The sequence below is a fragment of the Mauremys reevesii genome, linkage group 22 (assembly GCF_016161935.1).
Source record: "Mauremys reevesii isolate NIE-2019 linkage group 22, ASM1616193v1, whole genome shotgun sequence".
NCBI lineage: Eukaryota > Metazoa > Chordata > Testudines > Geoemydidae > Mauremys > Mauremys reevesii.
In genome coordinates, this window is record NC_052644.1 from 6,117,350 (window position 1) to 6,185,416 (window position 68,067).

Sequence of the window (68,067 nt, forward strand, 5' to 3'; positions counted from 1 at the left end):
TTCCTCCTCAGTGGTTGGGCTCCCAAACAGCATCAGCACAATAGTTTATTGACCAATTGCCTGGCCTCACCCCGTCACTCTGGCAGGCGCTTATAGAGAGCAGCAGGTGCCAGTGCCCAGAGCTCACTCTGCTCCCGGCTCTGCAGGAATCCAGGTGGGCACATGCCAGCCCCACTCTGCACGCCACGGGGCACCGGTCTCCATGGACCAGCTCTGCCCCCAGCACGGCTCTTCTCTCTGCAGCCCCAGCTGGGCAGGTGTTGTTAGTACAGCTGGGGCCGGCGCCGAGCCTGCTGCTCAAGGGGCTGCCATGGGGACCCAGGGAGCTCATGGGGGAGGGGGGTCTGGGCAGGGCTGGGACGCTTCCCCCAGATGACAGTCCAGGGTTGGAGCCCAGGGCAGCCTGAGCACAGGGGGATCTGCTACCCAGAGGCTCTGGGGGTGTTTGGCTCCGGCCCAGCAGCGCCCCCTCCTGGGGGTGGCAGTCGGCTATGACGGGCGCGTGTCCCCACAGGGCCGAGCGAGAGGAAGATGCTGCTGCTGATGCGGGTCGTGTTGCTCTCAGCGCTCTGCGCTGCGGCGCTTGGTGAGTTCGGCTCCCCCCGGGCCGGGGGTGGGGGGCAGGGCTGGAATCCCTGATGCAGCTGAGAACCCAGGGGGCAGAAACGTAAGAGTGGGAAATTACTGATGGAGGCGCCCAACTAACCCGCCCCCTGGCCTGGTGCCCGGGGCTGGACCTGCCCCTGCAGAGCTGGAGACTCCCCTCGGCTCCTGTCCAGCCCATCCCTCCATGAGGCAGGGCTGGGTCATCCCCTGCCCTTTCCTCAGAGCCCGAGTGTTCATCACCCAAGGGATGAGGCCCCTGGCCCTGCCCGTGGTGAGCTGATCCCAGAGTGTCTGAGACCTCCCACCCAGGCCGTGCCCCCTGCCAGCCCAGCTCCATCCGAACTGCCCTGGGGCAACCAAGAGCCAGAAAGTGCCAGCTCCCAGCATGCAGAGGGGCAGCGAGCTGAGGCTGTGTGGAGAGGGCAGGGGAAAGGGGGCTGGGAAGGGGGAGAGCAGGGGCAGAGGGGGGGTGAGGGGATCAGTGACAACACTAGCTGATCTCCAGCTCCCACCAAGGCCCCGTTAGCAGGGTTCGTGCTGGGAATGTCCCTGAAGCCTAGAAACCGCCCCCTGGATCAGAGCAGGGCCCATCTACCCCGGTGTCCCGGCTCCGGCAGTCGCCAGTGCCAGATGCTCCAGAGGGAGCTGCCAGGCACCCCCTAGTGGCCCATGGTGGAATAACCCAGCCACAGGGGAATTTCCTTTCTGTTCCCATCAGTTACTGGCCCCAAGCTCTGGGGCCGGAGCCCGTCCAGTCCCACCCACTTTGACCCTGGCTGTTCTCATTCGCCATAGAAACCTCTGCTCCATTGCTAGATCCTGCTCATGGCCCAGTGGCAGCCAGCGGCAGCCAGGGCCGGCTCTAGGCACCAGCGCTCCAAGCATGTGCTTGGGGCGGCACTTTCCAAGGGGCGGCGCTCCCGCCCCCTCCCCACTTTTTATTTTTTGGCTTGGGGCGCAAAAAGCCGGGAGCCGGCCCTGAACCAGGATGTTCCCTGTCCGCGGAGGCTTTCAGGCAGACCTGGAACTGACGCTGCAGTTCTGGCTTCAGTGGCTAGATGGGGGTCATGGCAGCCTGAGTCGCCTGGGCTGGACTGCAGGTCAGGCAGCCCCGAGCATCATCCCCCAGAGCTGAGCCCGGGCTGCGGCGGCGAGAGGGGCTCAGATCCGGGGCATGATGCTCTGACTCCCCAGCCTGGGTGTGAGGAGCCCAGCCTGGGTGTGAGGAGCTGGGGAGGGAGAGGTCCTGCTGCCGCTCCGAGTCGCCCCAGGGCCCCCGGGTGGGCTGTGCAGGGCGCCGCCGGGCTGGGCAGGGGGCGCGGATCCCGGCTCGCGCGCTGACAGGGCGAGTGGCTGGGTAGCCCGAGCTGCCAGGGAGCTGCCGCCTCCTGGCCCCAGACTCAGCCCGCCGCGCACCTCTCCCGCCTCAGGCCCGCCCTGCCTGCCCTGGGTGGGGAGAGGCAGAGCCCGGCTCCGAGCGGGGCAGCGGGGGATACTGCCCCGCCGGGGGAACCCCCCGTGGCTCGGGCACCTGGGGGGTCAGTATCTGTCCTCTTGGCTCTGCCTGCACGGGGCTGGGAAAGCAGGTGTCAGCACCTGCCCCTCTCAGCCCTGGCACCCCCCTTCCTGCTCGCAGCCCCTCCACTTGTACCTCTCCCCATCGCTTCTTCGCCGCACCCCTTCCCCTTGTACTCTCCCTTCACCCGCACCTCTCCCCTTGTGCCCTCCCCCAGCCCTGACCTCCCGCACCTCCTCCTTCCCCTGCACCTCTTCTCCCACAACCCTCCTGATACCCCCTTTCCTCCTCCATCGTCCTCCGCGAGTACATCACACCCCGCTTCTCTGCCAGGGTAGAGCCCCCAAGCACCCCCACACCCGCTCCGCTGCCTGAACCCTCTTTACTAGATCCCCAGCCCTTTCTGGGTACAAGGTTTGAGGGTTAGTCCCTATGCCTTCCATGTGCATTTGGAGCACTAAAGATGGGGTTGCAGGAGACAGGGGTGTGTGTGAGATTTATACTAAAGTGAAATAAAAATAGGAGAAACGGTTTGATCCCCACTGCAAGTGTAAACGAGGATTGCTGTGGTAAACGAGGAGGTCACGTTTGCGGGGGGAGCCCAGGGCTGGGGTGGCAGGGGGTGCGGGTGGGGGTGGGGGAAGAGAAAGCCCAGAGCTGGGGTGGGGGAAGTGAGGGGTAGCCAAAAATTTTTTTGCTTGGGGCGGCAAAAAACCTAGAGCCGGCCCTGGTGGCAGTGAGTTCCACAGGCTGATTTTGCCCATTGAGCCTTTTCTCAGGGTCAGATGTTCTGACCTTCCAGTTTCTGGGGCACTGGACTCCATGCTGGTCACCCCGACTGTGAAGGGACCTGGCAGAGGGGCAGTGGGTTCAGCAGTGGGAGACCAGAAAGATCAGGGGCCTCCCGGATGGAGAGAGAGTGGAAAGGCTGCAGGGCAGAGGAGACAGGCAGTGGGGATGCAAATGAGAGCCGCATACCCTGGGCGGGAGCTTCCCCAGCCCGGGCTGAGTTCAGAGCACCAGCCTCACCCGCCATCTCCAGCCCAGCCCTTGCTTGGCCTCCCTCCAGCCTGGCCTGGCTTCCCCTCGCCCCTTTGCTGCCTCGGTGAGCAGGCTCCCGGCCAGGCCTCTCTCCAGCCCCGTCAAATTTAACACAGGGGCTGCACGTCCCCCCTGCACCGTGCACGGCCTTTGCTGGCCCCCACCCCCACCCCATTGCCGCAGCCCCAACCCACTCAGCGCACCAGCCCTGGGCCCGATCCTGCAGCGTGGGCTGGGGCAGGTGAGGGGCACCCACATTAACCCAGCCCTTTCTCCCCTCCCCCGCATGGCACAGGCTGTCCCACCATTATCACCCGCTCCCAGTGGGGGGCCCGGCCCCCAAGAAGCAGGGTCCCGCTGAAGACCCCGGTGCCCTACGTCATCATCCACCACACGGTAGGGAACCGCTGCTTCAACCTGGCCTCCTGCAGCCGGGAGGTCAAGGGCATCCAGAACTACCACATGGACTCAAACCGCTGGCCCGACATCGGCTACAAGTGAGTGCAGCAGTGTGGGGTGGGGGCCTCCCCGGAGCTGAGGGGCAGATTTGGGGCCACTGCCCCCAGGAAGCCACAGGGGGAAGGAGAAGTGAAATGGGGGTGGGGTGAAGGCGTCAGCAGGATGATGGGGAGCCAGGGTTGGCGCTGAGACTTGGTAGTGTGGGAACCAGATCTAGGCCGGGAAGGACCAACCCAGTAGTTCCTGATCCTCTTTCTCAGGCAGTTCCCCGGCAGCTGGCACCCCGTGTGCCCCCCCCAACGCCCTGCCCATCCCCCACCCACCCCAGTAGCTGGCACCCCGTGTGCCCCCCCTCACGCCCTGCCCAAGGGCTGGTGCCTGTCCCATCCCCCACCCACCCCAGCAGCTGCCGCACGTGCTCCTGCCCCTCCCCCAGGCCGGGACCCGGGGGGGCTGGAACACGGGACCAGGCTGGGCTGTGGCTCCAGACCCTCCCCCACGTCCTGCTCTCACCCCCATGAGACACTGGGGGCAGGTGGAAAACACGGTGGGTGCAGAGATGTTTGCACCCCCAGCCCTACCGTCCCTGGAGGGGGATGGGGGGCACAGAGCGCATGGCAGGGGGAGATGCGGGGGCTGAGGGAGTCCCTGACAAGTGGGGAATGGAAAGGGGGCAGTCATGGAGCTGGTGGGGGGATGGAGGGCCACAGGGAGCCCCTGGATTGTGCCATGAGCTGCATGGCCAACAGATGCTGCATGGCCTGCGCCCTGCTCGTCTGTGACACGGCCCCACACCGACACCTTTCCCTGGGGCCGGCCTGACGCCCCGGAATGAAAACCTGGGTGGGGATTTGTCTCCGTGAAATGTTTTGGGATTGTGACGTCGGGGGATGGAAACCCAGCTGGGAATTTCCCGCGGGGCAGCGGGTCCCTGCGCTGTTCTCCTGCCCCACATCTGGGCCGGCTACAGCCCTCGCTCGCCCCCCAGCTGTGGGCAGGTTCCATAAGGGGTGTTACACACAGCGCCACCTAACGGCCAAACAGTGCAATACAGGTTAGCCCCACCATTCCAGTCCCTTTCCTCAGTGGGTCTTCAGCTGCATGGCAGAGGACTGAGTTTCTAGCTCCAAAGGTCCCAGGTTCAAACCCGGGCAGGGCCAGCGACAACCCTGGAGGAGCTGCCGGAAGCGATGGGGAGGGGAGAGTGCGGCCGACGTGCCTGTGCGGGTCTCACATTGTGCTCTGCCTGCAGCTTCCTGATCGGCGAGGACGGCAGAGTCTACGAGGGCAGAGGCTGGAGCACCGTGGGGGCCCATGCCAAGAACTGGAACCATAAGTCACTGGGATTCAGTTTCCTGGGCAACTTCTCCAGTATGTGGGTCTTGTCTGTATGGATTTCCCTGCTAGGGTTGCCAGGTGCCCGGTCGAAAAGGGGCTCTGGTCAGCACTGCTGACTGGGCCCATAACAGTCCAGTTGGTGTGGGGCTGGCAAGCTCCCTACCCGGCTCTGTGCGGCTCCCAGGAACCAGCCGGCATGTCCTTCCAGCTCGGGGGCAGCCACAGGGCTCCGCACGCTGCACCCACTCCAAGCTCTGGCTCCACAGCTCCCATTGGCTGCGGTTCCTGGCCAATGACAGCTGCGGAGCTGGTGCTTGGGGTGGAGACATGTGGAGCCCCCGTGGCTGCCTCCAAGCCGGCGGGACATGTCGCCACATACTGGGATCTGCCTGAAGTCAGCACTGCCTGGAGTCTGCACCCTGAATCCCTTCCCACACCCCTGCCCCAGCTTAGAACCCTCTTCTGCACCCTAACTCGCTCCCAGAGCCTGCGCCTCACACCCCCTCCCGCACCTCAACCCCCTGCCCCAGTCCTGAGTCTCCTCCCACACTCCAAACCCCTCAGCCCCAGTCTAGAGCCTCCTCCTGCACCCCAAACCCCCATCCCTGGCTCCACCCCAGAGCCTGAGCCCTAAGCCCAAGTGCTCACGCTCCCCGCCCCCCAGCCCCAGCCCAGTGAAAATGAGTGAGTGAGCAAGGGTGAGGGAGAGAGCGCAAAAGAGGTGGGGGGGGTGGAGTGAGTGGGGGAGGGACCTCAGAGAAGGGGCGGGGCAGGGGCGGAGCCTCAGGGCAAGGGCGTTTGGTTTTCTGCAGTTAGAAAGTTGGCAACCCTATTAGGCCCTGCCGGGAGCTGGGAATCCCTCCTGCAGGGCTCCCGCCCACACCTGCTCTGCCCTGCTGCCCCGACACCTGGGACAGGGGGTTCTGCTGCAGGGACCATCTTGGGTGATGTAGGAATTGGTAACTAATGACAATGGGTCACTGCTGCAGAGCGACCTGGCTGGCTGCAGGCAAACAATGTGGGGTTTCAATCCAGCCAAGCACAAGGCAGGGATCGGGGCCCAAGGAACACAGGTCAGAGCTACGGCCTGGAGTCTGGAAAGCAGCAACCCAGACAGGATCTAGGGCAGGGAAAGCAGCTGAGCAGGACCCTGGAGACGTAGTGACCTTTGGCTGTATAGGAAGGGGAGAGCGAGTAGGAGCCGGGGGAGGGAGGGAGTCACCTGTATACGCCATCACTGGATCCATCACTGGATCCCCTGGCTGGCTCTGGTGGCCCAGGGGAGTTTGCTCCACTGGCTAATCACCCTCCCTGTTCGAAATTTGGGCCTTATGTCTCAGGGGAACGTGTGTGGCTTCAGCTCCCAGCCCCTGGCTCCTCTTCTGCCTTTCTCCATGCAGCTAACGCGCCCGGCAGGTCCTGTATTTCCTCCCCGGGTGATCAGCTGGATGGACTGAACTCTGCCCATCCCACCCTGGCGGCCATTTCTCCAGCCCATCCATTGTGTTTGTGGCTCTTTTTCCACATCCCTTTTAACACGCGGGCCCCAGAGCCCGGTGCAGGATCCAGCATCCCTGGACACAGGGGGAAAATCTCTTCCCTGGCCCCCACTCCCGCTTGTCCCGCCCAGGATCCCATGAGCCCTGCATGTCCTCGCATTGCCTTGGGAGCTCAGGTGCGGCTTGTAACCCCTAGATCCTCCCCGGAGCCCGGCTCTGCAGGGTGCAGCCTGGAAGTGGGGCCTGCGGCCCTGGCCTCACCCGGCAGAGAGCGCCTGAGCTGGGCACTCACAGGGTGGCTGTAGATGGGGGCACTGGGCACCCTGTGGCCCTGTGACAGGTTCCCTCCGGGGTGCCACTCGGAACTGCGGTACCACTGAGCCCACCTGAACCACCAGCCTGGCTTCCCTTTACACTGTGCTGCTGTGACAATCTCTCAAGCCCAGTCCAGCACACCCGCAGGTAGGGACACACCCAGCTGCAGAAACACACACATGCTGAGATCAGCTCTGTACGGGAAAACTCAGCTAAGGGATTGCTCAGCACTCAAGTGCACACCCGCCTCTAGAGGAGAAACCCACATCTCGAATACTGTGTACAGATGTGGTCTCCTCACCTCAAAAAAGATATTCTAGCACTAGAAAAGGTTCAGAAAAGGGCAACTAAAATGATTAGGGGTTTGGAGAGGGTCCCATACGAGGAAAGATTAAAGAGGCTAGGACTCTTCAGCTTGGAAAAGAGGAGACTAAGGGGGGATATGATAGAGGTTTATAAAATCACAAGTGATGTGGAGAAAGTGGATAAGGAAAAGTTATTTACTTATTCCCAGAATACAAGAACTAGGGGTCACCAAATGAGATTAATAGGCAGCAGGTTTAAAACAAATAAAAGGAAGTTCTTCACACAGCGCACAGTCAACCTGTGGAACTCCTTACCTGAGGCGGTTGTGAAGGCTGGACTGTAACAGGGTTTAAAAGATAACTGGATAAATTCATGGAGGTTAAGTCCATAAACGGCTATTAGCCAGGCTGGGTAGGGAATTGTGTCCCTAGCCTCTGTTTCTCAGAGGGTGGAGATGAACGGCAGGAGAGAGATCACTTGATCATTTCCTGTTAGGTTCACTCCCTCTGGGGCACCTGGCATTGGCCACTGTTGGTGGACAGATACTGGGCTAGATGGACCTTTGGTCTGAGCCGGTACGGCCGTTCTTATGTTCTAAACACGCAAGATAAGCTTAAGATACTAAAGAAACTGGCTACAAGCAGTAATTTCTCACCCTAAATGTTTTAGGCAGATTGCAGATTCTTGTAGGCCAGCAGCACTGGCCTGCAGCGTAAAGCTTCAGATATTTCATTCACAGGCTAGATACCCTTCTGGCCTGGGCTCAGCACTTCTCCCGCCCCCCAGCCCCCGCCTTTGTTTCTTAGGTGCTTCCAGCAGTCACCCTGGGCAGGGATTCAGTGAAGAACGAGCGTTGATTATGTCACTCCCCTGCCTTAAATAGCTTTACATATGGCAGGAATCCTCTGGGCACTCGCAGGGCAGCTGCAGCTGGGGGCTCTGGGCACCTGGTGCCCCCTCCCAGCTGAGAGCTTGGGGGCGGGGGTTGGTATTTAGCAAGAGATCTGCCCCTGGGCTAACCCAGCTGGCTTCAGCGCCATCCCGCTGGGCTCTGCCACGGTCGAGCTCCCTGTGTGAGGGGCACCAGGCTGGGTCACAGGGCCAGGAAATGCAGCAGGCGGGAGGCTGCATTACCCAACGCAATGGGGCGAGGGGGGAGTAACATTGACGTGGCCAATCGAGAGCGTGGGCAGAGGGGGGTTATTTATTCTGGCCACAGTCACATCCCCTGAGCAGCAGACAGGGGCCAGGATGAGATTAACAGGGGGCTGCTCTGTCTTGCAGACAGACCCCCCAATGCTGCCGCCCTGAATGCCGCCCAGAGCCTGATCCAATGCGCCGTCAAGAGGGGCTTCCTGAGACGCAGCTACACCCTGAAGGGGCATCGCAACGTGAACCCGACCAGCTGCCCCGGGAACGCCCTCTACGGGGTCATCAGCCGGTGGCCCAGGTTCAAAGCCTGAGTCCCTCCAGCCTCGGGGAGCCCCTCCGCCCATCGCTGACCCCACACGCGGCTTCTGCCTGCCTGAGCAGCACCTCCGCCCCCCAGCAGGGGGCAGCCTTGCACTTCTCGCCCACCTGCTGCCTCCTGGGGCCCAGAGAGCAGGGATCTGAGAGTTGGGGTTACGCTCCCGTCTCCCCCTGGGCTCGGCTGCCCTCCCGCCCGGGGGGCTCAGATTTTTAATGGCGCCTGGGAGCCACCTGCCGCCCCCCAGGCTGCTTCCTTCGGCAGACGCCAGGCCTAGCCCCTCGCTCCCGCCCGGCACTGGCACGTCGGCTCAGCCCGGTTCCACACACAGCCAGGCCCAGGGTCTTACAGCATCCGGGGGGTGGGGCCAATCCTCAGCCGAGCTCCGCAGCGACAGCCCTGCCAAGCCCTGGGCAGCTCAGGGAATGTCGCCTCCCTTCCCGTGTTAAACCTCTGAGCAATTCTCAGTTCCAGAGTCAAATCCTCCTCTGCCCCCAGCCCCACTGAAATCTGCAGCGAAACTTCCATCTGGAATCCCCCAGAAATTGGTCGCTATTTACCCACCCCCACAAAGGGAACCCAAGTGTCCCCGAGCCCTGACCCTCAGCGCTGCCTGGCCCCGCAGGGTCTGGCTCTCAAAGCTTTCAGCCCTAGCACCTTTTGCCCCGACAATCCGCTCCTGCCAGCCTCTCATACCGAGGTGGGGGAGGGGGGCGAAGTGTTTGGATCTTCACATGGCGGGTGCCTGGGAAGGGCCCATTGGGTGGTTCGCAGAGTCCCACAAAGGGGTTTTTAATTCAAGTGCAATTTGCCTCTAACCCAGCGCCCCTGCGGCTTAGCGCTTGCTTTGCTTGGGGGGCTACTGAGCAGTGAGAATAAACCAGCTTCTAGCACATGAAAAGGTGAAGCGCCGTGAATCATTTCATCTCCTGTTAAACCATAACCACCCCCCGCCGCTGGGCTGGGCTGGGCGAGCTCAGAGGACGAGATTATGGTCTGTCAGATTAGCACTAAGACACCCCTTTGTGCTAGGTACTTTACACACAGAACATAAGACAGACAGTCCCTGCCCTAAAGAGCTCACAGTCTAACTAGACACAGGGTGGGAGGGGAAACGGAGGCACTGGGAGGGGAAAGGGTTTTACGCAGACTCACAGGGCTAGTCAGTGGCAGAGCGTGGAACAGATCCAAAGGCAGAAGTCAAGTGCTCTGCCCACTAGGCTGTGCTGCCTCTCAGTCCAGAGGGAGGAGATGGACGGAAACGAAGGGGGTGCTGGTTCTTCACGGGTTCCACAGACAGGCCCGGCAACCCTGAGCTGAAGGAAGGAGAGGGGAGCTGCTGTTTGCTGCTGGTGATGGGAGGGGGCCGGAGCAGAGGGAACAGCCATGCCAGCAGCAGCGTCCCAGCCCCACAGTGCCCAGGGCTGCCCAGCGCGAGGGGGCGCTATGGGGAGGGGGCAGCAGCCCTGGACGGGGCAGCTCTTTGTTACGAGAGTCGCTGTGGAGCAGCCCCCGCGCGAGGCTGGGAGCCCGGCGCCCCCAGAGCTGAACGGGCCCCGGAAACAGGAGCAAACCCTGGTGGGCCAGAAGCTGGAGGCCCCCGGTGTCCTGCCCCCAGCACAGTCCGGGTTCACCCCCATTATTCCTGCTTCTGAGCCGCGGGCCCAACCTCAAGGGGCTCAAGCAAGAGGTTTCACTCCTGGGCCAGCCGCAGCCCCCAGCACAATCTCCCTTCCCGTCCTCTCTGCGACACCAGCATCGTAACAGCTCCCCCGGCCCCTGCGGGGCTGTAACAGCCTGGGCCCCCCAAGCCGTCTTGCCTGGTCCCTGGGGTGTTTTGGCCTCTGGCCCCGATGGAGCTCGGCCCAGGAGGGGCGAAGGACCCTGCCCAAGGAGAGGTTGGTCCCCTCGCCAGGGGAGGCTCTGGGCATTCACAGCCACAAGTACTCAGCCAGGAAGGCAGCCAGGATCTTGCAGAGGTTCTCCACGGTCGGGGGGTGCAGGTTCTGCTCCGTGTCCTCCATCGTATGCCAGACCCACGGGAAGGGGGTGGCGATGAGGTGCAGCACCGGCACTCCTGCGGCCAGACAGATACACGGACGGTCAGTGGGGATCCAAGCCGGGACCTGCAGCGCTGCAAGCACCGGCCTCTACTGCTGGAGCTACCGGAGTAATTCCACTAGTGTTAGCAGTAGTAGCCTATTATCCCCATGTGGCCCAGCCACTAGAGGGCAACGTGTGACACAGTCTAAATCCACACACTGCCTCAGTAGATGGAGCCAGGCCCTCAGGCATGACCTGACCTTACATCTAGGAGCCCTGTGCTTCCTGACTTAGCAACAAGCAGCTGGCCAGGTGCATTATGGGAACCAGGTTGGCCAGAGACATCAAACAGGTCAGGGCCAAGTGGCGAGACAGCAATGATGTGTTTATAAAGTCTTCCACCCCCAAGGATCCCAGAGCCTACATTCAAAATGCAGCCACCTCTGGGGTGAAGCTTGCCAGGCAGACAAACAACATCTATAAAGCATTTTACCCCCGTCAATAACAACACTTAGCTCTTGCGTAGCCCTTGTCCTCAAGGGATCCCAAAGCACTTTACAAAGAGGGTCAAAATGATTCCCCCCACTTAAACGGGGAAAACTGAGGAAGACAGCAGCAAAGTCACCCAGCAGGGCAGGGGCGAAGCCAGGACCTGAACCCAGGTCTCAGTCCCTTGCTCCACTCACGAGGCCAGGCTTGTGGGGGAGCCTGGGGGAGTCTCACCACGTTTTGTCTGCACACATTCTGCCCTGGCTCCTCCAGGGAGGCCCCCCCGGCTGTCCATCCCACACTATTCTGCGCCTGGACGCCCGGTAGCCAGGGGCAGGGCAGGTACCTTTGCGGAGGAAGGGGACGTGGTCGTCTTCAACAAGCCCATACGCAGGCTCGCGCTGGAAGTACGTCTGCGCCCGGGGGTGGGATTGCAGCAGGCCCAGCTGGTGCAGACGCTTCTCTGGGCGACACAGAGCAGAGGGTGAGGAACGGGCTGGTTCCTGGGACCTGTGAGGCTGGGGGCGTGGCAGAACGAGCCCCACAGGGGGCCCCGCCTGGCCACTCGCACCAAAGCTCCCGGAGGACATGAGTACACTGCTGTCTCCGGGAGCAGGCAGGGGAAAACGCCGGAGAGGGAGGGGGAATTTCAAACCTGACATGTCGTGTTTCAGGGAAATAAAGTGTTGGTGAAAGATGCCAGGTCAACAGCCGCGGGGACTGAATCCCCAACTCCCAGCTCTTTCCCACAACTGGGGCTAGAACCCAGGAGTCCTGGCTCCCAGCTCCCCCTGCTCTAACCACTAGACATCACTCCCCCAGAGCTGGGCTAGAACCCAGGAGTCCTGGTTCCCAGCCCCCTGCTCTAACCACTAGACCCCACTCTCCTGCCACAGTCGGGGATAGAACCCAGGAGTCCTGGCTCCCAGCCCCCCTACTCTAACCACTAGCCCCCACTCCCCTGCCACAGCTGGGCATAGAACCCAGGAGTCCTGGCTCCTAGCCCCCCTTCTCTAACCACTAGACATCACTCCCCCAGAGCTGGGCTAGAACCCAGGAGTCCAGGCTCCCAGCCCCCTGCTCTAACCACTAGACCCCACTCCCCTGCCATAGCTGGGGATAGAACCCAGGAGTCCAGGCTCCCAGCCCCCTGCTCTAACCACCAGACCCCACTCCCCTCCCAGAGTTGGGGCTAGAACCCAGGCACCTTAATTCATTGTCAGACAGATGCAGGCCCATCAGGACTGGGGGGGTGGGGGGTATCTGGCCTGCTAGGGGTGCCTGGGGCGGCAAGCCCCCTCCCACCCTTGGAAGGAAGGAAGGTTCGGTACCGATGCCGACGAGCCGGTCGAACCAGGAGGCGGTGAGGGGGAAGTGGTTCTGGATGGTCGGGTTTCGGGCCCCCAGCAGGTCCAGCAGGACAAACAGGCTCTGCAAGGAGGCAAGGAGGGATTAAATCTGCAGGGGCCCAGCCACCCCAGGAGGATCTGAGGTAGGGACTGGTCCAAGATCCAGTGCACAGAGTGAGCCCCCCCAGACAGGCACCCCCCCAGCCCCCTCCAGCCTGAAATCTCCCCTGTGCAGAGCTCCCCACAGGGGCAGGCGGGCAGCTCTCACCATAGCCTGGAGCTGGCTGGTGTCCGGCCGGTGCTGAGCCTTGGCCATGTGCTCAGCCAGGTGGCGTGCCCCGTACAGGGAATCGCTCTCGCTCCACTCCCCGAAGGCCTCCTCGCCGTCCAGAAACAGCAGCTGCAGCGTCACCTCGGAGCCCTGGGGAGAGACACGGGGCTCGCTCAACCCTGGCACTGCCAGACAGGTGAGGGGACTGCACCAGGACAGCAGCAGAACTGGGGATAGAACCCAGTAGTCCTGGCTCCCAGCTCCGCTGCTCCAACCATTAGACCCCACTCGCCTCCCAGGGCCAGAGATAGAACCCAGGCGTCCTGGCTCCCAGCCCCGCTGCTCTAACCACTAGACCCCACTCCCCTCCCAGGGCCAGAGATAGAACCCAGGCGTCCTGGCTCCCAGCCCCGCTGCTCCAACCATTAGACCCCACCCCCTCCCAGAGCCAGAGATAGAACCCAGGAGTCCTGGCTCCCAGCCCCCCACCTCTAACCACTAGACCCCACTCCCCTCCAGGCCCAGAGATAGAACCCAGGCGTCCTGGCTCCCAGCCCCGCTGCTCTAACCACTAGACCCCACTCGCCTCCCAGGGCCAGAGATAGAACCCAGGCGTCCTGGCTCCCAGCCCCGCTGCTCTAACCACTAGACCCCACTCGCCTCCCAGGGCCAGAGATAGAACCCAGGCGTCCTGGCTCCCAGCCCCGCTGCTCTAACCACTAGACCCCACTCCCCTCCCAGGGCCAGAGATAGAACCCAGGCGTCCTGGCTCCCAGCCCCGCTGCTCCAACCATTAGACCCCACCCCCTCCCAGGGCCAGAGATAGAACCCAGAAGTCCTGGCTCCCAGCCGCCGCTGGTTTTACCCACTAGACTCCATTCCTTTCCCCCAGCCAAGAGTAGAACCCCCAGCCTGGGAAGCGCTCACCTGCTGCTTGGCCTTCAGCAGCTCGGCGTCCAAGGCCGTGGCCAGTTCCAGCAGGATGGCGCAGGGCACGGCCGAGTCGGTGGCCCCCAGGAAGGTGCGGCCCTGCCGGTCGCGGGGGAAGTACTTGGAGTCATAGTGGCAGGCCAGGACCAAGCGCCGCCCGGCAGCGGGGTCCAGCGTGGCCACTACGTTGGCAAAGCTCACGACACCCCGTGGGGTCCGGTCCTCGAAGGCATCCAGCTCGACCCGCCAGCCCGCAGCCAGCGTGGCCAGGCTATCCACGATGAACTGGGACAAGACGGAGAAGCCGTCAGGGGGGAGCATCAGAGGGCAGCTGTTTTGGGGATATCAGCAGGGAGGCCCGTGGGGGGACAGGGGGAACAGTCTCACCCTTCTAAGGCAAGGGGCAGGGGCGGAGAGATGCTCACCATCTCCAAAGGGATCTGCCCAATGCAATGGGGCTAGGATGCTCCGAGACGGACCCCACGTGCTGCCTGACAGGGTCAGAGCGACGGCCCACCTAGCCTGGCATCCCGCCTCTGACTGCGCCCAGCACCAGCTGCTTCAACGGAAGGCGACAGAACCCTGCAGTAGCAGCCGTGGGATGATCTGCCTCCCACGTCTGGGCTCATCCTGAGTTAGAGACTGGCTCGAGCCCTGGCGTGGGTTCACTCTCTCTACCAGATTGTTGGTACTGACCACCCACCGCTCTGCGTATCTTTGTTCTCCATACAAATGTCCCGTTCCTTTGTGAATCTTACTAAGTTCTGAGCCCCAGTGAATTCCTGTGGCAGTGAGTTCCACTGGCTAATCACACATCACAGGAAGCAGGTTTTCCTTTGACCAGATTTGACTCCCCGACCTTTTAATTCCCTGGAACATCCCCTTCCAGGCGCAGGAGAGAAGCATCCTACCTCCCCTATCAAGTAACAGCTGGTCTGGAAAGATTGCTGCCATGATCCCTCTCGCTCATCCCATTCCAGAGTAACGATCCCGATCGGTCCCAGCTACACCCAAGAGGTTTTCCAGGCTCTGTTCAGTCTTGTTCCCCGTCTCTAGACCCCCTTTGTTCAGTGCTATCCCATGTGAGATGGGGGCCATTCCTGAGCGTATCCAGCTGGGTTAGCACCCGGGAAGAGTCGGAGGCGTTTACATTCAGCGTGCGTTACGCTGCCCGTCGACAGTGACTTCCATCGGCATCGCGTCACTCCCCCCCCAGGCTGGCTCAGGTCTCTCTGAAATTCCTCACGGCCCTCTCTGCTCCTGGCTACCCTCAATAATTTTGCTACTACCCCAACTTCCAGATCATTAACAAAGATATTAAACAACACAGGACCTTTAGCCAGGACTGAAACTGACCACGTGAGGTACGGCTTGTGGCCTACAGGTATTTGCTAGGTACGGCGCAGGTATAAAGCAATGAGCATACAAGCCTCTGGCCTGAGAGACACGAGCGCAGCCAAACCAGGCACGCGGGCCAAGAAGCTAGACAGGAGTAACCCCAGGCCAAGATCTCACAGGACAAACCGCTACACTGTGACCCAGGCCAGCTGACACCGGGTCATGGGGCTCGGGCTGCAAGGCTAAAAGTCGCCATGTAGATGTTCGCTCTCGGGCTGGAGTCTGGGCTCTGAGACCGTCCCTCCTCATGGGGTCTCGGAGCCGGAACATCTGCACAGCAATTTTATAAACCCACAGCCCAGCCCGCGTCAGCTGAGCCAGGCCCTGGGTCTTTCATTGCAGCGTAGACATCCCCTGAATCGACTCTTTGCTTCCTGTCTCCTGGCCAGTTTTGGATCCAAGACAATCGTTTGTCTCTCACGCCTCGGCGACTTTGCTTCTTTAGTCCAAAGTGGCGCCTAGACGTTGAAATAATCTTCTCCATCAAGCAACGAGACTCTGAAGTCCCCTCTGCTTGCCTGGAACCAGTAGCCTCTCCAAGAAAGCTGGTACTGAGGCCTCGACCCCAGCCTCCTTCCTGTTTTCCACACCATTGGTGCCAACGTGCACCATGAGCTCCGCCCCAGAAACCCATCTAGGTATCTTGTGACCTTTGTACCTAGCTGGTTCCACGTTCACCAGCTCTCCACTGTCTACATTCCCGATGGCCCACTACCCCACAGCCCGTCTTCTCTCTGCTGCAATTCCACCTCCTGGAGCCATCTGCACTGGGCAGGAGAACTGCCAGGCTTCACTAATTGGGGGGGCTTGGGGGGTCCCCCACATCCTGCCTCAGGGTCTGTCCATCAGGTGACTGGATGGTGGGGGAAACCAGCCCAATCCCCAGTATCCTCCCCCTTCTTCCCCCCCAACCAGTTGGGACATTTCTGACCAATCGTTTTTCCGTCAAAAAACACCAATTCATCCAAATTTTGCGAAACAGGGTCAGGCTCGACGACGCTCCCGCCTCGAAAAAACGTTTCACCTGTCCACATACAACGTTGCGAGCGCTTCAAACAGTCCCATTTTCTGGGTCAAAACAACAATGATTTGTTCTGAAATTTCAGCTAATCAGACTGAAAAAAGGTGAAAACTGAAATTAAACATGGCAAACTGATCAAAACAAACCGTTTCCATTGACCCGAACTGGCAAAGGAAAGGTCTTAGGGGTTGCAAATGGAGATTTTTGTCCTGATTGGAGACAGGAAAATATTTGGAACTTTCAAAAATATTTGCAGAACGGGAAAACCAGTTCTCAACGGCTTGAACCCCCGCATGCTGGGTCTGCAATGGACATGTCATTCGCACAGACGCTTCCAAAATGCACTGAGCTTTCGGCACCCACTTCAAACCGGGTGTAGCTTCCCCAAGAGGTCCTGCAGACCCAACCCCAAAGATCTTCTGCATCTCTAGTTCAGGCCAGGGCTACTCCACAAACCCAGCAGAGCTTTGTTGTCTGGGGTGTGGAAAGAAAAGAAAAGCAGCCCCTAGCTGCCAAACCCCCCGGTGTAGACGCAACTGTCCATGGAAGAGAACTTCTGCTGGCACAGCATCGTTCAGGGAAATTGTTCCTACATGGGCAAAACTCTTCTGTCAGCCTCCACTGTGTCTACACTAGGGGGTGCTGCCAGGACAGCTATACCGGTACAGGGGTATGTATAGAGCTTGTGCAGTGTAGACAAGGCCGCAGACTAACCCCCTGCCCCCATTGCAGCCAGGGCCCTGTCGCTCCTTGGGGCTGGATTCTCCCTCGTGCAATTACAAAGATACTGAGTTAGCTGGTCTCTCACACCCACTTTGCACCAATGGCAGTGACTGCCCAGGGTCCCAGGTGCAGGGAGGGAAAGCTGCTGTTTGCACCGGAGCCTGAAACACACAGAGCTGCCCCAGAGCAATTCCTGGCCTCGAGCCACCGGCTGCAGCGGGGCAAACCCCTGGAGCGTGCAGGGCCTGGGCTTACTCTGGAGTCTGACATTCCGGGGTGACCTCTGAGCCCGGGATGCGCCCCCATCTCCAGCACGGCACAAGACCGCACGTCCCCAAGGCTTCGCCGGGCCACCGCCCACACTCACCTGCCGCACCTTCCTGTTCCCCGGGCTGCCCGGGTACCGCTCGATCAGCATGGGCTTCAGGAAGGAGCCCCAGAGGCGCTGGAGGTCCACCAAGGCGGCCAGACGCTTCACCTGGCTGCTGGAGAGGCTCCGGGGCTTGTGGCCGAGCTGCGGGAAGGAACAGCGCTGGAATCCAAGGGACCGTTCAAAACACCCCCCGCACCAGGAACGGACCCAGACCATCCAGGCGACAGCAGAGGGGTCCCGCGGTCTGAGTCTCGTGTTCGTACAGTGCCCAGCACAACGTGACTAGGGCTGCCCAGGCATCCTGTCCCCAATACAGGCAGTGGCTGCGAACAGGGGGTGCCCTCCCGCTGCATCCCCCTGCGCTGCACGACCCCGCGAGGGTGACGGAGAACAGAGCACAAGAGCCAGTGAGAGTTAAAGGGCCTCTCCCTGCCCCCACCAGAGTCAGTGGAGGGCGGGAGGGGAGATGCCAGCGCTGGTGGTGCTACTGCCTCTCCGAGGGCTCTGGGCACCCGCAAGTCACACCCAGGGCCTCCCCCCAGCCTGCCAGCCCCTGGACTCAAATCGCTCAGCCCCCCCTGCACCTTCCATGCCTCACTGCAACACCCCCCACCATCACTGGGCACCCTGACCCCACACCCCCTCCCTCCCAGGCACCCTGACCCCACACCCCCTCCCTCCCAGGCACCCTATCCCATCCATGCCTCACTGCAACACCACCCTCCCCATACCGGGCACCCTGACCCCACACCCTCTCTCTCCCAGGCACCCTGACCCCCCCCCATTCTTCCCAGGCACCCTATCCCATCCATGCCTCACTGCAACACCCCCCTCCCCATACCGGGCACCCTGACCCCACACCCTCTCTCTCCCAGGCACCCTGACCCCCCCCCCATTCTTCCCAGGCACCCTATCCCATCCATGCCTCACTGCAACACCCCATCAGTGGGCACCCTGCCCCACACCCTCCGCGTCAGTAACCCTGCCCCTACGCCCATCATACTCCTTCCCACACCCCATGTTCCTGACCCCAACTTTCCTGCCCTCCCTGGGCACCCTGCCCCCATGTTCCCTACTCCCGCCCCCACGTCCCCAGACACCCTGCCCCCACCCGCACCCCCTGCCCCTCACCTGAGCGCCGGGCGGGCCCCGCGGCTGCCCCCCACCGGCCCCGGATCCCCATCCCAGGTACAGGCCGGCGCCGGCCGCCAGCAGCAGCAGCAGGAACAGGAGGCGGAGGCGCGGGGGGGCGCGGCGCGGGGGGGCGCTGGGCTCCGAGCCGCCCCCTCCCCGGCCGCGCCGGGCCCCCGCACCCGGCCCTTTCCGCATGGCGCCGCGGACAGACAGCGAGCCACGCCCCCGGGGCGGGGCACATCCAGGCCCCGCCCACGGGGAGGAGCCCGAGAAGAGCCCACGGCCAGAGGGGCGGGGCACACTCAAGCCACGCCCCCGTGCGGCGGATCCCATATAAAGCCCCAGCCGCGTGTGAGCGGGGCGATCCGCAAGATCCACCCACAGGAGGAGGAGGAGCCACGGCGTGTTACGCCCTGCTGGGGCGGGGACACGCCCTTGGGGGAGGAGCTACGTCAGGAGGGGCGGGGCCAGGTAAGGACAACTCATCACATCACAAAATAGCATATTGAAAAGTGTAACCTCTCCTCCACCCATGCACCCCTGGGTCCAACCCCCCCCCAACACAGCCCAGGGTCCGACCCCCCCCCTGCACCCCTGGGTCCAACCCCAACACAGCCCAGGGTCCGACCCCCAACACAGCCCAGGGTCCGATCCCCTGCACCCCTGGGTCCAACCTCCAACACAGCCCAGGGTCTGACCCACCATATCCTTAGGTCTGACCCCCATTCCTCTAACACTCTCTGCCACCATACCCTTGGGTCTGACCCCATTCCCCTAACACTCTCCTGGGTCCTACTCCCCCCCTGCCCCCCTGCCCTGGCTCTGACCTCCCCTTCCCATAAACCACCTCTGGGTCTGACACCTCCCCAACACACCTATGGGTCTGACCCCCCTTCCCCTAACAAACCCTTGGGCACAACCCCCCCCCCCACACCCTTGGGTACAATCCCCCCACTGCACCCCTGAGTCTGAACCCCCCCCTTCCCCATCACACCCATAGAGCTGACCCCTCCCAATACACTCATGGGTCTGACCCCCCTCTTCCATATACCCCAGGGTCTGACTCCCCACCCCAGCTCACCCATGGATCTGAATCTCCCCTCTCCGGTGCACCCAAAGGTCCCACTCCTCCCCGCAATGGGTCCCGATGACATGGGGATGGATGCACATGGATGGCAGGTCCATATGGAGAGAGCAAGCACACGGAAGGACAGACTGACTAATGCGGCTGGGCCTGGAAAGCTGGGGGCAGGGGAGCGTATGGGGATTGATGGGTGACTAGATAGAGGGTGCCCCTGCCCCCTGAGCCCCTCAATATACCAGCAAGGAAAACAGTGCTTAGAACCCAGCTGGCAGCAGCTGGATTGACCCCTTCCCCTTGCTGCTGGCACACGGCCCATCTGCAGCACTAATGTCGCTGGGTCGGTAGCGCTCACGTTCTAACCTCATGGGTCCCAGTCCCACTGAGGGTGGTCCCTGCGTTTTGACCTTCCTCCTGGGCTGTATAACAGGGTTTTCACAGGATTTGTCCCTCATTTACATGGCCAAGAGCACAGTGTGCGAGTTTCATCACAGTTCCCCTGGCATTTGGTGTGTCTCTTAAAGCACCAGCTCCCAGAGTCATGGGATGGAGTGAGCTACCATTTTTTTTTAAGCTAATGATTTTTAAGCCCGTGGCATAATTTTGGGGACCACCCCACTCCTGCTGTTTGAACGCTTGGGACTGGCGATGCCGTGTTCTGACAACTCCCTGACACAGCGAAATGTCCCAGGCAGAGTGGCTTGTGGATCCAAAAGTGTCAGAGAACGAGGGGAGGGGACAAGTGGAAAGGAAGGCTGGATATCCTGGAGCTCTCCAGGCCCAGGGGCAGGCAGTCCTGGCTAAGGCCTTAGTACCACACAGCTTGGTTCTGAAGCGGAAGAGTGCATCCCTTGGATAACCAGACGTGGTGCGGTTCGGTTTACACTGCAGACCGGAACCGCGCCGCGGCCGACCCAAGTGCAACCAGCTGCCTCCTTGAAATCATTATTTATTATAGAGATAATTGTAATGCCTTAGAGTGCCAGTGCCAGGCCGTGACCCTTTGCGCTAGGTGCTGTACAGACACAGAGCAGTCCCTGCCCCAAAGAGCTGACGATCTCCGGATAAGACACGAGCTGACGGGTGGATTCAGACCAACCAGGGAGTCCTTGCTGGGCAGCACGACCGTCTGTGGGCTTGGAGCCTTTCTGGCTACAGAGGCGTCTCCCAAAGGGAGCCCTAGTGCTGCTGGGGGATTTAAACCCAGACTGGATGCTGGGAGAACGGATTCCTTCCCCCCCCCCCCCCCAGACACTGGATCTCCCAACTCGGCCCCACGGCAGCGTTACCCATCAGCTGGCAGCGAGCAGGGTTCCCTCAGCTTCGTGCATGCTAGGGGCAGCTCCCCCGAGGTGCTCAGGGACGGACTCCCACTTTGGGCCTACACACTGTGCCGTCCAGGGCCACGGGGTGGGGAAATTAGCAGCTGCCGCATCCTCCTGTCCACAGCAGCAGCAGCTCCCCCGCCCCACACACACACACACACACACAGTGGGAGGAAAGCAAGCAGGGATGCCAGGATGGGGCAGAGGGGGAATAATGGAGTGGGGAGAGGCTGGAGCTGGGGGAAAACAGGGGTGCATGGGTGAGACCCAACGAACTCATCCCACCCAATGTCTAGCTTCTGGCCCCTTGGGCTGGGATCAAAGCAGAAGAGAGGCAAGGCCTCCTGGCCTCTTACCCTGCAGGATCCATCACGCCCTTTGGAGGCCTTGGCTCTGGCTTGGTGCCATCTGTCACGGAGCCCCAGGATCGGGGCTACGCCCCTGTTTGGAACAGCCCCTCGGAGGAATCCATCAGTGGGCCAGGTCCCTCAGGGGGATCACTCGTCCTCCAGGGCCAGCCCTGTGGCCTCCCCACCTCCGAGACTGAACCTCTGGGCTCCAGCCCTCCTGCTGCACCCTGCGAGCTCTGCCAGCGGCCAGCCAGGCTCCTGGGAGAGCCTTGTCCCCCCCTGCAGGGACTGACACCCCAGCAGCTCTTGCAGGGACGCTCGGCAGCATTGGCAGGCCGGTCGGGTTTACAGGTCCCTGGAGCCCAGCACGGGATGGCCCCAGATTAGCGCCGAGACACGGAGGTTAAAGTATCGTCCAGCCTCGTCAGCCGAGCTGGAGTGACTCCCACAGCCAGGCTCTGTGTCTCTCCCCATCTGACCTCCTTGGTCAGTTCCCAGGTGTCCCTTAGCCTGCCCTGAGGCAAACAATCCCTTTCCCTTCCACTAGGTAACCGTGAACATGCTAGGGGAAACTGAGGCACGCATCGGCATCATTCCAATATTACAGGAAATCCCCGTTTTGTCACACCATCGCTGCCCTCCATGCCCGGACGTTGGGAGAATGAGCCCCCCGCCCCCTGCTGCCAGTTTTGTATTCCTGCTGCCACCTCTCTCTACTTACATGGCTGGGGTTTAAACGCCCCTAAGCCACACTGGCTCTGGAGAGGATAGCAGCTTCCAGCAAATGCTCTGGCTTCCCCGGACTCATCCCGCGTAAGGATCATGAGTCTCAGGGAGATTTGGCCATGCACAGCCATGCCTCCGAGTCCCGTGTCATTGCATTCTTGTGCTCCACAACATAAGAGCAGCCAGATTGGGTCAGAGCAAAGGGCCAGTATCCTGCCTCTGCCAGTGCCAGATGCTTCAGAGGGAATGAACAGAATAGAATTATCGAGTGATCCACCCCTGTCGTCCGGTCCCAGCTTCTGGCAGTCAGAAGTTTAGGGACGACCAGAGCATGAGGCTGTGTCCCTGATCATCTTGGCTAATAGCCACTGATGGACCTGTCCTCCAGGAGCTTATCTCATTCTTTTTTGATCCCCGTTATAGTTTTGGCCTTTGCGACATCCCCTGGCAGTGAGTTCCACAGATTGGCTGTGCATTGGGTGGAGAAGTACGTCCTGGTGTTTGTTTTGAACCTGCTGCCTGTTAATTTCCCCCAGTGAGCCCTGATTCTTGTGGTAAGGGAAGGGGTAAATAACACTTCCTTATTCATGTTCTCCGCACCAGTCTCGGTTTTATAGACCACTTCTGGGGTGACTCACAACAGCTACTTATACAGGAATCCTATCTGCCCCCACCAAGCACTGAAATGCAGCCGCCTCTGGGGTGGAACACAGCAGCTGTTTATACAGGGCACAGCAATGCTACATTGCAGTTCAGGACACATCTACAATTTGCCAGTCTCTTCCCAAAGTCTGAGGTGCTCCCTCCTCCCAGATCTTGAGGCTCATACCAGACTTCCCCTGAGGCAGTGGGAAAAGGTTTTTTTTGAGTCGTCTGGAGGCAGCAAGGTGCAGGTTGTTTGTGGCTTGGGTGTGTGGGGAACAGGCAGGGAATTATACAAAGCAGAAGAGCCCTGAGGGCTGATTGAAATGATGCTGCTGCTCCCAGGAAAAGCCCCTAAATTCCCTTGGCCTTTATAGCCCCAGAAAAGCCTAAAATCAGCCCATGCAGGAAAGAGGAAGCCAAGGTGAAGGGCAGACTGGCTCTGACATACCTAGAGGGAATGGCAGATCGACGGGCCCAGCTGCTGTGGAGGGCTAATTGCCACAAATAGGGACTTAGCCCCAAGAGGCGTGCGTAGGACGGCTGGGTTAGGACCCAGCAGCTCTGGGTTCTAATCCTTACGCTCCTGCATTCTCCTTCTGTGCCATTTAGCCACAATTGCTCTGAGCCTCAGTTTCCCTAAGGCAGATCATAGGGCTGTTGGGAGGGACCTGCCCCTCCCTCCCCCGCTCCGTGCATGAGACTCAGTGACCAAGAGGGGAGCTGAGAGCACCTAGGAGCTTGGCGATGCTCTGGGGTGGGGGTCAGGGCCCTGTGAGGGCTAGGATGTACCATGCTCAAGTGTGAGCCAAAGGGTCCCCTGTTCTTTGCAAACAACCCTCAGCTCAGACCGGGCACATTCATTACATCAAATACGTTGCCTGCAGGGTACTGGCCTGTAAAGGGTAACATGGGAGGTCTCTGCTGAAAGCTGGCAGTGTAGAAACGCTCACAATCCTGGCGTGACGTGTGTAAGGGAGCGTTAAGTGGTGTCACTATATTGGCATTTATGCCCTTCCGGTCTTAAAGTGAAAAGGATGGGGGCAGCGAGATCCCTCGGTGCCAGCCTGTTGGGGGGAAGCGGCTACCCTCCTTGGCTCGCTGCTGGTGATGCGGCGCCACTGCCCTACCGCAGAACAGTCACCAGAAAGCCACCAAAGACAACCGCAAACAACCCAGACCACGTGGAGGTGGAAGGGATCATTGCACCAGACAGGGGATCTGCCGGCGAATAGAGACGAACGACTGTTCAGTAGAACAAGACCACTGCGTGGGGAGATGCCCTCTGCATCCATTCACTGAGGAGAGGCTTGGGGAGGGAGGGTTTCGTGCAAGTCTGGACCCCAGGAAGCCAGCCAGCTCTGCAACGGACTGAACGTTGGGATGGGAGGGACTTGCTGTATTAGCCAGGAAAGGCAAAACGAAGGCCAGTTTGCACTGAATGATTTTGTTTGGTGTTGCAGCCATTTGTTTCTCTCAGTCTCTTGCTAGCGAAACTTCTGTTCTTTCCGAAATCAACCTTCCTGGGGTTCATTACAGGTGCTGTGCATCACTGGAGGGCTAGTTTAAGGTTAAACTGGGGCATGCTGCACCTTTGGGCGCAGAGGAGCTGGGATTCCTGTGGTTATCACGGGGGGATGCAGCGAAGGGACTCGGGTGCACCCAGAGTTACCCTGCAGTGCAAAGCCAGGGCTGGCATAGCTGGGAGGATGGGGCTGGAGCAGCTCACACCCCATTACCATCAGCCAGGCTCCCTCACGCTGGAGGTGGGGGGCGACTCACTGTTCTGGGTACCCTGAGAACTGCCACATCAAGTGGAGGGTTTTTCATCTCCCAGGGGGCACTAGGGGGCTGGGTGCCCGAGAGAGGAGAGGGGGAGGCAGGCCGCTACAGCTCAACCCCCGGCGTGCGGCAGCCCCCAAGCCCCTTCGTTCCGCTGCCCCGTCACATGCACACCCAGGCCCCCGTTTTCCTCAAGGTGGCTGGATGGACACGGAGCTGATGCCGTGATGAATCAGGGCGCCCAGCCCTGCAGGTCGTTTGCTGCCCACCCCACACACAGCATGGCAGAGCCCCCAGGGGCAAGAGCTTTTCCCCATGCCCAGCCTGAGGCACGGCCTGTCAGCCTGGCGAGGGCAGACCCCTCGACTCCATGCAGCCACGTGTGTCCGTCCGCTGGTGGGGAGATTAGAAAGTGCCCCCCCCACTGCTGCCACTCCCCGTCAGCTTTGATCCAGGTTGGTTCTGGAGCCCAGGTGGGGAAGGGGATTGTGAGACGGGCCATACAACCCACAGAGATCGCACGAACCAGCAGGGCATGCTGCCCTCTGCTTGGCTGGGTAGTGCCATCTCCAAAGGCAACCCCCACCCTTGGCATGGAAGGTAGGTGGCTGCGTTCTTATGCTGAATGGCCCTGCCAGCTCTGCAAGGAGCCCAGAGGCGTTTCCACCCCCTAGGAACCTTGGCAGAGCCATCACGGGGGCCGGGCCCAGCCTGAGGGAAGCTTTTCCATCCGTTTCCACCCACCTGCAGCACATACTCACGAGCCTGGGGCGTGGCTCAGGGACATGGCTGGCGGCAGCCCACTCCCTTGGATGCAGATGAGCTGCGTGCGAGTGCCAGGGCGGTTACATAAAGTGCACTGGGAGCCTGGAGGTGGCTCTAAGCCCATCGGTCTGGCTAACGGGCGGGTGGTCCGTGCTCCAGAGAGACCCTGCGCGTCTTAATGAAACGGCGCCACCCGGCACGAGTCCTCGACTCCAAGGCCAGCCGGGACCACGGTGATCTCCCAGCCTGACCCGCTGGAGAGCACAGAACTGGCCCCGAACCATTCCTAGAGCAGATCTGTTAGAAAACCGGCCAGCCGTGATTTAAAAGTGGTTAGTGAGGGAGAATCCACCCTGCCCCAGGGTAAGTTGTGCAACTGGTTAATTAGGGGCTGTCCACACATTATATAACACCGGGGGGTGGGGAGAGTCCTTAATTTTGCATGGTTCTTTCCATGTTACAAGCAGGGCTTGGAAAATCACCCCCCAAATGTTACCTGGGTTATGGACTTTCACTTAAAATTTTCCAGTCTCAGTTCATCCAGCTTCAACTTCCAGCCTTGGATCCCGCCAGACCTTTGCTGGCTACACTGAAAAGTGCCCAGGAGCAAGGTTTTGTTCCCCGGGTAGGTACTTCCAGACTGGGATCAAGGCACCCCTTAACCGTCTCTCTCAGACGGAACAGATTGAGCTCCTGGCGTGTCTCCAATCCCTCAAGGCCTCACCCACCCCGTCCAGCTTGGTACAGCAACTGCTGGCCATAATAGGACCTGCAGGGGGGCAGTTAGCGGATAACCTGCCCTCCAGGAATTCCCTCCTGACCCCTAGCAGTGGCTGGGTCCTAGCCCAGAAGCAGGCTGGTTCACAGCCCTTCAGGGACTAGTTCAGCATTTGCTGTTCTGATTCAAGATGCTCGTTCGCCATAGAAGCGCCCAGACCTGTTCAGCATCCCCCTCGACTCTTGGGTCTCCGTAGCGTCATGTGGCAGGGAGTCCCACTGGCCAATGGAGCGGCGTGGGAAGCAACCTGGCCTAGTCAGCTTTGAATTGGCAGCTGAAAGTTGCCGCGACCCTCCCCTCGGGCCAAATGCCAGGAAGGCGGGTGGCAGCTTCCCCAGCACCGCCACACCTGTTGGGCACACACACAATTAAAGGCTCTTCACTGCGGCATTATCCTGAGTTAGAACCTGAGCATTGCTCCTCAATCACCTACCATCCACAGCGCAGCAGGGCTAGGAACGCCAGACTTCCCAACTGGACTTCATCTCCCGCATTGCAGCCAGTGGCCCCTCTCCATGAGCCGGGAGCGTGATGTCCAGCCCCCAGCTCCGAGGGACTAGGAGCAGGAAGCACCCAAACTACCACTCATAAGAACGGCCGTACCGGGTCAGACCAAAGGTCCATCCAGCCCAGTATCTGTCTACCGACAGTGGCCAATGCCAGGTGCCCCAGAGGGAGTGAACCTAACAGGTAATGATCAAGTGATCTCTCTCCTGCCGTCCATCTCCACCCTCTGACAAACAGAGGCTAGGGACACCATTCCTTACCCATCCTGGCTAACAGCCATTTATGGACTTAGCCACCATGAATTTATCCAGTTCCCTTTTAAACATTGTTCTAGTCCTAGCCTTTACAACCTCCTCAGGCAAGGAGTTCCACAAGTTGACTGTGCGCTGTGTGAAGAAGAACTTCCTTTTATTTGTTTTAAACCTGCTGCCTATTAATTTCATTTGGTGACCCCTAGTTCTTGTATTATGGGAATAAGTAAATAACTTTTCCTTATCCACTTTCTCCACATCACTCATGATTTTATATACCTCTATCATGTCCTCCCTTAGTCTCCTCTTTTCCAAGCTGAAGAGTCCTAGCCTCTTTAATCTTTCCTCGTATGGGACCCTCTCCAAACCCCTAATCATTTTAGTTGCCCTTTTCTGAACCTTTTCTAGTGCCAGTATATCTTTTTTGAGGTGAGACCACATCTGTACACAGTATTCGAGATGTGGGCGTACCATGGATTTATATAAGGGCAATAATATATTCTCAGTCTTATTCTCTATCCCCTTTTTAATGATTCCTAACATCCTGTTTGCTTTTTTGACCGCCTCTGCACACTGCGTGGACATCTTCAGAGAACTATCCACGATGACGCCAAGATCTTTTTCCTGACTCGTAGCTAAATTAGCCCCCATCATGTTGTATGTATAGTTGGGGTTATTTTTTCCAATGTGCATTACTTTACATTTATCCACATTCAATTTCATTTGCCATTTTGTTGCCCAATCATTTAGTTTTGTGAGATCTTTTTGAAGTTCTTCACAATCTGCTTTGGTCTTAACTACCTTGAGTAGTTTAGTATCATCTGCAAACTTTGCCACCTCATTGTTCACCCCTTTCTCCAGATCATTTATGAATAAATTGAATAAATTTACTCCCATGAGGCGCTGCAGCAGGCCAGCCACGTTGCAATATTTCTGCTTTCCCCCAGGAGTCCCAAATTTCCCACAGCCAATTTATGACCAAAACAATTTTTTTTCATTCTTATCAAAATTTCCCCACCAGTTTGCCTCTTGCATCTCACTTTAGTTCTTCAAATGGCACCGCAGCTCCAGCTGCTCCTCCCAAGTGACCCATGGGGAAGTGAGGCAGCTGCTGCCTGAGTTTGCAGAGAGCCTGAAATAATAGTTCAGATGGCCGGACTGCCCGCTTCATTTCAACGGGAGCTGCCTCCGACACAACGCTGAACGCCGCTAACCCTTTCATGCACGGAAGGAGCGCGCTTGGAAGAGCTATCCTAGGAAAAGGTCGGCATTAAGATGGTGAATGCATTACCAGCCTTTAATGCCACACGGCTGTGTGGTGAGGGGACATGAATCATGTTATTTTGGAGGGGGGAGCCAGCAAAGTGGAGGAGGCAATTTCTCTAACTTCCAAAAGCCCCTTTTTGCCAGGGGATGGAACAAGGGCAAAAAAAAATTAAAAAAAAAAAAATCACCCCCGGAGTCAGTTTTTCTGCTGTTTAATTTGTTTTCCACTCAACAGTCATTTGAAATGTCACACATGCACAGAGACAGGCGTATAAATACCAGGCGGAGCTGTGCCCGTGCTGGGGGATCCGGAACCGGATCGGCACCTGGGGACCAGAGCACCACGGGCCAACGGCCTCCTTAGGGCAGGGTGTGGGGGGGATGCAAATGGACCCGACACGGAGGGCAGGGAACGGCCCCCTCATTTCAGACCACGACACTAGCTGGGAATTGAGGTGCAGCCGTTGGCCGCATGAGCCCAGCGACACAAGAACGGGCGCCGGCCCCACCGTGCTCGTGCGTAAGCCAAGAGACCAGGGCTAGGATTTCAAGGCAACTTGTGGTGGGGGAGGAGGGGGGAGAGAGGATAAGTTTTGTGGGTTCAAATGAAAAGGCTGCAAAAAGGAGGAACGGTCAGCAGCTGGGGGAGAAGCCCCCCCTCCCCGGACCCTGCTGAGGGGAGCCCGGCCCCCGGCTGGATGGAGCTGGAACAATGAGGGGATAAGGCCGTGTGTAGGGGGAGGGGATCAGGACCCCAGGGGGCAAAGAGGCAGGTGAAAGGCCGCTCTGGCTGCTAGCCCCAGTTCCAGGCACAGGGGGGAGGCTGAGGGCCAGCCCCCCAGCTGGCACGTCAGGCGGCATCAGTGAAGCCAACAGGCCCAAGCCGACTCACTCCAGCTGTGGGGCTGGCCCGGTGGTTACAGAAACGCCCCCCCTCCCCTGGCCCTGGGCCGCTCCGGCCTGTGGGGAGGGGACAGCCGGGTTCCTTTGCCCACCGGTCCATACAGGGGTTCGAGTTACAGAACTGGACCCCAAAGAGCCAGTGAAACCGGCCAGGCTGGGGCCGACCCCCACTGACAACCCCCCCTCCCCCAAGCAACGTGGCTAGAAGAAAAGGAGAGGGTCCAGCCGATGGCTGGAGGGAGGCCAGCAGCCACCACCCCCTCTCGCCGAGAACCCAGGCGTCCCAGCAGCTCGGCAAAGTCAACTGGTGGCCAACCCACGGTCACGGCAAACTGCCAATCGCTCTGGAGAGGCTGCCGCATGTAGGCAAGGATGGGGACGAAGGGGGCTCTCTCTTTGGGGGGGGCCATCAGGGAGGGATGGGGCTCTCCCCCACCCCCAGCTCCCTTGCTGCTGTGACCCACTGGCTGGCTCTGAGCCCCAGGAAGCCGGGGGTGGGGGTGGCCGGCCTCGGCTTGACGGGTTCTACCAAGCAGCGGTGGGCCCGCCTCTCTCTCTCTCTCCCCCCGGAGGCTGATTTCTTGCCCCCGATATGTGTTCATACGAGCGGCTCGGATTGGAAACGGGACCCCCAGCCGACGTGACGCTCGCCGTGCCAGCCTGCGGGGCCGGGAGCAGAGCGCCCTCTCTTGGAGAGGCTAATCACTGATTTCACCGGGTGCGGTGCCCCCGAACGAGGGCGTGGCAGGAGTGGGGGTTTCACAGCTTCAGACGGCAGAGCCTGGCTCCCATCACGTGCTCCCTCCGGTCGCCGGGGGCTGCCACGTGCCCGCTGGCAGGACAGAGCTGGGCTGAGGGGAGCTCTGCTCCGGCACCGGGGGCCGGGGAAGGAGATTGGGGGTGAATCCACCGATGATAACCTAACAGTGCTCACCAAGCAGGTAGGAGCGGCGGATGGGAGGGGCTGGACACAAGGATAGGCAGCTGGCAGGAGAATTCACAGCCGCTCCCCCCGGAGCCAAGGAGCTGCAACTTCAGGGCACAGCAAGGACCCCCTGCCCGAGGCAGGCGGGTGGGGCTGGAGGCTGGAGCGGCTGGGGGAGGAGGCGATCTGGCCCCGGCCCTGTATAGCTTTGCAGGTGGGCGAGTCAATTTCTTTTGGGATGGGCTGCAGCCGAGATCAGCACCAGCCAGCCAGGCAAACAAACCAAACCACACACACGCACACACACGCACACGCACGAGACCTCGTGGGCTCCCGCCCCGGCGCCCGTCCGCCCCACCTCACCTCCCGTCCTCCCGCCTGGCCGCTCGGTCCCTCAGCATGTCGCAGGGCAGCACCCAGTTGTTGTCGTGCAGCCCCACCCGGCAGCCCGGCGTGTCCTTGTCCGTGCGCCGGCAGCACATCCAGTAGGAGCGTCCGTAAGGCAAGTCGTGGTGGTAGGGCTTGGGGTGCCAGCGGCACAGAGACACGTCCCCCTTCTCGTAGTGCTTCTTGCACTGCTTGCAGGGGTCGTCGCGGTACAGCGGGTCCCTGTTCCAGCGGGAGTCCGTGGCCTGCACGCCGAACGTCTCGATGATGGATTTGAAGTAGTGGCAGGTGCATTTCAAGGCGGCCAGCGACTGGGTGGGGAGGTAACTGAAGATCTTCACCATGATGTGCTCGGGGAGCAGCAGCATGTACTGGCGGGGCTCCAGCAGGCGCTGGATCTTGAAGCGGATCTCCAGGAAGTCGTGGGAGACGTGCCGGTAGAGGCGGCACAGCGAGGTGTCCGAGGCCGCCGGCTCCAGCCCGGGCCCATCCGGCCACTCTGTGCCCCCCTCGCCATTGTTCTTGCTGTCCAGGAGGGAGCCGGCAGCCTCCCGGGTGTCCTCGGGCCGGGAGGCCTGGGCGTGAAGGAAGAAAAGCTGGCCGGGGGGTGGATCCTCGCAGGCAGAGCACAGCCCGTCCGGGGTGGGAGTCCCCACCGTCAGACACACCGTCTCCTCCTTCATGTTCTTGGTGCTGTCCTTGCCGAAGAAGACGCACTGATCCACCACGCCCGTCACCACCACATCCACATGGAAGCCGGCCACGCAGTCCCGGGGCGTTGCCGCTGCCCCCCCCAGCTTCTCCCCGGCCCTGCCTTCGGGGCCGGCATCCACCTTGCCCGGCAAGGCCTGGCTCTCGCCGCAGCTCATCTCCAAATCGGGCGGCTCGCTGGCCCCGTCGCCCTTGGGCGCGGCACTGGACAGCAGGAAGTCCACATTGTTGGGCAGGGAGTCGCGGGAGGGGCTGATCAGCTGGTAGAGGTCGCAGGTGATCTTGTCCTTGGTATGGGCGCCGGAGCCGGCGGCGGAGCCCCCGGTGCTGCAGCTCATGAACATGCAATTGGGGCGGGCGCCGGAGCCCCCCTCGGGGGGCGAGCGGGGGTCCCGGCTGCTGGAGATGCGGAAGGCGATGCGCACCTCGCCGGGGCTATGCTGGGAGTTGGCCACGCACTCGGCCGCCTCGGGGCACAGCCCGTTCTGCCGCAGGACGCTCCGCTCCTCCTGCTGCGACTCGAAATGGGCCACCGCCTCCGCCACCCGGCGGCAGTCCTGGCCCCCCCCTCCGCCCGCCCCTTTCTTCTCCCCGTCCGCCGGCTCCTGCTCCGCGGAGAGGAACACCACGGGGGAGGCCGGGGCCGCAGGCGCCCCCCCGGGGCAAGGCCGCGAGTAGCCCTGCAGAGCCAGCGCCGTCCGCTGCTCCACCAGGGCCACCATCTCGGCCACGGAGAGCAGGTCCGTGTCGCCGCCCGGCTCGGCGGGGGCCTCCGGGCACAGGTACACGTCCTCCGCCTCCTTGCTGCCGTCCTTGTCCTTCCCCAGGCATGGCTTGGCCTTGCTGGGGTCATGCGAGCGCCGCCGGCGCTTGGCCTTGGAGCTGTCGCTCCCCCATTTGCCCTTGACCTTCATGGTGCTGGCGCGGCTGCTGCTGCTGCACTGGTGGGCCACGAAGAAGGCGATTTTCTCCTTGGTGTTGCCGGGCTTGATGACGTACCAGGTGTCCAGCAGCACCCGGCCCTCCTCCCCCTGGCTGGAGCTGGGGGAGAGCAGGGGAGGCGGCGGGGCCGGGGCGGGCGGGGTGTTCTCGGAGCAGGCCTCCCCGCTGTCCTCCCCCTCCTTGGTTCTGCAGGCGAAGTCCCCAAAGGGCTTCTTCACCGGGCTGCCGCCGCACGGCTTGTTCTGGGAGTAGGTGCCGAAGGGCCGTGGGCACCACAGCTGGATGTGCGAGAAGGTGTTCTGGTCCATCCCGGGCTCATGGCACAGGCGGTGCCCCCCCTAGCTCATGGCGCTCTGGTGCCGGACGCCGAGATCTTCACCGGCTCGGAGCCACCTGGGGAAAGGGAGAGACACACGGATCAGCAAGGCCGGATGGAAACGAATCCGTCTGCCAGCCTGGGAACCAGCCCGGGGGTTCGCCCACCCCAGGCTCCAGGACTTAGGAGTACGAGCCAGCCCACAACTAATGCCACATGGCCCCCACCGCAGCCAACCGGCAGGAAGGGAGACCGACGTGTCCTGGCCCAGCACCAAACCCATTTCCCCGCCCCGGCTGCCCATAGCCCCTGGCTTCCCCCACAGTGCAGGTCTCTACTGTCAGCGCAAGTTTCTGTAAGGGGAGGGGGGCGGCACTGGGGATCATCCCCTTTCGAGAGGCGGCTATGATGGAACAATCACGCGAGGGGAAGGGGGTCGGGGGCTTCCATTCGCCCAATCTCCTGAGACGAGGAGGAGGGGGCAGGCGGCCAAATGGAAAGGCAGCACGTTCCTAAGGGGTCAGAGGGAACAGATGTTCTCGCGGTGTGCCGGGAGCCTGCGGAACTCTCTGCCACAGGACAATGTGAAGGCCAAGAGAAAAACAGGATTGGTTGCTACCATGGGGGAAAACCAGTGCCCAGAGCTAGAACAGCAAATCCTAGAACCCTAATCGTCGGGAGCTTGGGACGGAACCTGAAGCCTTGAGGAGAAGAGGGATCTGTGGGGCAGGGAAGCCTGGGCTGCCCCCAATGAGTTTTTTGCACCTTCCTCAGCAGCAGCTTATCCTGGGGGACACATCGGGGGAGGCGGGGGTTGGGACTTATCGGGGGACGCATTAATTTTAACCCACATGAACATCAATACGATCTTCAAGAGAGTCTTCATGGGAAGCTCCTGACTTCTGTGAACAGACACGACGCCTGGAGGACGGGCACAAGCGCACGTAGGGGGAATGATCCATGCAGCAGGCACATGGAGGAAGCCCAGGTTTCCGGCTGCGGGACCTGCTGCAGGGGCCAGCCTGCCTCGCGGGCATGAGAGCTGGCAGAGCGCAGGCGGTGGCTGCAGTCTGAGAGCCTGCAGATTCTGGAGTGCGAGCCACGGGGCGCCTGCGCCTAGGCTGGCGGGGTCTTTCTGCGGCCGTTGGGGGGCAGAGCTCAGGGGAGCTGGTGGGAAAACCTGCAGCTGGCTGGCCACATGGGGACGCACCAGCTACTGTGAGATTTCTGCCTCTCCCAGGGAGAGAGACCTCGACTCTCGCGGTCCCGAGTCGGTGAGGCAGGACGGAAACCGATCGCGCCGCAGCGTCTCGGGAAACCTCGCTCCCACCCCATCCCCGGCCTTCTCCGAGCGCAACCTGCTGCAGCGCGCAAAACCCAACTCCCCGCCACCCACCCTGGCCCAGCGCGCCAGCCAGGGGGTGCCCCAGGCTCGATCCTGCCTTCCCGGTGTCATGCCCGATTCGTCCCGAGGCTCCGGACTGCAGCTCGGCGGGTCAGAGTCCGGGGGCCGCCTGGCAGCGCTAAGAGAATGGGCCACATGCACCCCTCTGTCTCAAGCTCTCCCGCCTCCCTCTGCTGACTCTCACCACCGTCCCCGTTCTATCACGGCCACTCTCTCGCTGTCCCAGGCTGGGTGAGGAACAGGACACGCCTCTGCCATGCTCTGCCACTGCTCCAGCACGGGGGGCTGCCAGGGCTCCCCATACGCAGCTGGGAGTGGGCGGATCCACTCCATCATCGTTTGGGTGGCTCAGCCCGACCCCCAGCAGCCATCGCGAGCTCCCCCGGCAGCACGGTCACTAACTGACCCCTCGTCGCCCGGGCCACCCCCTTTCGGGCACAGAGGGCAGGAAATTCACTAACAAAGAGCTCTTTGTGCCCTACCGAGCACCAGGGGAGCAGCTGGCATGGCCTGCCCCTCTCCCACGCCGTATCCGGACCCCTGGGGCAGCTGGTCCGTACGAACCAGCGCGGCCCGGGAGCACTCAGACAGGTGATGGGCACAAGCACACAGCACCACGTCGAGATCGCCCCCCCCCCCGTGCCCGTTTCCCAGTGGGCCATGGCACACGATGCCCACCCTTCCTCTGTCTGCGGGGCTGTCTCCTGGCACTAGGACAAGGAACGCACAAAACAGGACTGGGAGCCAGCAACCCTCGCAGCCCACGTTACCGTAACGAAGCTCCCTTGCAATGAGCACTTTGCAGGGATTACCAGCTAGGCCTACCCCACACATGCTGCCCGCCCCATCTGCCTGCGCTATGGGGCCTTTCATCCTCCACAAGTCCCTGTGGCGCCTCTCAGGTCAAGTCCTGCTCTTGGTTACATGTAATACCCATCCCCACTGAAATGCAGCCACCTCTGGGGCAGAACATGGGAGCTGTTTAACAGCACACAGCCACAGGTGGGACAGGAAGTGAAGTATCCCCTATCAAACTGAAATGGCAGGACAAGCTCCCGGAGGCACTAGTCTGAATTTTGCACAGACACTGACTGGGGTTAACCCTTCCACTTCACACAAAAAGTGCAATGGATTTTTCTTTTAAACGGCCAAAGTCTCAGTTTTAGGTATTATCAGAAAGACGGTGCCTCCGGCAGCACGGCACCGGCACCGGCACCGGGGTGAGCCCGAACTGCCAGGGGAGAGCCCCCTACTGAGCCCACGTCCCGCTCCTTGCAGCACAGCGCCCCCTAGGGCTGGCACTGGGGTCAGCACCGAGTGCCAGGGGAGAGCCCCCTACTGAGCACGTCCCGCTCCTTGCAGCACAGCGCCCCCTAGCACCACGCTGGGGCACTGGGGTCAGCCCTGACTGCCGGGGAGAGCACCAGCCGCCATCTCCTCCCCACGGACTAACCAGACTAGCTTGTGACCCCCGCTCTGGGGTCAAGAGGCCAGCCGGGCTGAGGCAGGAATTCAAGCCCCCACGAGAGCGTACCCCAAATCTCATGCCCACAGTCTGCCCTTGGAGAAGCACCAAGGGGCTCAGGTCCAGAGTCTGCCCCCACCGACCCCAAGGCCTGGGGCTGCACCAGGGGCTCATGCCCACAGCCTGCACCCCCCCCCCACCTGGAGGCATTCAGGTATGGACGGCTGCATCCCTTCCTCTGCAGCCTAAAGCCCCCGGGGAGGCAGGACAGAATCACAGGCCACGCCCTCAAGGGAGGACAGGCTACGGGACCCCTTCCCTGATGCCACCTCTTCCCATTTAGCCACGACTGAGCACAGCACAGCCAGGGACCCCTTGCTAGAGACGACAGCCTGGCACAGACACCCCCACCCCCCAGGACTGTGGTTAGGGGCTGGCCCCCTGCAAGCAACACCAGACAAGAGCGCTGGCCCAGCGCCTGCTATGTGCCAGTCTGAGGCTGCCCATTGCTGGGCCGGGTTCTTCTCGGAGTCGATGCTGCTCCCTACACACCCAGAGGAGTAAGTCACTCGCTCCCAGCAAGCGCAGCCACAGCCCAGCACCCTCCACAAGGGAAGGGAGACAGTGACTTCATGGCAGAGCCGGTAGAACCCAAGAGTCCGGACACCCAGCCCCCACCCCCACAACTAACCACTAGGCCCCACTCCCCTTCCAGAGCCAAGAACGCAGGAGTCCTGGCTCCCAGACCCCACAGCTCTAACCACTAAGCACCACTTCCCCCATCCCAGAGCCAAAAACAGAACCCTGGAGTCCTGACTCCCAAGTCCCTTGTTCAGCCACAATCTCCCCCACCCCCGTTTCCAAATGCTGTGGAAAGAACGGGGTGAGTTATCCTCCGACCTGATGGTATCTTCATTTGACAAAATACAATATGAGGGGGGAACTAGGAGTTAAGGGCTCGGGACACCCAAAGCTGCCCGCTGGGCCTGATCTGTCCATGCATGGCGGGAGGTCTCCAGGCCATAGATGGGGTGAGGTGCTTTGACCCATCAGAACCAACTGGCTCTTTCAGGACCTGTAGGGGAGCCAGAGCGGAGACGGTTTGGAGACGGATTCTGGTCCCGGGGCTGCATCGAGTCTCACTTATCCCAGACACGGTCGCAGAAGAGATCTGCACACTGACCAAACGCCCGCATCCGAGGCAGCTGCCCGTCCGTTGGGACGAGTTCCTGGGAGACAGACTGGACAAAGAACCCGCTCCCTGGGCCAGCGGGGCTAGAGACGCACAGAAGAATTCATCAGACCAGGAGCCCATCTACCCTGGTATCCCGTCTCCAAGAGTGGCCAGCACCGGCTGCTTTGCAGGGAGGTGCAAGAACCCCCCAGTGGACAAGTATGGAATAGCTGGCCCCGGAAAGTTTCCTCCTTCCACCAACCCATCAGTTCATTGTCTGAGGCACCAGATCTTAGATCCCTCCAAAACTTATACCTATATCCTACCAAATCTATCTGTAGGCAGCGCCGTTATCCACATAAACGCCCCCCAATCCTTGTCTGGAGCCATCTGAACACTTGGCTTCAACAGGATCATGTGGCAATGAGTTCCACAAGCTCATCGGGCAGAACCCAAACTCCTTTCATTACACATTCAGTTTCACTCTCCTGCCCCTGCTGAGGAGGGGTGGGAGTGGGGAAAGAAACCTGCATTTGACACTCAGTCTCACCCCACAGGCTGGGGACACTGCCGGAGCCGGGAGCCAAAGCTCTGCTGAGTAGCCGTCTCCACCCGTAAGCTCAGGTGGATCAAGAGGTAGCAGCCAGGAGCCCTCACAGGACAGGAGCCTGGGCCAGTCAAAGGAAGGTGACTAAAAGCCAGGATTTGAGGACTCAGACGGGCTTACAAGAAAGGAAACGTAATGCAAAAAAAAAGAAAAAACCTCAGTGTCAACGTGACACTTAAGTGGCAAATCTGAACACGCGGGAGCCGGGAAAGGCACCAGCCCCGGCTTCCTTGACCACTCAGCCGCATGGCACGTCCGAAGCACTCAGAGAGGGCCAGTCAAACTCCTCCCTCTGCGGTGGGTTACAGAGACCCAGCCTGTCACAGGGGTGTGTGTGTGTAAATCCACGCAGCATTGACAGCCACGGGCATGGGCCCAAGAGGCAGGCCGGGGGGCCAGCAAGGAGCCTGATCTGCCACTGGCATTAAAAGAGGGAGACGTCAGAGGGGCATTTAAATGCAAGAGCTGGGGAGCCAACGGGGCAGCTGGAGCATCCCACCAACATCCCAGGCCAGGCAGACTACTCCAGCGGATGGGGCCCAGGACTCCAGGGTTCCATTCCTAGCTTTGCCCTGGCACCATGTGAGACTCTTAGCATGTCGCTGCCCCTCCGTGCCTCAGTTTCTCCATCTGTAAAATGGGGACATCAGGCCTTTGGAGCGGTAAGGCACAGTGGCTCTAGGTACTGTTATGCTGAGGGCCCACAGCCCATGCCCACCCCAGCAATGGAAGTCCACGGGACGCACTGGCCAGAGCAGCATGCAAGCCGGCCTTCCACTGGGCCCTGGAGGGAGCATGGCCGGCTGCGCCCTCTGGATCACGGACAGGTGCTGCCATAACCAATCAGAGCAGCGGAGAAAGGCACCGAGTCCTGCGCACGGTCACGGCCAGCACCAGGCGCTCCCAGAAAGCGGAGCAGAGAACGTGCAATGACCAGCCCACGGCGGCAGTCTCTGCCTAACCCGGGGTAGGGCAGGGCTGGCTTTGCCTGGGGAGTCGGGGGACGAGATCCCCTAGCTAACCAGCCTGCAGCTATCCCTATGTGCAGCTGAGCGGCTGATTGTTTGACTCCTACAGGTGGGACGGGAGCACAAAGTGCCCCACAGGATCCCCAGGTGGGCTCCCCCACCCCCATTCCTGCAGCCAGCCAGCCCTGCTGGGGCAGGTTTGACTCCCACCTTCAGGCGTTATTTTAACCATGCACAGAGCAGCATGATCCTGATGGACAGACCCCAAACCTGCCCCCTAAGAGCTTATCTGCTGGGCCCTTTCATCCACATCACCCTAAAACTGGGCAGGTGCCATGCTGCTGGCCTGAGAGTGGTTTGGGGGTGGGGGGTGAGGGTACCACTCGGGCCCCCCTCAGACCTTGCCCGAATTCCCCCTCGCCTCTCCCAAGCTGACTTGCTTTTCGAGCTCAGAGGGGCGAGTTCTTGCACCTGACCCAGGGGGGAACCCAGGGTCTCCATTTGGGGCATCCCTCCCCTAAGAGGAGGGACGCATTTCCCCTCCACTTCCGCTGGTTCTGGAGCAGATTGGGGTGTTTTTTTTGGAGGTCCCATTTGAAGTTAAATCTCTGGTAATCAAAGCCAGAATTTGGGAAGAACCCAACCCCAAGGATCAGGCCCATGCCACAGATCCAGCGGACCCAGCCCCCGGCGCTGGGGGCAGGTGGATAACGCAGGGCGCTGGGAGTCCTGGCTGCTCTGCCCCCAGCTCCCTCCCCGGGGCAACCTTGGGCAAGTCACTTAGTCGCCCCGTGCCTCAGTTTCCCCCCCCCCGACCAGTAGAATGGGGCTAATCCTCCTTCCGGGGCGGGGGAGGGAGCTGCGCCCCCTCGGCACACCGGGCCCGGGCCGGGGGAGGCTCGGCACGGGGCAGGAAGTGGCGAGTTACCAGCCCGGCGTGTGCTCCGCGAGGCGGCCCCCCCGGGGAGGGTTCACAGCCCGAGGCTCGCCCCCAACACACGCGCCGGGCGGCCAAGCCCCAGCGCCCCCTCCCAGCCCCGCGGGGCCCCGCCGCCTTACCCGAGCCCCCAAGGCGGGGTCCGATCCGCCCGCTCCCTGCTGGGGCCCGGCCAGCCACAGGTTGCAGCGCAGCCTCCGCAGGGGCGGGGGGGGGATCCGCACCGGAGCCACCCTGGGCTGGGCGGTCCCGGCATCTGCCCCCCCCAGGGCCCCCGAGCTCCAGCTGCCGGGGCCTCCTGGTCCTTAAAGGGGCCGCGCCCCCATTACTCGGGCCCGCCGGTCCCTACAATACAATAGGGGCCTTTGATCCCGACCCCCTCCCCCTGCTCCAGCCATTTGTTGACAGACATATGCATGGAGCTGGCAGCCAATCAGAAGGCCGAGTTTGGGGCATGCCCATATATGGATGACAGCAGAACCTCAGCCTACCCAGGGGCTTCCCGGTTAGGGAGCGTGGAGCTGTTCCCCAGCCCGGCCGCGGGCGCAGGGCGAGGCCGGGCTGCTGGGGGGGGTGAGAGATTATCCCAATGGCTGAACACATGGAGAACCCAGCGCCGACGCCCCCTCCTTGGAGGCACAGATTGCCCTGCAAACACCCGCCCTGCCAGGGAGGGGTCCGCATGCCCCCCTCTGGCTTCGGGCAAAGCCTCCCCTGGAAAGCTGGGGGCCTTCTCTCTTCATGGTCCACACGCGACCTGATGCCGCAACGTCTGCCTGACTCTGCAGACAGCGTGGGAGCATGGCAAGGTGTGGTCCGCCCACCCAGCACTTGCACCCTGGCCCAGCGCACGTTCATTGTAGCTGGGAAGGCCGCTCGGATCACCCAGCCTGACCTCCTGCATAACCCAGAGCAGAGAACGTACCCAGAGGATAATAATTCCTGGGGAACTAGAAATAGACACATCCCAGCTGCTGGAAAGACTCCAAGCAACGGAGAATCCTCCAGCCCGTTATCCTGGCGGCGTGCTGGGGCGTCCGCCTTCCCCTACCAGGCCTTTCTGCGGCAGCAGACACACTCCTTGGCCTCAGGGCTGACGCCACCTTTGCACTGCTTATGCTCATGCTACATCCACGTGGAGCTAGATCCACTGCCTTAGCCCCCTAAATCTCGGCTGTACTGCGATATCTGTCAGCGCTGGACTCTCCGGCGCACACCCAGCTCCCCTCGTCCTGCAACCACCATCCCACCCATGCACAGAGGGAGCCCGGATTAGAACCCTGGTCCTTTCGTTCTATAAACACTTGACCTCCTGGAGCCGGCAGCAGTAAGATCTCCTTTTCCCTCTCTAGGGGAGGCCTCCAAAGGGCCACACATAAGCCCCCGGTGGGATTACACAGTCTCTGTCCATCAGACCGATCCCGCCAATGAGGCCGTACAGAAACGGCAGAGCCGGAGGTAGGACGTACCCTGAACAAGGAGGATTCCAGGCCTCCATGCCTGTCTTAATTGTATCCCTCTGCCCATGTCTGGGCACATCTCTGAGGCTCCAAAGAAGCCCCTGCTTGCCTGGCCGATGAAGGGGCCGCGGAAGAGCCGCAGCCAGGCCGGCCTGGCTGGAGAGATGTTGGTGGACATGGATCTTTGCCTGGTTTCAGTCCTGGTCAGTCTGGGACTTTGGGGTCCCTCTCTGGGCATCTTTCTATTGGCAACTCGCCCGAAGAGGGCCCAGACCGCGAGCAGGTCCGGGGCACATGCTGCCCCTGGAGCTGTTCAACAGCTCTGTGGAAGGGGAAGATGCTGGCGGTTTGGGGGAAGACAAAGATACACAAGGAAAGGAGGAGGAGCAGGTCAATTACAGCCTGAACACCAGCTCTCGCCTTGCAGAGAATTGCCACCTGAACCCCTCCACCGCCCAGCCAATGCCTCTAGAGAAACCTCTGCCATGGCAGCCAGAATTCGTCATCCTCACAGCCCAGCTCGGAGGCCCCAGGTCCCCCAGCACGTCCGTGGCCGAGCCAGGATTAGAGCCAGTGCCTTCTCCTCCTGAGATCCTCGCTATTCCGGTAGCACCCCGTTGTGGTGGATCAGCTCCCCAGCTGTTACAAAGAGTCCGTGCCCCAGAGCCTCACTGTGTAGGTATCACACGTCCGCCTGTTTGCCAAGAGGGGCTAGTCAGGAAAAAATCTGAACAGGATGCAAACAAAGCCCTAGGAGACATCTCCACTCGCTCCCACACACGACACCCCCTGGGCCGGCTTCCGCCGGTCCAACATCCCCTCTTCCCTTCACTGGTTTTCTTTCTCTCTCCAAGTTCAATTCAAAGTTACCCTGAATTTTCACTGCTCTGGGGGCTTCCTCCATCCCCAACTCTCCTCCCAGCTGGGTTTGCTCCTGGGCCATTGAGACGGAAGCCGAGAAGCAGCTAGGGCTGGAGAGGAAAGCAGGTGATGGAGGCAAGATGGTCCCAGGTGAGCCTAGTGTAGACGCAATATTCTGGACCCCCAAGGTTATGATGAGGAGTGAGATCTCAGCAGGGCAAGGACTGGGCCAGTGAATTCTGTGGCGCCCCTTTACGCCAAGCTGGTGCCATCTGCTTTCTCCCTTGCCTTTAGATGCCTCCTGAGCGTTTCACTTCTGCAAAAGAGTTGCCAATTTGAGACGTTCCCTTGCCTCCCTGCACTGATTGACAAGCTGCATTTAAAGAGACAGCAGCCCCTGGTACACAGGCAACCCTACTGCCATCTGCTCAGGCAGCTCAGGGAGGGGTGTCCGGGATGCCTGAGAGGAGAAGGCTCCATAGGTCTAAGAATTGAAACACTTCCACCCCCAAAAGACCTTGCAAGGGCAGAGCCGACTCCCTAAGCTTCCGAGTACGAAGGGGGATTTACCAGCCCTGCTCTGCACCCCCGGCTCCTCGCCCACCACTCCGGCTGGTCCCAGCATGTCCACAGCTGGCTACCGCCACCTGTAGCCAGCTGCATAGTTAGATCAGACAGGAAGCTGCCTGAGCATCCCAGCTCTGCTCTCGAACTCAGCCCAGCCCCCCCCCCCCCCCCCCAAGTTCCAGCAATCAATGAATTTCCAGCGTGCCCATTGCTGCAGCGTCGCGCTGCTTCTCCGGAGCTGGGCCCCCGGCGGGAAGTGGGCTCCCGGCTCTAGGAAAGCAGCAGATGCCGCGTGAGAGGGGTAGCGCTTTCTGCTCCAGCCCTAGAACAGTGCTCATGGTTTGCTGGGTTTTCAAAGCCTTGGTCGCGCGGCCACCTCTCCTCAACCCAAATCCAGCCGTTCAGACGACCCACCCCGGGACAAGTCGGATGCTGAGATGAAGAGGGTGTTTTAAGTACCAGATGGAGGGATAGCGTCATGCCCCTTGCAATCAGGCCTGACGCTTCAAAGCAAAGGGATCCTCTCTCTCCCCACTCAGTATCTCAGCCGGCCCGACTGCACAACAGCGACAAAGCGACACCTCCTCGCACAAGATCATCTTAGCCCAGAGTTTTGATTAGCCTCAATCCCAGCCACACCTACGGGAGCGTCTGACTCTGCTGAACCTGGGCTGGTCTTGTGAGGCTCAGCAGAGGCCTTTCCTCGCCAGGTGACAACTGTTTTATAGCCAGGGCGTAGGTAGGAATTTGACATTTACAAACTCCCACCCATTTGACGCAGGCATCCGCAGGCCCCATCAGCTCCCCAGGCACCGAGCGCAGAGGGGTGGTGGAAAGCTGGCGATCAAAAATGGTAACCCCAGGGCATATCTCTGAGCATGCTTAACGCAGCATGTGTCATTCACCTATGGAACTCACTGCAGCAGGGTATTACCGAAGCAAAGAACTCAGAAAGGGATTACGCATTTAAGGGTAAGGAAAGCATCTACTAGGATGAAAGTCACAAGGGCTACTGAACCTCGAGTACCAGCGTATTTACCAAACACTTTGATCTAGCTCAGGTATTTCCAGGGAGCCCTTCAACGCCAGTTTTTTGAGGGCAGGAAGGAGGGTATCCCCATCTCCAGTCGGTGACAGTGGTACAGTGCTATCTGACTGGTCAGCTGAATAGTGGGGGAGCAGGGGTTTACCTCTTCCTGAACCAATTAGGACAGGCTACTGCTGGACTCAGGACTGAACTGGAACAGACCAAGGGTGCAGCGAGCCCAGTGGCCCACCTGCTGCAGTAGCAGAAGAGGTCAAAAGGACATCTAGGTGCAGAAATGTCCCGAGAAACGAACTCACAAGCTCGACTCTCAGCTCCGGGAGAGCATGTGGGACCCAGAACTCCTGGGTTCCACTCCCAGCCACGGCATCGACTTGAGCAAGCCCCTTCCCCCCTCCCTGAACCTCAGTTTCCCCATCCATAAAAGGGGATAATACCTGCCTTGCAGGAGGCTGGCCAGGCCCAGCTGATGAGTATTTGCAGCAAAGGTCCTGACGCAGAGCAAACGCTGGTTGCTATTTGGTCAGGCTCCTTCCTCCAACTGAGGAGCGGGTTCCTCTTTCGGGCCAGCACTTCCCCAGAGCTTTTCTGGGCAACACATTAGCACCAGCGTGCCTTCCTCCTTCCAGCTAACCTCATGACCCCAGGCCAAAGCAGAGCGTTAGCGCACGTACGGACCCCGCCTCCAGTAAGAGAACCTGCTTCCCGCTAGGAAACGCCCTCCCATCATCCAGCCTGAGCGCCTCAGGGCTCAGGCAGAAGGCAGCACCTTCGCCTAGTCTCAAACACAAGCTGGGTTCCAGGAACATTTCAAGCGCTTTTGATTTGTTTGGGTAAGGCCTACACAACCCAGTCACGCTTCGGGGGCAGCACCCGCCTCTCACACCCCAGCCCGATGGATGAAGCAGGGACACACACACAAGAGTCGAATTTCCCTGTTCGCATGGAGTGGGGTGGAGGAACGGTTTATGGCATTTCTAGCCTGCTGATTCTTGTTTAAGCTCATAGGCTGTGCCATTACTGAGGTATCTGAGCGGCTCAGATGAGTTGACCACCATGTCCCAAGCTGAATGAACGCTGAGGCCAAGATGCAGCTTAGCCTGGCGTAATGCTGTTACCAGGCTCACCTCCCAGTTGTTACACTGGGCTTCTTTCCTTTCGCCTCCTTGCCTGCTGCCCCGAGGATTCCCCAGCCCCACCAAACGTGGCTACCCCACTTTGGACCCTGGCGCTCCACTTCATCCCACCCTTGTCAATACACTACTAAGCATTGGGTGGTGTTTTTTCAGGCAAAGTGCTTCAGGAGGTAAGACGACGGGGGTCTCCGTTATACAGATGAGAGAAATCGATGAGCAGAAATTACATGACATTGCCTCGGCGGCAGAAGAATAGAAAGAACCCAAGCGTCCCGCTCTAACCACTGCACCACACTGCCTCTGCTCCATTTCACACTCCCCACTCCAACAGTTTAAAGACCACTTGTTTGGGGGATGGACTATACGTACTCGCAGGTTAGAGGGGGCGGTGCAGCACCAAACAAGGGATGACAGAAGCCGGAGGGGCCATGTTTGTTGTGGACACACGGGCAGGAAGCTGAGAGGGAAGGGAGGGAGGGTTGCCGGAAGTGGAGGCGGCCATGTTGGTTATGGGCGCATGGCCAGGAAGCTGAGGTCAGTACCCAGACTCCCAGGATTTATAGAATCACTGTACAGTTACTGAGAAACAACCATACAACTGTTATGCAAATCAGACCTCCACAGCCAATCAGTGCTCAGGAAATTGCTCATCTGGTGTACATCCCCTCCAATTGGCTGAGAGTATGTCTACACTGATAACACTGCACCAATGCAGCTTGTTTCATAGAATATCAGGTTTGGAAGGGACCTCAGGAGATCATCCAGTCCAGTGGTCCCCAACCTTTTCTTTGCCGGACGACGAGCCAGCGAGGACCGTGGCCAGCGGACAAGCATCCGCCGAAATGCCGCCGAGAAGCGGCAACATCAAGAGGTGTCGCCGCCGAAATGCCGTCCCAGTAGCATCATCGGCGGCGATGCCTCTTGGTGACGCCGCTTTTTGGCAGATGCTTGTCTGCCAGCCAGTACGCGGGCCCACATAGATGCCCCGGCAGGCACCATGGCACCCGCGGGCACCGCGTTGGGGACCACTGATTTAGTCCAACCTCCTGCTCAAAGCAAGAACAATCCCCAATTAAATCATCCAGCCAATTTTTGCCCCTTATCCCTAAATGGCCCCCTTAAGGGTTGAACTCACAACCCTGGGTTTAGCAGGCCAATGCTCAAACCACTGAGCTACCCCTCCCCCTGAAGACGCTATTACGCCGACAGGAGAGAGCTCTCCCATCGGCACAGTTAATCCACCTCCCCGAGAAGCAGTAGCTATGTCGGTGGGAGAAGGTCTCCCATCAGCATAGTGCTGTCTACATAGGGGGTTATGGTCAATAGAATTACATGGCTCAAGGGTGTGGGTTTTTCAGACCCCGAGTGATATAGTTATACTGACATAGGTCTGTAGTGTAGATCTGGCCAGAGGCAAATTCAGTGCCAGTATCCGCCATAATCCACCCATCATCCCTTTCTTAGCTACTGTGGGGCAAATGAACACCCTGCCACAGCTTCATTTACAGAGAAACAGCAGCTGCCACAGCTCCGCACAGCCCCACGCTCGGTCCTACTCAGATCCCCAGCCTCGGAGCGACAGGGCTGCTGACCGCACCATGCTCAGCACAGTCCACAGCTCACAGCCATGACACCCCTTTGGGGAGCCTGCCCACCTTTGCAGCCCTGTCTCGTGAAGATCGGTTTCAAACTACCTAGGACAGCTTCGGCGTAGGACGAGAAGTGAGTTTGATCACACCTGAGCCATTCCCGTTCCGGGCCTGCACCTTGCAATAGCTCCGAGCAGGGCCGGTTCCAGGCACCGGCCCAGCAAGCAGGTGCTTGGAGCGGCCAACGGAGAGGGGCGGCACGTCCGGCTCTTTGGCGGCGAGTCCCTCAGTCCCTCTCGGAGCGAAGGACCTGCCGCCGAATTGCCGCCGAAGACTGAAGCGGCACCGGTGGAGCTGATCGCGATCGCTTTTTTTTCTTTTTCCTGCTTTGGACGGCAAAAACCCTGGAGCCGGCCCTGGCTCCGAGTGCTTTGCCCAGCCCTAGTTTTAAAGGCCCCACATGGGGAGAGGCCGCTGCAGCCAGATACATCTGATGGGTGAGAAGCTTCCCCTGATACTCAGCCTAAATTTCCTTTAACCCCCTTACCACTCGTTATACCCATCTGTAACAGCCTCAATTAGTCCTCTCCCTGCTTGGGCATTTCTGGGCTTCATTTGTAATCCCACCTTGTTATTTAGCACTTTTCCTGAGTAAATCTCAAACTGTTTTACAGAAGACGTCAGAATCATTTGCCCTGTTTTACAGACGGGAAACCGAGGCACCTAGAGGGCAGTGACTTGGCCTAACGTCATCAAGCAGGACAGTGTCAGAGCCAGGAAAAGGTATCCTGATTCTCACCCCAGTGCTCTCTCCACGAGGCCCCATTGCCCTCCACCCCCGATCCTGCAAGGAACTCTCTGCCAGTAGACCCCTTCATCCGCATGGAGCTGTAGGCAAGACTGAGTCTTAGTCTTCATTTAGCCAAGCTAAATATTTGATTACCAGCGTCGCTGCCCCGTACGTATGTCGATCCTTTCAGCTCCCTGTGGCTGAATTTCCTCCAATCTGTTAATAGCTTTCTGGTAATGAGGTGCCCAGAGCAGAACAAAGGATCCCAGGTGAGGTCTCCCCAGAGCTGTACAGTGGGGGGCTGCCCTGCAATAGGAGGGCTCCCTGGGTGCCACTTCCCAACTGGATCTTTGTTATTAATCATGATGCTTAGTAGGGTCCTATCTAAAGACCAACCAAGAACAGGGCCCCATTGGACAAGGCCCTTGCCCCAAAATGCTTACAACTGAACCAGACCAGACAGAGAAACCCCCCACCAGCAGGAAACCACTTGCCAACGAGCAGGGACCACGGGAGGTTCCGGTTTCTGGACCCACAAGCCCCCACCACACTGTGCATTACTGATGGAAACCAGTGATCGGGTGATTCGGGGGTGAGATGGGGCTTGCAGGCCACGAAGGAAGCACCAGCTCGGTGGGGCCTTGCCAGGGGATGCTCAGTGAGCGACGCACACATAAGGGTGAAGTCCTTGTAACACACCGTCAAAAGTCAGACCCTCCCCTCCCCACCCCATCCCCCTCCCCTCTGCCCCAGATCCCCCTGCCCAATTCGTCCCTTCAGACACCCCATAGCTCCATGAGCCCCCACCACCCCCAAACCCCTGCCCTGCCTGCCCTCCCCCTCCACCACCCCCTTGACCCTCCCCCACAGCCCCATGAGCCCCCACCCCAACAGCCTATAACCCCTGCCCTCCCCACCCTCACAGCCCCATCCCCTGTCTGCCCCTCCCCCACCCTCACAGCCCCATCCCCTATATCCACAGACCCCTCCTCGCTCCCCATCTCTTACCCCTGGACAGGGGCCAGGCGCGCTGCCCCCTCCCCCAGCAGCAACCCCTCCGCCTCCCAACGCTTCCGGGTTGCATTGCGCAGGCGCCCCCAGGGTCCGCACGCACAGGGGTTCCCAGAGCGTCCGCCGCCCCCGCACTGCATCCTGGGGGCTGTAGTCTCTGGTCTAGCCGGGACAGGGGCATCCTGGGGGCTGTAGTGTCTGGTCTGGCCAGGGCAGGGGCGTTCTGGGGGCTGTAGTCTCTGGTCTGGCCGGGACAGGGGCGTTCTGGGGGCTGTAGTCTCTGGTCTGGCCGGGACAGGGGCGTTCTGGGGGCTGTAGTCTCTGGTCTGTCCAGGTCAGGGGCATCCTGGGGGCTGTAGTCTCTGGGCTGTCCAGGGCAGGGGCATTCTGGGGGCTGTAGTCTCTGGTCTGTCCGGGGCAGGGACATTCTGGGGGCTGTAGTCTCTGGCCCTCTCCTCCCGATATGCGCTATCTCAGATCTCTTTCACCAGCCATAGTCAGGGGTTTCCTCTCCAAGGTGGGGGCATAGCAGGGCAGATCCCACATCCTGGGGGGGACCCATTGTCCCATCGGGGGGGGGGGGGAAGTGGCCAGCATGGGACACTGGAGAGCCACGGTTGGGAATCTGCCTGGGCACTGCAGCTGTGAGCCACGCACGGGGAACAAGGCCTAGATCCCACCTCCTCCAGACCCAGACCCAGCTCCCCGCCGCGGCCCTGCTGCTGGAGCTAAGGATGGAGCTCCCCAGGGTGCCAGGCCTTGTATCCTCCCTCTGTCTGACCAGCCACTGGGTTAAAGCCAGCAGGGCCCATCCTGACCCAGACCAGATGGCCCAGCAGCCGGATGTGCTGCCCCTGCCTTGTGGGCAAGCTAGAAGGCAGCCCCACGCCTTGTTGCTGCAGTTCTGCTGCCGTGGCAATGAGCCGCTGTCGCCATGGTTTCATTTTATTCAGTTAAATACAGGGGGGGCTGGTGCAATTTCTGGAGGCTCTTCCACACACCCTCCCCCATGTCCTAGGCTCTGGAGTACGGCACACGAATAGAATGGGGGTTGGTCGCACGCTTGCCCATTGCTTGTCTGAGCTATGGCAGGAGATAGGACGCCAGGTCCTGGTCCGGCAGGCGACAGGGATAAACAGGTGACCAGCCCCCAGCACTTTGGTTTGGATCCCCTCTGGGACGTTGCGCCCTGTATGATTGTATGAAAATAAGCTAATGAGTGTGAATATAATGTAACTGGAATATGCTTCATGGAAAAGGTCTCTTGTAAGGTATCATTACAAAGCTTATAATCTACCAGTGTGGTCATCCTATTTGTATGAATGTATCACTCTTGTATCTGAAACTAGAAATATGAAATCTAGCTCCGAGGGCCTATTGTAATTATACAAAGTGTGGGCCATTAATGGTGGTTTGGAATCTTGATGGCTCCCATTAACCAGGACAATTGACTGCAGATGGCTCTGTTTTACCTGTAAGTCTTCCTGTATATGTGTGTGCTGGCAAGTGGGTAATGAAGTCTTAGAATGACGTTCTCATGTGACCTGAACTGGAATCCATCTTTAACCTTAGAGACTAACAAATGTATTTGGGCATAAGCTTTCGTGGGCTAGAACCCACTTCATCAAATGAATGAAGTGGAAAATACAGGAGCAGGTATAAATACATGAAAGGATGGGAGTTGCCTTACCAAGTGAGGTCAGTCTAAGGAGACAATTCACTTAACAGCAGGATACCAAGGGAGGAAAGAGAACTTTTCAAGTGAGAGTGGCCCATTTCAGACAGTTGACAAGAAGGTGTGAGTAACAATACGGAGGAATTAGTATTGGGGAAAATAGGTTTAGGTTTTGTAATGACCCAACCACTCCCAGGCTTTACTCAGGCCTAATCTGATGGTGTCCAGTTTGCAAATTAATTCCAGTTCTGCAGTTTCACATTGGAGTCACTTTTTGAAGGTTTTTTGTTGACGTGCCATTTTTTAGGTGGTTACCCACATGGCCCCACAGTATGCCAACATTTTTATGGCTGACTTAGAACAACGCTTCCTCAGCTCTCGTCCCCTCACGCCCCTACTGTACTTGTACCACATTGATGACATCTTCATCATCTGGACCCATGGGAAGGAGGCCCTGGAGGAATTCCACCAAGATTTCAACAATTTCCACCCCACAATCAATCTCAGCCTGGACCAATCCACACAAGAGGTCTGCTTCCTAGACACTACAGTGCTAATTAGCGATGGTCACATAAACAACACCCTATACCGGAAACCTACTGACCTCTACACTTACCTACAGTCCTCCAGCTTCCATCCAGACCACATCACACTATCCATTATCTACAACCAACCTCTAAGATACAGTCGCATTTGCTCCGGTCCCTCAGACAGAGACAAACACCTACAGGATCTCTATCAAGCATTCTTAAAACTACAACACCCACCTGCTGAAGTGAAGAAACAGATTGACAGAGCCAGAAGGGTACCCAGAAGTCACCTACTACAAGACAGGCCCAACAAAGAAAGTAATAGAAAGCCACTAGCCGTTACTGACAACCCCCAACTAAAACCTCTCCAGCGCATCACCAAGGATCTACAACTTGTCCTGAGGGACAATCCCTCATTCTCACAGACCTTGGGAGACAGGCCAGTCCTCGCTTACAGACAGCCCCCAAACCTGAAGCAAATACTCACCAGCAACTACACACCACACAACAAAAACACCAACCCAGGAACCAAACACTGCAATGAACCCCAATGCCAACTCTGTCCACATATCTATTCAAGTATCTTAGGGGGAGCCGTGTTAGTCTGGATCTGTTAAAAGCAAGAGAGTCCGGTGGCACCTTATAGACTAACAGACATATCGGAGCATAAGCTTTTGTAGATGAATACCCACTTTGTCAGATGCATGTGTCAGAAATTTCCAGAGGCAGGTATAAATATGCAGGCAAGAATCAGTCTAGAGATAACGAGGTTAGTTCAATCAGGGAGAATGAGGCCCTCTTCTAGCAGATGAGATGTGAACACCAAGGGAGGAGAAACTGCTTTTCTAGTTGGCTAGCCATTCACAGCCTTTCTTTAATCCTGAGCTGATGGTGTCAAATTTGCAGATGAACTGAAGCTCAGCAGTTTCTCTTTGAAGTCTGGTCCTGAAGTTTTTTTGCTGCAGGATGGCTACCTTTAAATCTGCTGTTGTGTGTCCAGGGAGGTTGAAGCGTTCTCCGACCGGTTTTTGTAAATTGCCATTCCTAATATCTGACTTGTGTCCATTTATCCTTTTACGGAGGGATTGTCCAGTTTGGCCGAAGTAGAGGGGCATTGCTGGCACATGATGGTGTATATTACATTGGTGGACGTGCAGGTGAATGAACTGGTGATGTTGTGGCTGATCTGGTTGGGTCTTGTGATGGTGTCGCTGGTGTAAATGCATGGGCAGAGTTGGCATCGAGGTTTGTTGTCTATTCAAGGGACACCATCATAGGACCTAACCACATCAGCCACACCATCAGGGGCTCGTTCACCTGCACATCTACCAATGTGATCTATGCCATCATGTGCCAGCAATGCCCCTCTGCCATGTACATTGGCCAAACCGGACAGTCTCTACACCAATGAAAGATTTATTTGGGTTTGGACCCCACTGGGAGCTGGGCATTTGAGTGTTGGAGACAGGAGCACTTCTTAAGCTGTTTTCAGTTAAGCCTGCAGCTCTTGGGGGACGTGGTTCAGAGCTGGGTCTGGGTTTGCAGCAGGCAGGTGTGTCTGGCTCAAACCAGGCAGGGCACTGAAGTCCCAAGCTGGCAGGGAAAACAGGCTCAGAGGTAGTTTCAGTACATCAGTTGGCAGTCCCAAAGGGGTTTCTGTGATCAAACCCCTCCCACCCTCCCACATAAGCCTTGCACTTACACAGGCAGCACCCCACACCTCTGCGGGTTCAAATCCCATCAAATTCAAAGGCAACGCATGCAGGAAAATCGATGCTTTTTTAATGCCACATACAGTTAACCTGTGGAACTCACTGCCACAGGGTGTCACCAAGGGCAAGAGCCACCAGCCATTCAGAAAAGGTGGACACACGTCAGGGGCCCCTTTTCCCATCTCTGCACTTGAGGCAAGGATGGCGGGAGGTGGATTTAAGCTCCAGTGCAGTCTCTAGGCCCTGCCTGGCCCCTATTCTCTGTCAGGGCGATCTCAGGGGTGATCTAACTGCTGCTCCACGTCCTAAGGGCCCGATACCTACAGCACAGTGGATTCCAGGTCCACCCTCTATCTGCCCCCTATAGGCCGAGGGGGTAGGGCAGAGAATAGCTACATCGCAGTGCTCTCTGGCCATGCCCCTGATCCACCCCCTATGGGCCCTGGTCGGGGGGCGGGGCAGAGAATAGCCACAGTGCAGTGCTCTCTGGCTGCGCCCTGAGTCGCCTCTACACAGGAGGTTGTGAGCAGGCCCCTTATGCCAGCTCCACAGTATCCAGGGAGATCCCTACAAGGGAGGTGGGGGGCTGGGTGTGCCCACCGCAGGCCCAAGGAGACGCACCTCTGCACTGACCCCAGCTGGACGTCCCCCGAGTCTCAGCAACAGCTGACTCATACGCGCCCCCGTCATTTGTCCACGGGCACTCCAGGGGGGCACCGTGCCCGGCGGAAAGGGTACCAGGTAGTGTGGGTATGCTGGTCCTGCAGACCCCTGTGCGCCATGACCCACCCCCAACACCCCCTTCCCTCCATCCCTAGAGGTTCAGTGTCTGCCCCCTGCCCAAGACAGGGAGAGTCTGAAGGAGTCCACAACCCGGCTCCTCTCTCCCGGCCCCTGGGCCAGCAGGCGGGAAGGGCCCCGAGTTCGATTTTAGCAACAGCTCTCCGAGATCTTGTTGTCCCCAGGCTCCCTGGCACTGGGGAGCAGCTCCGTGCCCCCCAGCCTGCCCGCCGGCTGCGTCTGGACCGGGATGTAGCAGTAGGATTTGCTGCCCGTGGTACCGGCGTAGGGGCGGCGCTGCTGCTGCTGCAGCTGGGAGCTGCCCATGGAGTTCTCCGAGCTGCCGTTGGACTCCGCCTCGGCTCCCCTCTTCCCCGGGTGGCTGGGGCGCCGGGGGCAGCCCACCTCAGAGGTCTTGCCCTGCTGGCAGCGGCAGGACGGCCCGTGGCTGCAGCTGTAGCCAGGCTTCTCTAGCAGGTTCGCGCCCAGCTGGCACCTCTGCCACTTCCTCCGGATCTCAGACTGGACCTGGAGCAGGGCAGAGAAAAGGAGGTGAGGAAGGGTCAAGTGATGCCCAGGGGACGGGATGAGACCCTTGGTTCATGGGGGGCAGGGCAGGGGGAGGCCATAGCGGTGCAAGAGGCTTCACATGAGTTAAAAGATGGTGTGATATTGGTATCCCATTGCGTCTTGTCAATGGAGAGAGAGAGAGCTGTATGCAAAGAAACATCTGTTAGTCTATAAGGTGCCACAGGATTCTTTGCTGCTTCCGCAAAGAAAGGTGTTCGCTATCCATGGGCCAGATCCCAGCTGGAGTCAATGGGGCCAGATCCCAGCTGGTGTCAATGGGCGATAGCTCCATTGGAGTCAATGGGCCAGATCCCAGCTGGAGTCAATGGGGCCAGATCCCAGCTGATGTCAATCGGACGTAGCTCCATTGGAGTCAATGGGCCAGATCCCAGATGGTGTCAATGGGCTGTAGCTCCATTGGAGACAATGGGCCAGATCCCAGCGGGGGTCAATGGGCCATCACTCCATTGGAGTCAATGGGCCAGATCCCAGCTCGTGTCAATGGGCCGTAGCTCCATTGGAGACAATGGGCCAGATCCCAGCGGGGGTCAATGGGCCATCACTCCATTGGAGTCAATGGGCCAGATCCCAGCTCGTGTCAATCAGCTGTAGCTCCATTGGAGTCAATGGGCCAAATCTCAGCTGGGGTCAATCTGCCGTCTTTCCATTGGAGTCAATGGGCCAAATCCCAGCTGGAGTCAATGGGCCAAATCCCAGCTGGGGTCAATCGGCCGTCACTCCATTGGAGTCAATGGGCCAGATCCCAGATGGGGTCAATGGACCGTAGCTCCATTGGAGTCAATGGGCCAGATCCCAGCTGGGGTCAATGGACCGTAGCTCCATTAGAGTCAATGGGCCAGATCCCAGCTGGTGTCAATGAGCAGAGCTCCCTTGAAGTTCACCGGAGCTCTGCTTATTTACACCAGCAGAGAATCCGGCCTGAATAGATCCACTCCAGCCATCACTGAGACGTAGCATCAGCTGAGCCTTGGCCATCAGGCCCCCCGCTCCCCTCCAATAAGTAATAACGCATTAGCTGCTGTGCAATGCTTTGCCTCTGCTCCCCAGCCCGACTCTGCTGCCAGCGCCCCGTGGCATGCCTGCACCGCGGGATCTCTCACCCACCACGCTCTGAGAAGGGCACTGTCCCCCCCGCTTTCGCCCAGGAGCCAACACTGCGGCATGTGAAGAGTTAAGGGGAATGGGAAACGGCTCAGCTCCTATGGGTGGTGGTGGTGGGGGACCTACCTCTTTGTTGACGAAGCAGTAGAGGATGCTCACCAGAAGACCCTGCAAGACAAGAGCAGATAAAGGCAGGGCTGGGCCCAGCCCCCCCGGGACACACCAGGGGTGGAGAGGTGGGATGAGGCTGCCTTTGGGGAGGCTCCATGCCCAGGAGGGATCCCATGGCTGCTCGGCGTGGAGCTGCCCTCGGCCGGCTCCCTGCCCAGCCGGCGGCACCACACTTGAGCCTCGCAGTCCTCTGGGTGTCAGGGGGCAGAGCTGACCCCACAGCGCCCCACATGGCTTGAGTGGGGGATGCTGGGGACACGTCTCTGTCCAACCCAATAGCAGGCACCTGCAAACAATCCCCAGAGCTGAAGCCCAGCCCCTGGGTAGGGCGGTCCCCGTGCTCTCACCCCCATTCCTCCGGGCCTGGGTGGCCCCAGCACCCCTCTGCCCCAGACCCCATCCCACCAGCCCTGGGGGGGCCCGGCTCTGCTCCCTACCTGGAAGGAGCTGAGGAAGAGCTCAAAGAAGAGCTTGACGTAGCGCAGCGTCCCCTGGGCCTGCTCCTCCGTCACCAGGGCAAATACCACCTCGTGGATGCCCAGCAGCGGGATCAGGGTCAGCGTCGACTTGGCCAGCCTGGGAGAGCGCGATAGGGAAGTGGGGGGTGAATTGCCCCCCTGCCAAGCCCCACAGGCGTCCCTCGGGCCAGAGCCCAGCCAGACCACACGGCCCTCCAAGGCAATGCTAAGGGGAACCGGCCGCAGGGTCTGGGCCTCCCCCAGCGGGGCTGGGATCCCAGCCTGGCGTCTTCCCAGCCCCCCAGGTGGCAGGGCCAGTTCTCAGACAGCTCAGTGCAGGGCACCCGGATGATGATGCTCCCAGTTTCCACGGTGTCATGAGATAGTCCCTGGCCTCAGCTGGGGCACGGACCAGGCTTTCTGCGTCTTGGCCATGAGATTGAACTTCCAGCAGCACCCCCTACTGACCCCACCCGGCTCCCTGCGGCCCAGCGCCCCCTACTGACCCCACCCGGCTCCCTGCGGCCCAGCGCCCCCTGCTGGCCCCACCCGGCTCCCTGCGGCCCAGCACCCCCTACTGAGCCCCCATCCCACTCCCTGCAGCCCAGCGCCCCCTGCTGAGTCCCTGCCCCACTCCCTGCAGTCCAGCGCCCCCTGCTGAGCCCCTCCAGCTCCCTGCAGCCCAGCGCCCCCTGCTGAGCCCCCGCCCTGCTCCCTGCAGCCCAGCACCCCCTGCTGAGCCCCCGCCCTGCTCCCTACAGCCCAGTGCCCCCTACTGACTCCACCCGGCTCCCTACAGTCCAGCGCCCCCTGCTGAGCCCCCCCAGCTCCCTACAGTCCAGCGCCCCCTGCTGAGCCCCCGCCCCCTCCCTGCAGCCCAGAGCCCCCTACTGAGCCCCCGCCCTGCTCCCTGCAGCCCAGCGCCCCCCAACACCACCCTAGGGCATAAGGTCAGCCCTGACTGTGAAGGGAGAGCGCCCCGTACCGAGCTCCTGCCCCACTCCCTGCAGCACAGCGCCCCCTAGTGTCCCTCTGTTGCCAGCACCGACTACCAGGGAAGAGTGCTGTGACACTCTGTACCTCAAAGTAGCACCCTGGGACCCCCATATTCACCACTGTGAGATGATTATGGTGTGTTTTGTGCAATGCCTTGTGAGGTATCATTTTAAACGTCTTGATCTGTTGAACATCCGTCTCCCGTTGGGTTGTGCGTCCTATCGGTGGGGAGTTATGAAGTTGTGCTATGTGTGTTACTGAAATATATTGTGAGGCTGGGAAAGCCCACAGCTGGCCTTCCAGTGACAACAAAGGACCAGCGATCCCTGGCCAGACAGGTGTTAATGGCCCATCACGAAGAATCCACTCTCTCAAAGGCTCCTTAGAAAGGGCATGGACGCCAGTCAGGGCCGGATTAGCGCCAGGGCATTAGGGGCCGCAGCCCAGGGCCTTGGGCTAAGGGGGACCCCCGCAAACCTAAATCCATAACTATAGACAATTCAGTGGTCACCAACCCATCGATCGCGATCCTGGAGCCTCTGCCAGTGGATCACGATGTCCGGGCTGCTAAAAGTCCAGCGGCACAGCAGGGCTCAGGCAGGCAGCCTGAATGCCGTGGCCCCACGCCGCTCTCGGAAGTGGCTGGCTGCTGGCACATCTCTCGTGGCCCCTGGCGGGGTGGGGGGAGGGCGGTGCTGTGCGTTTTGCAACAGGCTACGTAAAAAGCGCTGGCAAAGTCAGTACCAACTAAAAATTCATCCAGAGGATGGACGTGTTTATACCACTCTATGTGAAATGTAAGTACAATATTTATATTCCAGTTGATTTATTTGATAAAAAATGAGAAAGTGAGCAATTTGTCAGTATCGGTGTGCTGTGACACTGCCGTATTTTTAGGTTTGAATTTGTAAGCAAGTAGCTTTTCAGCGAGGTGAAACTTGAGGTACGCAAGACCAGTCAGACTCCTGGAAGGGGCACGGGCGTCTGGAAAGGTTGAGAACTACTGAGGTATGCCATGGAGACTGCCTGACCCCCATGTCACAGCAAGGATCTTTCTAGCAGCTGGAAAAAAGTCTAAAAGAGGGACAGTGACATCATCATTTGGCCTCTTCCCCCCTCCCCTGATCTCAACACCTGGAAGATCATCTGGAAGACAAAGACTTTGAACTGGGGAGATTGGTCCCAGGCTGGAAGGGAAGCCAGTCTTTGTATTGAGGAGCCGTGAGCTGCCTGTAACGTCTGTTAGGACTGACTCAAGAGACACTGCTTGATTCAAATCCCGCGTCGTTTGTTAAAGTTAGAATTTGGACTGTGTTTCTGTTTATTTCTTAGGTAACCAACTTGGATCTCTCTGCCTGCTACCTAGAATCATTTACAATCTGTCTTTCTGGAGTTAATAAATCTGTTTTCTATTTTACCTAGAACAGTGTGGTTTCGGCTGAAATGCTCAGGGAATCTCAGCTTATTTCAAAGGCTGGTGCATGGCCACTTCCCTTTGACCAAGTGGTGAACTAATTAATGAGTTTGCACGTTCCAAGGGCGTCTTGAGCAGCGTATGCTGGTATATTTCTGGGGTGCCAGGCTGGGGTGACTGGCAGGTGTCTCTCTCTGTAGGATTCATGAGCGGCTCATGGAGCATTTATGCAGTTTGGCTGGGTGTAGGCTCCACAGGCTGGTGGCTGAGTGATCACGATGCCTGGAGGGGTTTTGCGGTCTGTCACTGGCATAGCTTTGTGTGAGACAGCGCTGGGTGGAGAGTTAAGGGGGCACAGCGGTCCCACAGTCCCAGGTTGTACCCCGGGGATCTTAGGCACCGACTTCCCCTCTGCCCCGTGGGTGCTTAACCCCCCTGCCCTTGGCTCCCCCGGCTCCGGCACCACGCTCGCCCCACCCCAATTCCACCCCCTTTCCCCAAGTCCCCGCCCCTGCCCCGCCTCTTTACCACCTTCTCCTCCGAATGTGCCACGTCCCCACTCCTCCCCCTTCCTCCTGGAAAGTCCTAAGCGCCGCCAAACAGCTGTTAGGCTGCAGGTGGGAAGCGCTGGGAGGGGGAGGAGGAGGCAAGGAGGGGGTGGGGGCAGGGGGAGCTTGGCAGCCGGTGAGTGCAGAGCACCCGCTAATTTTTCCCCGTGGGTGTTGCAGCCCCGCAGCACCCACGGAGCTGGCGCCTATGCTGGGGATCCCATCACAAATGCCCCCTTCTGAGCTCCCACCCCACCCTGCAGCACAGCACCTCCTAGTGCCCCACTGGGGCCCTGGGGTCAGTACTGACTGCGAGGGGAGAGCGCCCCCTAGGGAGCCCCCACCCTGCCTTGCAGCACTGCGCCCCCTAGTGCCCCACTGGAACATTGAGGCCCGCACTGAGTGCCGGAGAAGAGCGCCCCCTAGTGAGCCCCTGCCGAGTTCCCTGGATTTGTTCCACTGGAAGTGGTACCACCACACTTAGGTTGCCAGATCTAAGAGCCAGAGTCAATGCTGCTGCAGGGAGCCGGGGCTCCCAGCTGGGGGCGCCGCCGCGAGGGGTAGCCCCTGCCTACCTGAACTTGTAGTCCGTGTAGCGCATCTGGTGAGCCCGGAGTTTGGAGACCAGGATCTTAATGATACGGACGAATATGACAAAGTTAACCTGGGGGAGAGAGAGTAAGTTACCCCTGGGGAGGTCAGGGGGCACCACTCCCCACCGGTACCCTCTGCCCTGGGGATGGGCTTGCAGCCCCTGCAGTAGGGCTGGTGTTTACATAGGGGAGGGAGAGTGGCGCTTTATACATGGGGAGGAGAAAGCATCACCCCCCAGGTGGCAGCGCTCCCACCCTGCTCCCCACAGCACCCCCTGCTGGGCGAGACCAGGACTGGCATAGCCGGGAGCACTCTCACAGCCAGAGCCCTCACCTCACTCCCCACAGCGCCCCATGATGGGTCAGACCGGGAATGGAGAAGCCAGAAGTTCCCCCTACAGCCAGCGCCCCCCCCTCCCCACAGCGCCCCCTGCTGGGGGAGACCAGGACTGGAGTAGCCGGGAGCTTCCCCCACCGCCTGTGCCCGTTCCCCACAGAACCCCCTGCTGGGGGAGACCAGGACTGGAGTAGCTGCCTCTTGGCTGTCTGAAGAGCAGTGGGTGTTTGTAACTCACCAGGATGGCGAGCAGGATGGGGCAGCGGATAATCCACCAATAGGCCATGTTGTCATTTCTCTCCCAGCACCTGGAAAACCAACTCACGTCAAACTGGCTGGGAGGGAGGAACCTGCACAGCCGGGTAGGGTGGTGACAGGAGTTAGCAGGTGGCACCAACCTTCTCTCTCCGCCCCGTGAGCACAGTTCTGTCTGTGACCCAGATCAGCCGAGGGCCGCCCTTTGCTCCCCACCAGTGCCGAAAGGGCCATCAGATCATCCGACCTGAGATCCTGTGAGCACCCGCCATTCAACCCCACCCACCCGCCCCCGCCCCAAGCCCGACAACCTCCGTTAGATCAAAATATTACAGCCCCCAGGAGACTAAACGCTCATGGGCCACAGGCAGAGAACACCAGGGACTGATGGGCACTGGGGCCCCGCCCATGGCAGGGGATTGATTGGGGGATCCATGCCCCATACCGCAAAGGAAGGGGGGGAAAGTCCTCCAAGGCCACTGCCAGTCTGACCTGGGGGCAAATTCCTTCCGCACCCCAAATCCGACCCTGAGCATGGGATCAAGAACCAGCCAGCCAAGCACCGGAGAGAGAGTTCTCAGGGTCGCCCGGGCCCACCCAGTCCAGGCTCCCCTCTCCAGCTGTGTACATGATGCTTCAGAGGAAGGAGATTAAAAAACCTCAAACCCAGAATACAACGGGTAGGGGGTGGGAGGATCCCTTCCTAACTCTTACAGGTAGTTGGAGCCAGTGGTTCTCAAGCAGGTTTCAGGGGGTCCACCAAGCCCGGAACACCCACGGGGAAAAATTAGTGGGTGCTTTGCACCCACCAGCAGCCAAGCTCCCCTGCTCCACCTCCTCCTCCCCATCCCCTGAGCGCACCACATCCTGCACCTCCGCCTACCTCCCAGCGCTTCCCGCCTGGCCGATGCCAACAGCTGTTTGGCAGCGTTAACACGCTCTGGAAGGGAAGGGGAGGAGCAGGAACGTGGCGCACTCAGGGGAGGAGGCAGGGAAGAGGCGGGTCCAGGGTGGGGATTTGGGGAAGGAGTCGGAATAGGGGCAGGGAGGGGGTGGAGTTGGGATGGGGATTTGGGGGATGGGATTGGAATGGGGGCGGGGAAGGGGTGGGAAGAGGTGGGGCAGGGGCGGGGCCTCATGGAAGGGGTGGAGTGGGGGCAGAAAAACAGTTGTTGTGACACAGGTGGGCCATGGAGTTTTTATAGCAGAAAGAAAAAGGTTGAGAACCCCCCAGCTGGAGCACAGAAGAGCCTCGGCCCTGTCACTCGCTCTGGCTACCAGAATTAGCCCATTAGCTGATACACCGGAGATGGACGGGTCCTACAAGCGACGCTCATGCGTGGGTCTGGGGTCGCCACGTGCTGTGAATGCAGTGAGCTCACACGCACACGTTTAAACAGGTGTGGAACAGGCATGGGGAAAATGGCGTCCGTCTCGGGCCGGAGCCACTCGGGACGTCTGACTCGACAAGAAGTGACGTTTTCATCAAAATGGAAACGTTCGTTTTTAGCCAATTTCTCCCCTCCTGTTTTTGGCAACTGAAGGCTGAGAAATTTTGGCTGAAATCCTACAATCATTTACTTTTTAAACCTCCGGGTTTGGATTTTTGACAAAAACCTGGATGTTTTTGAAGAAAACAAAACGGATTTTTAAATTTCCCCCCTCAAAACGTTTCCTGGCACCAAACCCTCGTTTCCCACCCGGCTCCCCAGAGACCCTCTGACAAGGTCACCCCAAAGCGCGAGGATTTCCAAGCACTTTCTTTCTGTGCTGCACCCCAAGCCGGAGAGATTTCGCTGGCCGGACTTACTGGTTGTTTTCATAGAGGTATCTGATGATCACCCAGGGAATGACAAACAGGATGGGGGCTCCTATGGACAGACAGACGCAGCAGTTAGGGTTTTGTTCTCCAGCTCCCCCCCATGAGATTCCCCGCTGTGTACATGCCCTCTAGCATTTTCCCGCTCCTCTCCGGTGGGTGCATCTCTGCCACTGGTGGGAGCGCTAGTGGTAGTGGAGACAGGACTCCGGTGCGTTACCCACCGGGAGGCCTAGCCCTGCTGTGAAACGCCGCAGGAGTTGCGGGTGGAGCCCGGCACTGCCCTTCGCGGCAGAGCAGGGCCAGGCTGGGGCAAGTATCTAAAGGGGATTCTTTCGGGGGGGCTTCCGGATGCAGACGTACCCTGGGGTCCTTTCCAGCTCCCAGCCTGCACTGCCTAGGGTCACCAAAGGGGGTCTCCCTATGCCCCGGCCAGCACTGCAGTTCCTCCACCAGGCCCCTTCCCGGCCATGCCTGCGCGGCCCCACTCACCCCATCCGACAAGCAGGTACCCCACAAAGCAGCTCTCCTCCGAGATGGCCATCAGCACAAGCAGGTTGTGCAGGTAGAGCCCTTCCACCAGCAGCCAGTAGTAGTTGGCCCCGACGCAGTACTGGGTCAGAACCTGAGCCAGGCGGCAGCCGGCAGCAGCCTGAGCCGCCGGGGAAGGGGGGAGAGGAGCAGAGAGAGGTGGGAATGCTGGAGCCCCATCAGGTCACGGCCAGCCCATCCCCACTCAGGGCAGGGGCGTCCCCGACAGTCGGTCCCCCCACGGCTTGGCCCAGATTCCCACGGGCTGGGCTGCCAGCCCTTCCCGTGAGGCGGCAACTCCCCTGCCCCATGGATCTTCGAGTCAGGAAGCTTTGCCCGGAATCCAGCCTCAGTTTCCCTATACTGCCTTTCGTCCCATTGCGCTGAGTAATTCCCCTTCCTCTCTGGTGGGGACACCCTACGGCTACGCAGCTGGATCCCTCCCACCCCCGGATGAGCTCGCTGATCCCATGCCTGACTCTGTTGGGCGCCTGTTGGGAGTGGGTCAGCCTGAGGCCAGGTCCCCAGCTGGTGTCAACGGGCCAGAGCTCCACTGGTGGTGGATTGCAGCTGACGCGGCTCCATGAATTTCAGTGCAGATTTAAGCCAGTTGGGGTCTGGCCCATACTGCCTAGGGTCCCCGGTGTGTCCCCGGGCTTTCACCCCCGATGTATGGGGTGCTCCCTGCAGTGCCCCACTTGGAGGTAGGGATTCCCCCCCCCCTCTCCGGGGTCAGAAAGGGGCTCAGTCCCTCAGCCCAGCTGGCTGGATCTCCTCCCCTCGCCCCCTCTGGGAGTGATGCCCTCGTCCGGGCAGTACCTGGTCCCCGAGGAGATGGAAGAGGTCCCCTTCGTGCCGCAGGTCCTTGGAGAAGCGCACGCGGAGGAGGGCGTCCCGGGTGAGGATGGAGACGGCCCGCAGCATGAACGAGAGGAAGAGGTTCACGTGGATGTAGTTGCGGGTGCATCTCAGCTTCCTGCAGAGGGGGTGGGACCATCAATCAGGGGGACGGGAGGCTGCCTGGAGCTGCGTGGGCAGCCGTACTCCAGCACTGAAACTAATCAGCTGTGGCCGTCGACAGTGAGCGCCTGCGAGCGTCACCGGGCGCTGACCCAGTGCCGGGCCCTTACGCCGAGAGTCACGCTGAGCCAGCGGGTGAAGACGGCTGGGCTGTGCCGTGCCAGGCTCTGTGCTGGGGCCCTGGGCATGACACTGACTAACCAGGAGTGAAACTGACCAACGCCAGCAACGGACAGCGCGGCCCCAGTAACTAAAAATCAAGAGGAGCTGTTCAGGCCCGATCCCCGTCTCGCTCACTCTGGTTTTACACTGCAGGCCCGGCTCCGTGCACCCCCTCCACACAGAGCAAACCAACAGCAGGTGGCGCGTCAAACAGGAGTGACTCCTGCAGTAAAGGGAGTGTCACACTGGGGAGCGGCACCCCATCAGGCCCAAATCTAGGATCAGGCCCTTAATTACTAAAGGAAACTTGCTTTTTAAAGAGGGAGACGGTACAGATTAAATCCACGGGTCCATACTCTGCCCCTTGACCCGGGTGCAAATCCCGAGTGACCTCAGGGCACGTCATCCGCACTTCCCCCAGGGCCACTGACATCAGGATCCGGACCATTAACTCCCACAGGCTCTGCAGTACCTGAAAGCCAGGAGCAGCAGCAGGGCGAGCAGCAGGGAGACCAGCGAGAGGGAGTAGCCCACGGTGTACATCAGCCGGAACTGCTCCAGGAACCGCATCTGCTTCTGCAAAGGGACGCGGCGGAGAGTCAGGTCCGAGCCCCTTGCCCCTTCCTTCCCCACCTCCCTCTGCCCCACCCCGCCATTCAGAGCATTTACAGGGGAGGGCGCCCCCTGCGAGGGCATGGATCTGCAAACAGAACGGGGACCCGGCTGCTGGATCCTTCCCGCATCCAGCCAACAGATCCCTCCAGCGCTGGAGGGACTCTGGCTCAGGACGGAGCCGGAGGCTGGGTGGGAGCGGCAGGAGAGAAAGCCGCGTGGCTTGGGAGCTGGGAAGCAGCCTGTGGCCGGCCGGGACACTGACCTGGAAGGGGTGGTCTGTGCTGAGATCCTCGCACTGCGAGTGGTCCCTCCAGGGTAGCCCCGACTCGTCCGTCACCCACTGGCCAGCCGGGCCGCAGAGCCGCATCACGAACCCGCCACGAACTGCCGGGGAGGAGACCAGGGGAGCCAAGTGGCAGGTGGGAGGGGGGGTATGTGGGTGTGTGTCAGCCACAGCCCCACTGCCACTGCCCACAGATGTCCCCGCCCTGCTCTTAAAGTGACCCCCCCTGCAGCCTGAGTCATGGCGGTTGGGGACACGAGGGTTAACATCACCGTACTCTGCGTGGGCCTGAGCTTGCAGGCCTGGTTCTCTGCAGAGCAGCCCCAGGCCTCTACTCTGGATTCCAGCATGTAGCTAAGATCAGAACTGGGCCAGCTTTCACCCGGGGAGTGGGTCCCAGCGGGTGGGCCGAGGGGGCAGGCATGGGAAGGAGTGTGGCTGGAATGAGCCTTGGAGGAAGGGATATTTACCGTGGTGATGCCAGGGCAGGTACCACGGGCAGGGCACCATGGCGGTGGTGTTGGGCAGAGTGTCCCCCCAGCAGGCATACATGTCAAAGGTCCGGTTACACACCAGGCCTAGGAGGGGATGAAGATAAGAGGCATTTAAAACACTCACACGTCACAGCGACGGGCAAACGCCGGTCACGCAGGTCTGGGTGGCCGCACGCATACATGTGCAAATCACATTCACACGTGTGTGACCCATGCGCGGCAAGCAGGCCTAAGCGACCACAGGCATGGGCAAGTCAGGCGCATGTGTGTAAACCACACACACACACTCATCTATACAAACACGTGCAAATCATGTGCATGTGTGCAACTCACACACACAAACTTGCTTCTGCAAACACAGACATGTGCAAATCATATGCACGTGTGTAACACACACAAACACAAGTCTATAAACACAGACTCGTGCAAATCACACGTGTGCAAATCATACACACTCACCACTAAACAGAGATGTGCAAATCACACACGTGTGTAACTCACACCCAAACTCACCTCTGTAAACACAGACACGTGCAAATCACATGCACCCATGCAAACCACACACACACAAACTCACCTCTGTAAATACAGACGTGCAAATCACACACATGTGTGCAAACCACACACACAAACACGTCTCTGCAAACACAGACACACATGCAAATCACACACATGCATAGGAACATGCCTGCAAAGCCACCCCCATCCAGGCAGCCCCCTCATGCACATGCCAACCACATGCATGCACATGCAAAAGAAGGCACACACAGACACCACACTCAGACATGCACATGGGCCACACCAACACGCTACCCCATGCAAGCACAAACGACATGGGTTTTCAAACATGGCAAAAACAGAGGAGGGGCTGGGATGCCCGAGTGGACACCGGGTGCACTCATGAGACCCGCTGGCCCCACCCCAACCTCGGCCCAGGAGGGACAACCCGCTTCCCTCACCTGCGGGATACGGCTCCTCGGCCATTCTGCGCTCACACTCCTGCTGGTACTGCCTCCAGGCCGCAAACATGTCCTTGGCTGACTTCTCCGAGGAGCTCGCCTGCAACGGGATGGGAGTCGGGGCAATAGGCTCGGGGTGCAGCTGTGTCCCTGTCCCCCTGAATAGACGGCAGCCCCAGGGCTCACATGGAGGAAAATACAACTTCCAATCCCAGCCTCTCCCAGCAGGGGGCGCTGTGGGGAGCATGGCAGCAGTGTTGCCTGTGGGGAGAGCTCCCAGCTACTCCAGCCCCAGTTTCACCCAGTAGGGGGCGCTGTGGAGAGTGGGGCAGGAGCTGGCTGTTGGGGGAGCTCCTGGCTACTCCAGCCCCAGCCTCTCCCAGCAGGGGGAGCTGTGGGGAGCAGGACAGGAACTGGCGGTGCAGGAGCTCCCAGCTACTCCAGTCCTGGCCTCTCCCAGCAGGGGGCGCTGTGGGGAGTGGGACAGGAGCTGGCTGTGGCAGGAGCTCCCGGCCTCTCCCAGCAGGGGGCGCTGTGGGGAGTGGGGCAGGAGCGCCGGCTGCGGTGCAGTTGCTGCAGGGGATGCTATTGCACCGAGATGGAACAACGGGGGTCTGAGGTGCTGCCTGGGGAGAGGGGGGGTACTGAGCTGAGTGCCAGCCGTGGTGGGGTCGCTCTGGGGTGCAGTCTCACCTCCGCTGTTCCCTGGAGCAACATAAGCAGCAGGAAGAGAATAAAAGGCTCCCACATGCTTCAGCTGCAGTGCAGACATGAGGCCAGTGAGCAGCGTCCGGCTCAGGGATCCTGCAGGCGCCGGCGGTTGTCTCGGTCCCTCTCCAACGGAGCTGGGGTGCAGCCGGGGAGAGGCTCCCTAGGAGGAAGCAACCCAGATGGATTGGCAACGGGGCTCCCTGCTGGTCTCAACTGCAGAGCAGAGGCCCAGGGCACCTGCCTCCCTCTCCAACAGATCCCCCATCGGCAAAGCCATGAGCTCTGCCCGCCCGGCCCTCAGGCAGAGGGATCTGATGCCACGGGGATGGGCACAGAGAGATCCCACCCTCAAGCAGGGCTCCGACCCCCTCTGCTTCCCCCCACCCTCCTGAGCAGGACCTGGTTCCCGTGAGAACCCTCAGGCAGCAGCAGCTGGTGGGAAGGGGCTATTTATAGGGCACATTAGACGTGTCATCCTGCTGCGATCCAGGGCCCTGGCTGAGGGAGCCTGGTTCGGACGGGTGGGAAGTTCAGCAGGGAGCCCGGGATAAATACAACGCCTGAGACCTGACAGCGGGAGGAAGCTCCTCGGAGGGAGGGAGATCGGGGGGAAGTCTCTCCGGTGCACAGTCCACAGACAGGCCTGGGGGCAGGGGCGCAGGCCACGTCTACAGGGGGCCTGGTGGCTGGGACAGGGTTTGGGGGGACCATCCCGATATTAGGGGCTTTGTCTTATATAGGCAACTATACCCCACTCCCCCAAAAAAGTGTCCCGATTTTTCACACTTGCTATCTGGTCCCCCTAATAAGGTTCCTGAGATGCAGCCACCTCTGGGGTGGAGCACAGGAGCTGCTCAACTGCTGTCCTGCAGCCCAGCTGAGCACAGGATGTGAAGACTCTTGTTTCCTGTTGAAACTGCAGGAGGCAGGAATTTCATTCCTCTCCCCCCACACCCCTCCGCCGCCCTTCTAGGAACAGCCGTGTTTCCTGGTGCCGGGGAAGCTCACACCGATTGGGCGGTGTTGATGGGCCATTGACCCCCAGCCCCCAGCACCACTCTGCTGCCCCCAGCAGCGGCTCCAGGCACCAGCGCTCCAAGCGGGCGCCTAGGGCGGCAAGTCACGGGGGTCGCCCTGCCGGTCCCTGTGAGGGTGGCAGTCAGGCAGCTTTTGGCAGCTTGCCTGCGGGAGGTCCACTGGTCCCGCGGCTTCAGCAGCAATTAAGCGGTGGGTACACCGAAGCCACGGGATCGGAGCTCTCCGGCAGGCATGCCGCTGAAGCCGCGGGACCGGGGACCTCCCGCAGGCTGCCGCCGAAGCCGCGGGACTGGGGACCTCCCGCAGGCAAGCCGCCAAATCCGCGGGACCGGGGACCTCCCGCAGGCTGCCGCCGAATCCGCGGGACCGGGGACCTCCCGCAGGCTGCCGCCGAATCCGCGGGACCGGGGACCTCCCACAGGCAAGCCGCCGAATCCGTGGGACCCGGGACCTCCCGCAGACAAGCCGCTGAATCCATGGGACCAGGGACCTCCTGCAAGTGCACCGCCAAATCCACGGGACCAGGGCCCTCCCACAGGCAAGCCGCCGAAGCTGCGGGGCTGGGGACCTCCCACAGGTGCACTGCCGAATCCGTGGGACCGGGGACCTCCCGCAGGCACGCCGCCGAATCCACGGGGCCGGGGACCTCCTCCAGGCAAGCTGCCGAAGCCGCGGGGCCGGGGACCTCCCGCAGGCACGCCGCCGAATCCGCGGGGCCGGGGACCTCCTCCAGGCAAGCTGCCGAAGCCGCGGAGCTGGGGACCTCCTGCAGGCAAGCAGCCGAATCCGTGGGACCGGGGCCCTCCCAGTCCTGAGTTCACCAGACCTCAGTTTCCCCATGCAAACCCGTCCCTGGCTTCTTTGCACTCCCTGTTGTTAGCCTGAGGGGGCTGGCCTGAGGGACATCTCTTGTCTTACTTCTTGCCTAGTACTCAGGGATGGGGCCAGTGGTTGGAGCTGGGAGTCAGGACTCCTGGGTTCTGTCCCTGGCTCTGGGGTCCACTGGTTGAAGCGGGAGGGCTGGGAGCCCGGACACCTGGGTTCTGTCCCTGGCTCTGAGAGGGGAGTGGAGTCCTGCCTTAACTGACTAGCAAACTCCCACTGGTCTTGTCCTGTAACATCCCCGCCTCTTGGCAAAGGCCTGGAAATAATGCTAGAAAATGAATCCCAGAGGGAATCCAGACAATGTCAGCCCCACACACGTGTGAGGGAGGGGGGATTTGAACCCACAGCCAAGGCACAATCCCTTACAGCCTGACAGAGGGCTGCTGCCTGGCCAGCTTTGCACAGCCCTTTTTGGAGGTAGCTGGGAAATTTGTCCAGTGCCCAGCGTCAGCTGGACCAGCTCAGAACCGCCCCAGATGTCCTGGGGTTTTGCACCTCCGAGGAGGCGTCCTCGCAGAGCTGACTCCTCCAGCTGTGGCTCAGCGGCAGGTGTTACCCTGGCTGAGGGCTGGGAAGCCAGAGTATTACACAGGCAGACCCCCCACAGCAGGTTCTGCCCCACAGTTACCGTGTCCCCACCCCAGGGTGCTCTGCCTGGGGCTAACGCCCCCTGCTGGAGAAAAGCAGCTCTCCAAGTGGTTGGGATGTCGCCCTCTGATGGCAGGGAGCCTGTACAGAGGGTGGACGCTCTAGAGCCGTGATTTTCAACCTTTTTTCATTTCAGGCCCCTAAAATATTTCGAATGGAGCTGCAGACCCCTTTGGAAATCTTAGGCACAGGGTCTGCAGACCCCAGGTTGAAAACCACTGCTCTAAAGGGATCAGATGCCAAGGGGGCGGGAAAACTAAAGACCCTCTGTGCCCCACACATGTGACCACAGTGTCTGGCCCCTGCTAGTCCCTCTGGTGCAGACACCAGGATATACCACTACGGCTGGGGAAGGGAGTGGCACATCCTGGGGTTTGGCGGGGAGAGGCCCTGGCCAGGGCTGCCCAGAGGATTCCGGGGGCCTGGGGTCTTCGGCAGCGGGGGGCCCTTCCGTTCCGGGACCCGCAGCTGAAGTGCCCCGAAGACCCGCGGCGGGGGCCCCCCGCTGCCGAATTACCGCCGAAGAGGGACCCGCCGCCGAAGTTCAGCTTGGTCTTCGCCAGTAATTCAGCGGCGGGGGGCCCCCGCTGTGGGTCTTCGGGGCACTTCGGCGGCGAGTCCCGGAACGGAAGGGCCCCCCGCCGCCGAATTACCACCGAAGACCGGGCTGCACGTCGGCGGCGGGTCCCGCTTCAGCGGTAATTCGCCAGTGGGGGGTCCTTCCGCCCTGGAGCGGAAGGACCCCCCGCCGGCGAAGACCGGGAGCGGAAGAAGCCCCTGCGCTCTGCCC

The 68,067-nt window shown here is 60.0% G+C and overlaps 4 protein-coding genes across 7 annotated transcripts; 1 reads left to right on the forward strand and 3 right to left on the reverse strand.

Annotated features, from left to right (window-relative positions):
• Positions 1–531: 531 nt before the first annotated feature.
• Positions 532–8,543, forward strand: LOC120388895 (peptidoglycan-recognition protein SC2-like). Its single transcript, XM_039511011.1, has 4 exons — positions 532–586; positions 3,459–3,660; positions 4,875–4,993; positions 8,365–8,543. Exons 1-4 carry the CDS (start codon positions 532–534, stop codon positions 8,541–8,543), a joined length of 555 nt encoding a protein of 184 aa, XP_039366945.1.
• Positions 8,544–9,263: 720 nt separating this feature from the next.
• Positions 9,264–17,361, reverse strand: QPCTL (glutaminyl-peptide cyclotransferase like). Of its 2 annotated transcripts, XR_005590665.1 has the most exons (7): positions 17,140–17,361; positions 13,628–13,915; positions 12,698–12,850; positions 12,412–12,511; positions 11,427–11,543; positions 10,369–10,625; positions 9,264–9,864 (listed from the first exon to the last, which is right to left on the reverse strand). XR_005590665.1 is itself a non-coding variant. In XM_039511012.1 (6 exons), the coding sequence occupies exons 1-6, from the start codon at positions 17,359–17,361 to the stop codon at positions 10,480–10,482; spliced, it is 1,026 nt and encodes a 341-aa protein (XP_039366946.1). In that variant the 3' UTR covers positions 9,264–10,479. The 2 variants fall into 2 exon arrangements, 1 of the variants encoding a protein (XP_039366946.1); XM_039511012.1 differs by having other exon boundaries at positions 9,264–10,625.
• Positions 17,362–27,948: 10,587 nt separating this feature from the next.
• Positions 27,949–47,058, reverse strand: FBXO46 (F-box protein 46). Of its 3 annotated transcripts, none has more exons than XM_039510975.1 (2): positions 46,949–47,058; positions 27,949–32,013 (listed from the first exon to the last, which is right to left on the reverse strand). In XM_039510975.1, exon 2 carries the CDS (start codon positions 31,926–31,928, stop codon positions 29,940–29,942), a length of 1,989 nt encoding a protein of 662 aa, XP_039366909.1. In that variant the 5' UTR covers positions 31,929–32,013; positions 46,949–47,058; the 3' UTR covers positions 27,949–29,939. The 3 variants fall into 3 exon arrangements, with proteins under 3 accessions (XP_039366909.1, XP_039366910.1, XP_039366908.1); XM_039510976.1 differs by lacking the exon at positions 46,949–47,058 and adding an exon at positions 42,863–42,929; XM_039510974.1 differs by lacking the exon at positions 46,949–47,058 and adding an exon at positions 38,615–38,892.
• A 4,740-nt stretch (positions 47,059–51,798) lies between these two features.
• On the reverse strand, positions 51,799–64,745 carry GIPR (gastric inhibitory polypeptide receptor). The gene is made up of 13 exons (XM_039510912.1): positions 64,689–64,745; positions 63,996–64,095; positions 63,013–63,120; positions 62,522–62,643; positions 62,117–62,220; positions 61,282–61,438; positions 60,424–60,583; positions 59,923–59,983; positions 58,096–58,165; positions 57,503–57,591; positions 53,949–54,087; positions 53,467–53,508; positions 51,799–52,176 (listed from the first exon to the last, which is right to left on the reverse strand). Exons 1-13 carry the CDS (start codon positions 64,743–64,745, stop codon positions 51,799–51,801), a joined length of 1,587 nt encoding a protein of 528 aa, XP_039366846.1.
• Positions 64,746–68,067: the final 3,322 nt, after the last annotated feature.

Excerpts from the sequence above, each read along its gene's own strand:
- LOC120388895 (XM_039511011.1), top strand. The coding sequence starts at position 532 with ATGCTGCTGCTGATGCGGGTCGTGTTGCTCTCAGCGCTCTGCGCTGCG. Across the intron at positions 3,661-4,874 it reads TGGCCCGACATCGGCTACAA|CTTCCTGATCGGCGAGGACG; the intron begins GTGAGTGCAGCA and ends CTCTGCCTGCAG. Across the intron at positions 4,994-8,364 it reads TTTCCTGGGCAACTTCTCCA|ACAGACCCCCCAATGCTGCC; the intron begins GTATGTGGGTCT and ends TCTGTCTTGCAG.
- QPCTL (XM_039511012.1), bottom strand. The coding sequence starts at position 17,361 with ATGGTCTGGGTCCGTTCCTGGTGCGGGGGGTGTTTTGAACGGTCCCTT. Across the intron at positions 13,916-17,139 it reads GGAACAGGAAGGTGCGGCAG|TTCATCGTGGATAGCCTGGC; the intron begins GTGAGTGTGGGC and ends GTCTTGTCCCAG. Across the intron at positions 11,544-12,411 it reads CGACCGGCTCGTCGGCATCG|AGAAGCGTCTGCACCAGCTG; the intron begins GTACCGAACCTT and ends TGTGTCGCCCAG.
- FBXO46 (XM_039510975.1), bottom strand. The coding sequence starts at position 31,928 with ATGGACCAGAACACCTTCTCGCACATCCAGCTGTGGTGCCCACGGCCC.
- GIPR (XM_039510912.1), bottom strand. The coding sequence starts at position 64,745 with ATGTGGGAGCCTTTTATTCTCTTCCTGCTGCTTATGTTGCTCCAGGGA. Across the intron at positions 63,121-63,995 it reads CGAGGAGCCGTATCCCGCAG|GCCTGGTGTGTAACCGGACC; the intron begins GTGAGGGAAGCG and ends ATCCCCTCCTAG. Across the intron at positions 52,177-53,466 it reads ACTGCTTCGTCAACAAAGAG|GTCCAGTCTGAGATCCGGAG; the intron begins GTAGGTCCCCCA and ends GCCCTGCTCCAG.